We start from the raw sequence: 72,089 nt of genomic DNA on the forward strand, positions 1-72,089 counted from the left end.
ACCAAACCACCTTACAATCCACAAACTATCCCAAATTGTGGGGTAGGAGGGTAATTAAGATGTAATTTCCTAGTCACACCAATAGATTTTTACGCGGTAACATTTTTTCTCTCGAAACATTTACCTTGTTACAAACACTTATTTTCTTTGTTCGTTTAATGTAAGGATATCAGAATAAAAAATGTTGACATGTCAGTGTGAAAAAATAGGGTTATTTTAATGTCACTCATACAAAGTATGAGTGGAACAAGCAAAGGGTTCATTGGCCATATGGACGGATAAACTTGCTTATTTATTTTCGTCGTTTCTTCAAATTTGATGTAGAACTTAGCGTCGGTAAAGTTATTGAAGATAATATAAAATAATATTACTATCATGATTGTTAGTAGAAAATTTCTGATTTTGAGAGTGTTTATGTGAACTTGATTTGATTGTTTTAATGTACATTTAGGTTGACAAAGTAAGGAGACAAAAGGTGGGTGAGAGGGTCCAAAGCTTGATGTGACCAAGTTTATATCGATGAAAAAGAAATAGAAATAGAAGTGAGGGGTGAAGATGATAGAGATAAAGAGGTTATGGTTCGACCACGTACAAGTTGAGTGGGGAAATTTTGTGAGAGAAAACAATTTTTTTTTTTTTTTTGTTGGGGGGGGGGGGGGGGGATAAAGTTAAATCGTGGTCTGTTAGATGCGTATCCATTCTATATATAATAATAAAAATTAAATTAAATAGATCTTTAAATGTACCAAACATGTAGTGGATCATTCATGGAAAGTTTGTCTATACATGAAAAAAAGGTTTTGTTTTACAAGACCATTATAACATGTGTTGTTGGTTTATTTACCTTTGCAAGTGTTCATATATGCTGAATCATTTATGTTTTTTTGGCTAAGATACTCATTTAAATTTAAATTTTAGTTATTAGAAATACTAACTGACTCATCATGCATTAACTTTTAACTTTTGAGCTTGATCAAATTTGAGAACCAAGTGTTATGTAATTGACTAATGAATGAATGGACACATAAAAACTCAATTTTCTTCTTATTGTTAACATCACCACATTCGTTTATGTATGTTCGTTCATTTACGTTAATTTTCATCAGTCATTAACATCCCGATTAGGGGCGGAACCATAGTGTTAGTAGTCGTAGCACAGGCTACGGCTCAACATCGTATTCGTAGTGTTTTTTTCGGTTTTATACAAAAGATACCCCTAAAAAATACGAGGATACCCCTAATCAAAAAATAGGATAATTGATATTACTAAAATCGCATTTTTATAAGCCAAAACATTTTAGAACCCGAAAATTTGTACAATAATTAAGCCCGAATGATAAAATAAGCCTAAATTAACAATAATAGAATTAAAAGGAGGCCGTAAATATAATTGATAAAGTTAGCTCAAGACCCAAAGCAATATTATAACTGAAAAAGTGATATTGCTCGTCTTTTGGTGGAAACCGGAACACAGTTCTTGTCCTTTGTTTTATCGGGTAGTGAAGATAGTTTTGGTTTTACCAGTTGCAACTGCAACCATTGAAAGATGTTTTTCTAAATTGAAGTTTGCCAAGACAGATTTACGCAATCGAATGAGCCTGGAATATTTAAACAATGATATGGTTTGTATGGTCGAAAAAATAATTTTTGATAAAGTAAAAGACGACGATGTGATTGAACGATTTCAAGCTATGAAAAAAAAGAAGATGACAAATCTATTAGGTATTTGTTTTACTTTATTTAGTATTAGTTTTTTAATAATTGTATGATTGTACGGTAAAAAAATTTCAAGATACCCCTAAATTAATGTGCTAGATCCGCCACTGATTCTAATTTAGAATATTAACAAACGAATATAAACAAACACGAATTGGACAAGTTCGTATTGTTAGTTAACAAATATGAAGAATCAAATTCGTTCTTTAAGCGTTCGTATTAATTCGTTTATTCAGTTAGAATTAAAAAAACGAATACACACAAGTCTATGTTCGCTCTGCTCATTTAAAGTGCCACCAATAACCATCTCTTTATATAAAATACATAATGGTTATTTTATTTTATATTATTTTGTAAATATGAAAATCGTCATTGCTCTACCAGGGATTCCATGCAGGAATCAGTTTTTGCTAATTAAGATCGATGGAATTAATAAATAAACTAGCGAAATTCGCCTGCCCGATGCAGCGGGAAGTTGGTCGGTATCGGTTGATTTGTTACGCAGGGATTTGATCTGTAACGACTCGATTTTTTCGGTATCGATATAGTACCGACACTCGGTTTAAAATCATGATGTGTCCAAAAGAATGTACACCTTTTAGATTAAAAATGAATACCGGTAGTTCATCATGATACTATTTTCAATAAAACTCTTTTTTCAAGAAAGTTTATGCAGGATTACTGAGAAAAAAATATTTAACGCAGTCACGTATTCAACTTTATACAAAAGATAATGAACGCGAGTTAGCGGAAAAAAATAAATTATATAAAACTAAATGGGTTAAAGGTGTATATATTTTAAAGTATACACTGATACTTGTTCCGATTATACAGATATCAGTATCGATGTTGTCGTTATTTGTTTTGTCCGTCACGGTACTTACACTTGGACAACCGTACAATACCAAAAAAGACTCTATTTCGAACACAACTTCGTTGTCAATAAAATTTATGAAATCAAACAAAACTACATAGTATTTTTAACCTAACGAAGGCAAGTCATTGGAAAAAGACAAATTTGTAAAAAACTAATATCCATGATATAATGGTAAAAGGGTACAAATGAAAAAAAAAAAAAAAAAAACTATGACATAACCAAATATTATTAGAAAAACAAGAAAGATTTAAATATCAATAAAATTAAAGTATTTTTAAAATATAAGTTTACTATTCATCAAAAGATTAAATTCATATCTTTCTATAATATAATAATAAACAAAAATCATTTTTGAACACGTGTCATTCTCTGGTAATTTCTCACCATTATTTTTTTATTTATCTCTTTTATTAAATAATAATAATAAAATAATAATACTAATATTAAACATCAGTTTAACTAAATCTATTTATTTCTTTTGTTTAATTGATTTATTTTTTAACTCTAAAGTTCCAATCTTTGGCAATTTAAGTCTAAAGTTTAAATCTTTGGTATTTTAAACCCTTTGATTAATTTGATTTTTCACTTCTAATTCAAAAGTTTTCATCTTTTGCAATTTAACCCTTTTATTTTTTTTTTACTTTCAACCCAAATCTTTTCATCTTTTGCAATTTAATCTCAACACTTTTTTACTTTCAACTTTAGTCTCTTATATACTTTTTTCATCTTTCATAAGTCCTCCATTTAACGTGTCGTTCTAAATTTCCGACTTAACACGCCGCAACGTGCGTGTGGGGTTCAATGTTTTTTCATCTATTTTTTTCCTGTTTAACATGTCCTTCGCAGCGCGTCTATTCTCCCCCTTTAATAGGTCTGTCGCAACGTGCGAGTCAGAGATCGACTTAATTATTTTTTTCTCGGTTTTACACACAGGCTCGTGGTTATGTGACAAACATTTGCCTTTCATCTAACATGATATATAACTAATAAATCTCCCGCCGCATTGCGGCGGGTGGTAATTCTAGTGTATATATGTATAAAAATATAATAGTTATAATATGTATCTTTTAAAATATTTTTTTAATTAAATAAAAACATCTTAGATAATAGATATTATAATTTCCACAAGATAGAACAAAAAAAGGTACGATATTTATGTGCATATGAACAATGGTGCTTTATCTGAACATTTTAACATGGGATGTTTGAAAAATGAAAATGCCATAGCTTTATTTTATACCTTTTCTCCCATTCCTATTCTCAATAGGTGCTCTATATCCTTTCGATCTCAATAAAACAATCATAATATAATTATTCAATACGCCCTCAATTATTTGTTTTTCGCCTTTTTATCGATCTTTTTAAATAATGTAAAAACAAATATTTTTTTTTTAAATAAAACAAATATACATCATCCATTAACTATATATGTTACGTTTTGTGGTATTATAGCTAATAATAGATATAAAAATACAAGAATTTTTATTTACATAGCTATAGCACATAAAATAAACTTGTAGTATAACAAACAAAGGTTACATTTACTTCAACCACGTTGTATCTTATTATCAGGGGCGGAACCACTATATTGTGAGCCGTAGCACAGGCTACGGCTGAAGTCCGTGTGCTTAGTGTATTTTTTTTGATCGGTTTTATACGAAGAATACCTCTAAAATAATACAAGGATATCCCTAACCAACCCAAATTTATAAAATAAGGGAGCCCGATTGAAACAATGACCCAATTGTTTAGATAAGCCAACTGATCAGATTAGCCCAAAAAAATCACAAAATACGTATGGCGACATTCTTTCTGATCGTCGCTCAGGATCTGGAAGAAAACCAAACGTCGTTAGTCATCCTTTACGCACTGGTCTCCTGTTTTGCTGCTGCCAATAACACTGGTTTGATAAAAAAAAAATCAACAATCATTAGTGGCGCCATGTTTGCCGGTAATGAGGCCGTCGCTAATGAACAAAATGTCGTCGTTAATACGCATGTCGCGCTATTGGTTATGCCGGTGAGTTTGCCTGAACGTTCGCCAGAGATGGATTTCCAGATTATACTTTATTTAATGCTGCTGCTATCCTTTTTTAATATTGTATAATTGCACGTTAAAAAAAATTGGGATACCTCTGATTTAATGAGCTAGTTCCGCCACTGCTTATTATGTCAACCAAGTTGCATAACATGTTTTAATGAGTAAGTGTGTAGCCCATATTGTAGTGATCATATTAGATTTGATTGTCCGGTAAGCAGTGGCGAAGCTTGAAATTTCCAACCGGGGGGTTGGAAGTCACCGTACCTAAAATTATACCTAAAAAATTATAAAACCGGGGGTCGAAAACGTATATACCTAAAAAATTCTATACGAAAACTACATAACGGACACTAATGTGCGAAAAGTTCGGAGGGTCGGGCGCCCCCAGGCCCCAACTATGCTACGCCCATGCCGGTTAGGATTCTTTTGTTAACCTTCAAATTATATTAAGTTACATATGATGATAGATAATAATAAGTAGAATGTAAATCGTGTTGCGGTTGGTGTTATTTTTAGTAGGTGTGTGTTATTTTAGTATTCAAAGTAATTTTAATATTCCGGCAATGTCGACATAACTTCGGCACCCATGGACACCCATGTGTTCTCGAGTTTACTAAAGGAAAGAAAAGAAAAGAAAAGAAGGGAAAGGGAATTTAAGAGAGAAAAGAAAAAGTGAAAGGAAAATGAAAAATACAATTTCATTCCATGTTCCGGAGTTAGAAGGAAAGGAAAAAAAGTAAAAATTTTATGTGTTTCTGAGTTGAAAGGAAGAGAAAATAAAAGTACGACTTTATACTTACACCCTTGTTGGATTTTATAATAAATTAAGTGAGGGAGTAAAATGATAAGCGCAAAAACGTTATATTTGTTTTCCTTTCCTTCCTTGTAATTCCTCCAATTTTGGAAGGAAAGTTTTTTAAAGAAGATTTCCCTACTAATTGAGACTCTGGAACACATATATTTTCTACTTTCTTTCCACTTCTTTTTCTTTCATGTCATTAGTATACTCCAGAACACAGTAGTGAGCGCATGAAATGAAGTTCATCGTTTGTCATTTGTTTTCTCTTTATTGAAAATCCATACTTCTTCTGATTACAATTAACTCCCCACACAAACTCCTCCAAAACATTTTTTTTATTCGTTTCCATCTCGCTAACACGCTTTCGAATGATAAACAAACGAATTGATCAATGACATGAAGTTCATCATTTGTCGTTTGTTTACGACTCCTTGGCCGGCCTAGAAGAGTTACCATCTTGCAGCCGGAGGTTATCATGGGACAGTGGCGGATCTAGAAAATCCGTCAAGCCGTAACGTTTTATAAAAAAGCGGTAACGAAATCGTAAAAACGTTATATTTTTCCAAAATTTACACTAATTTTACACTACCGCCGGAGCGCCAAGCCGGAGCGGGGGTTGCCCCTTGTTATATGCTGGATCCGCCCCTGTCATGGGAAGAAGCTGGAATATGCAACGAAATCGATCAATTACGTCTGCTATGCATGAGTTTCAATTTACCTAACTACCTCTGTGGTTTAGAATCAAATAACCAAACCAGCATCTTTCCTCTGTTTTGTTCTTCGGTGAGCTTCGTGCTCTTCTTTCTCTTCTATCGGTTAATGTACATCATCATCATCATCATCATAAGTAAATCCTACCAATAGCAAAGCTAAGGTAGGGTCTGAGGAGGGTAAGATGTAGACAACCTTACCTCTATCCCGTTGTAATAGAGAGGCTGTTTACAGTGAGACCCCCCGGCTCGATAGTAGTTTTGCATCAAGGCTTGGACATAAGACACATAACACTCAGCAATCGGGACAAAGGTCGAATAGTCTGTGTACCCTTTTGTCTTTCGGCTATCAACGCCATCACATGATGCATGATTAACCGTCCACCAGTTTTAACATTATTTTCACGAAATTAATAAAATAACGATAAAAATAATGCAATTTCACTTTTTACCCCCCCCCCACACACACACAGGGCCTACACATATATAGATTTAGATTATTGAATATAGACGACAATAGAAGATGAAATTCACCGACGGTGGGAAGCAATTAGTTGACAGTGGGAAGTAAGGAAAAAAGGACAGCTAGAAATCAAATAGCAAAATAAATAAACTCTACTTTTGGCATTTGTTTCTGTGTAGGAAAGTTAAGCTGAGAGTACGACCTGCTAGGCACAACAAAGTTGATAACTAATATAAAATAGTAAACTTTCGTTTTGAACTTTTGCTCCTTGTGTTTTTGTTACTTTAACGGTTTTGTCTCAAATCTTTAAAAATAGCTATTTTCCTCCAATAGTTTGCTATGGTTTTTCCGTTTTGCTCCTCGCCTCTAACTCCATCAAAATTGTATGTTTTTCCAGGGAGCAAAATGGAAAAACCATAGCAAGCTATTGGAGGAAAATGACTATTTTTAAAGATTTGGGGCAAAACCATTAAAGTGACCAACCCACAGGGGAGCAAAACAAAAGTTTACTCAATATAAAAACAATCACAATTGCCCATAACAAATGGTATGCGGTGTATTCTCCAAATGGATTCAAATCTTACAAAGGGCATATCTAATAGAATTTAGCCGTTCAAGAAAAAGTATAATAAATTCTCATTTTGATACCAAATAGACACATTGCCTAATGCCTACAAGGCTACAACCAAAAGAACCCAAGTTTGATACGCACAAGCACCAAAATTTGCTTTTTACCCATAGAAAAAACAACAAACCTTAAAAAATATGCATGTGCCATGGATTAAACCCGGGCCAACAAGTTTTATTGTCAAGCGCCCGTAACAGGTGGTCTAGGTGTAGCTTAGCTTTGGTTTTTTTCTCTATTTAGAAGCCATATATACTAAAACGTATACTGCATAAAAAGAAAAGAAAAGATTGTCGAGTCCTCAAGGTCACTGATTTAATAGCAATAAGTTAAGCGATTTAATAGCACCATAAATAAAATCATTTACCCGCATCTTGTAAAGTTTGATTTGAACTCTTTGAAGTTTCAACACCAGTTTAATGATTTAAAAGTACCATAAATAAAATCATAATCTTATCATACCAAGAATATATATATATAGAGAGAGAGAGAGAGAGAAACAGGTTCAGGAGAAAACGTTCAAAAGTGTGAGAACGGTGAGAACGTTTCCTGACCTAACACGTGTCCCGCGTCATAGAGAGGGGCGGAGGGGCTTTTTTGTTTTTTCATTCTTCTTTTATTTCCCAACGCGGTATAATATTTTATGGCGTCTAAGTTTTTTTTGGCGTTAATCGTATTTTTTAAACTTTTTGGCGTTGAATTAATTGTTTTTGTGTCACATGTATAATTTTTTGGCGTTATATACTTTTCTGGTTATTTTTTTGGCGTTATATAGTTTTCTGGTTATTTTTTTTGGCGTTATGCCATTTTGTATAATAATTCACTACGAGTCTCTAATATTTGCAAAGATTACAATAAGACCAATTTTTTTTTGGCGTTTAGTGAATCTTTTGGCATTGAATACCCTTTACAAGGTGTTTTGCCAGCAGCTGTTCTCCCAGTTTCCATACTTCTGGCTTTTTGGTGTTTTTAGTTTTTGACGTTTTATATAATAATGTTATTTTTTTTATAGAGAACTAGTTAACAAATCAACATATAACTTGATATCAAAACAATATAAAATGAAAACTAAAATAACAAAAAATTGTAATCTAATTTCTCTTCCGAATCTTCACTGTCATCAGCCTCTATCTTCTTGAATTTGTTTTGGCGTTTTGAACCTTTTTTGAATAGTTTTGCTAGTTGCCAACTTTCCTACATAAACCTCGTCTTTTTCAGAAGAAGCTGTTTTAGTGGCATCCTGTTTTTTGGTGTGATATTCTTGTTTGGCGGCAGGTCATTGAAGATCAACTCTTGCTTGATGCTATTTGTAATAATGAAGTCCAAAATAGCATTTTACACTTTAGTTGAACCATTTCTTCCATGCCTATAATCATCAAGAAGAAAGCTCACATGATGGCGTATCACTGTCATCAGTCTCTTTTTCTTGAATATTTATCCATCTCATCCAGCAAAATATTATTGAGTTAACCCTCTTAGAAAAATGATCCATTTCAGTGAAAGCTTTGACATCTGTGGCGTTTTAAAGGGAGTGGTTTCTAGAGGATATGGCCTTTTTGTGTTTTACTTGGTGTGATTAATTTCATTGTGTATAGACTCCTCTCTTATAGGAGTTTTTTGGTGCGTAGTTTAGGCGAGACTTTTTATTGTAATAAATGATAGTTATAAAGTAACTGTCTTTTCGGTTACTGTATTTTGTATTTACTGTCACACCCTGGCTTTGCGGAAGCGTGTGTTTATTTGGTGTGACTTCTTAATACCATAGCTTAATCCAATAAAGCTATATGATAGTAAAAGCATGATGATCATCCATAACTTCACGTTTTAAAATAAAAATACGACAACATTGTTTTAAGAGTTGACACATGCAACGAGTTTACAACACAACAAAATAAGAACATTGTTCATAAGACGCAACCACAAACATGAAATAAACACAATGTAAGACTTGTGACTCGTCCAGGTAAAAGTCACAACCCCTAAACTTGGATGACATCACTCCTCTTACGCAGCATGAAGACATAGCATACCTCGCCAGATCCCTAATTCCCTGAAATACATGTAAGTTGAAAAATCAACAAAAGTTGAGCGAGTTCATGTGAAAGTGAGTATGTAAAAACCTTTGTAATACATTTGTATGTATGAAAAATCCCTGGTATGTAGCAAATAAGGAAAAATGAGATCACCATTGGTTTGCAAGGCCAATGATATGTGTGAAGTGCAGTAGGAAGACTCAAACCTAGCAGATTTTTGCGTCGGGCTCAAAGTCACCCCGAGGTCCGTACAGTTGGGTTCGCTACACCCAGATAGATCTACCGCTAATGACCCTCGGTCCTACAATGAGGATTAATGGCCTCTAGTTTCGGCCTACCCACTCACATGATCTAAGTAGTAACCCTCCTTACGCTAACCATACCATGTATAAAAGTATCCGTAATCATAGTAACATATATTTCACCCGCGAAGTATAAAAACTGAAAACAGTTAAGAGAAAAGGGAGACATGAACTCACTGAAGTGCGTCTCGAAATAGTCAATCCCAATCAACCTGCTGCGCGACAACCTACACGTACTAACTTCTATTAGACGGACGGCCGTGCCTTGGCTTAAGGTTTAACGTTTTTAGGAAATAGTTAGACAACTATTTCGTATTTACACTTGTTAATTATTTTGTAAATATATTCCTTCCCAAGGATGGGGGTATTAATACATGTGTGTTTTATAATTCCTGAAAATATATTTTTAAGTCTCACTTGAAAATATATTTTAAATCACTTGTCTACAATTTTCTATTTCCAAAATATACATATTTTTCCCAAAAATATTATATTTTACTTCATACCATTTCCAAAATAATACTTTATCAAAATACACATTTATTGGTATTTTCCGAAAATACATAAGTTACATTTTAAGGTTAGTGTTGTAATAATAATACCAGTGTAACTTAAATATTTATTTGTGAGGGCGTTGGTATTATTTTGGAGTCGTATTTTCATGATATTTCAGTAATATTATTTTTACTCTAAAAATAATATATCTCCAGTTCACAAAATAATCATATCATCACACAAGCGTTTTATTATGATATATATATTCTAAATATATATTTAACAAGTTTTATTTACGAAATCCACCTCCGAATACTTGGTTATTTTATAATAAAAATCATGGCGAAGTTTGTTTGGAAAAACAAGTCAAAAATATATTTATAAACACTTGTCACAAAAATATTCTAAGTGTTATTTTCTGGAAAAATTTCGCCAGAGTTTCCTCTGTAACTGGAGGTGGCCACACTTACTAGCGTATCATTTTCTTTTCAAAATTCAATCAAACAATTCACCAGTCATCAATATACAATATTAAACATCAAACTTATCAAAATAAGACTAAATCGCAAACTCATGAACTTGTAAGTCTTGTAAAAATACTAGTAACTTTCCAACATATTTAGTAGGTTTCGTTATCTTTAAAAATAACTTTATTTTCTTAAAAACCTTACTTTTAAAGAATTTGAAGTTTTACAACTTCTAGTCAAGATTTACGAAAATATTTCTTTGTTAAATCTTCTTGTTACACAAGTGTTTACACACTTGTTTATTCACTAAAATGCCTTTAGTTTATGTTAGATCCGGATTTTAAACAAGACTTGCATCTTTTACTTGGTTCTTCCGAAAAACCACTTGTAGATCTTTAGATCTACTAGTTTAGAGCCTCATTTTACAAGAAAAATTTCATTTACACAAGTTCATGTTCATGAGTGGAAGGGTTCATCATCTTACAACTTTTACACTTAACATATTACTAGTTCATGTTCCATGAACATGATCTAGTATGGTTAGATGATGATCCGTCCCACTACTAGCAACAAACAACATAAAATAATTACAACTAGCCAAGATTTACAAGATTTACACCATTAGTTTCTCTTTATCCAACTAGTTTATCTTACTTTCAAGACTTTTAGTTATGATCTTGTGTGTTCTTGAATTTTAACCGTTAAATCACCTGTTAACCACTTTAAACAAGAACAAGAGGATGTTTAGAAGCACTTACTACTAGCTCTAGGCTAGGGAAGAATCAAGGCGTAAACAAGGTGGATAAAATAAATATAGATAGGTTCTTGAGTTTCCGAAAGCACCGAGCCTCCTTGTATGTCACCTTGCACCTTTGTATGTATGTAATATTGCTAGATCGAAACTTGACGATGGTGGTGTTGGGGCTAGTGTTCTCGGCCGAACACTCAAGGAGAGGGAGAGAGAAGTTTGCTAAAGTTGTGTGTTTGTGAATGAAAGATCAAGACCCTAAGTGTTATCTTATAAACCATGTTCCTCTAATATCCAACATATAATATGTCTATTAGATATCCAACATTTGGATTAAAATATTCAAGAAATTAGAGGTGTGTCCCCACCCTTGGGGACCGTTCGAATGAGGGGGGAGGGGGGTTATGGTTGGATTTCAAATGGATAGTTAAGATATAGTTAGGATTAGAATGTTAAGGTTAGTATGTAATAGTGTGTTATGAAATATAAAGGGTGTTAGGGTGTTCGGGGTCCCTAACTAGCTCAGAAAAGTAATAACAATGTTTTTGACAATAGTTTTATGTTCCGGGTAAAGTCCGGTTGTTCGGTTGGATATTGATCGGTTAAAGTGCTAAATAAGTATTTAAAGTGTCTTTTATAGTGTTTTTAGTGACACAATAAATCCCCGACACTTTGGGAAGTGTCTAGCATTATTTTACCAAGTTTTTGTACTTTACTAGTTATGTTTAATGCTGAATTTTTGTAATAAGTGCAGAATTTTGTAATTAAAGCATGTTTTAGGCACATCCGGTCACTATAACTATCACCTAGTGACGCAGTTTTACAATCCTCACATCCCTACACTCCCTACTGGTGTAGTGACCTATTCCCGGCTCATACTGGCCTCAGAGACAGTGTCTGTCTAGTGCTGGCTATGTCAGCATGTTTACTGGGTTATCCGTTCATTGTACTAACTGTGCTTTTGTGCATCAAGTTTGTCACTATAGTTCTGTGTAATAAATGGAGTGACAGTAATAAAGTATGATGCATGAATATGTATGTATCAGAAATCAAGAAACAATTTATCCACAATTGTAAGCAAGCATAGTAATTAACCATTAATTAAATATTAATTAACTTGTACGGATACCTGTTTTGGTGAGGGTTGTCACATTTTCCCCCCCCTTAAGAAAATTTCGTCCCGAAATTTTAGGTTCTGCTTCTAGATGCAGGGGTCTTAGGAAATAAGTGGGGGTATTTCTCTTTCATTCGATCCTCACGTTCCCAGGTGTATTCTGGACCATGTCTTGCATTCCAACGAACCTTGACTGTCACACCCCAACCGATGGCGGAATCATCGGGGCGCGGCACTGAGCGAAACAGATTGTTCAGAAGTTTCCACAACAACTATCATACAATTCAGTTATATAACACGTCCCATACCGTGTCCCAAATAATAACAAGTTATCATAGAAATCAACTAAACAATATGGGAACTGTTCCGACAACTCAAATTCTTAATTATTACAGACCGAAATTAAATATTGTTTTAAGACTTCTAGACGGCTAACGGTAAATCTTGCTGACTACAGGTGCCAGTACAAGATCTACAGATAATTATGGCCCTGGAGCAGGTATGTGGACACTGTCCTAAGGTCACAGGCTCCTAGAAGCTTATTATTGCCTCGCTTCCCTAGCACGCTAGTAGCTTAAGCACCTGTCACATACGTTAAAATAACAGTCAATACACATAATGTAAAGGTGAGTACACAAGTTTGATATAGCATATAAAGTTCGAAAAGTTTACGCATAACCAAGCACGTACACAAGGGCAAACGATGCATGTAAATTATCAACATGGGACCATCGATACCAACGACTTCGAGTTGACTGTCCGAGACAGTTCGCAATACATGATTACCACTGTAATCCATGCAAGTAATTGTCCTTAGCAACCCCCGTGTGAACGGGTGCTGAGTCCAAACTATAGTACTACGTTGCTAAAGCAGGCAGATAGCACTCCACGTGTAAACATAATAAACAGCAATCATTTAGACAAGTAATACATGCAAGTAGGTTAGCGTTCAAATAGTTTGTGTTGTTTGTGAATTTGATAGATTACGTATGTAACACCCAAAAGTGCTGAAAGCAAAAAGGGATCGAGTATACTCACAGTGGTTGGTTGTGGATTGAAAGGAGCACTGAGAATAGGTTAGCCTGAATAGTTCGATAACACAACGATGAGTAACGCGGAAAAAGTAAACAATGTACTTGGATCGAGTAGGCCATTCGATCGGACGGCAGTTCGATCGAGTGGGCTGTTCGATTGGTTTGAAAGTCCGTTCGAACATCCATTCGATCGGCCGGCTGGCTCGATCGGCTGGTTCTTTCAAGTGGATTGTTTGTTCCTTGGATGTGAAGGATGTGTTTGTGTATGATGGTTTGTACTTTTGAAGTTTTTGCAGCATCACCTTTCAAGTTGGCCGATCGAACGGGCTGTTCGATCGGTTAGCCCAACCGATCGGCTAGCACTTCATTGTTTTCAAATATGTCACTCGATCGGTTGGCATGCTCGATCGGGTGACATTCCAATGTTTCGAAAAGGTTAAGTGTTGAAGTATAGTATCTCATGATTCGAGCAGTAATGTTCAATCGAGTGGCGTAGTCGATCGAACAGTACCTCGTCAATACTACACTTTTGTGAGTTGGTGGGTCCAGGTGCTAGTCGATCGGTTAGCCTAGCCGATCGGCTGGCGTAGTCGTTCGGTTGGGCTGTTCGATCGAACAGCCTAGCCGTTCGGCCAGCTTCTTGATTCGGTTAACCTATCACTTAACACTTGGTTATTCCCGTTAATTGTTGATGTTTTAGAGATATTTTGACTACGAGTTGAACCACAAAGCTGAAGTCCCTACTTAGTCTACTGACTCGAGCAGGAATCACCCAAGCTCGGTCAGAGACGGTTTGGAACCTAAGTTTAACGTTTAACCCGAAATCGGTATATCTCTCGGTAGAACCCGAGTCTTGAACCATGTGCTTGTTTAGATTGATTTGTAAATCGGTTCAAGTCTCGTTTTCACCCTTTTTGAGTGTAAAAGAGTTGAAAGATAGGTGAAAACCCATCTTCCAATCTTTTCCCACCGTGAAATGTTAAGATCTTTGGTAGATTTTAGGTTATTTATGTGGAAATCGGTTAGATCTAAGCTATTCATGGTGGAATGATGCCAAAACTTAGTGTTCTTGAAGAACACATGATGACATCACCCAAGAACACCTAGATCTTGGTGATTTCATGGATGAAATCCAAGTTTTGAAAGATAGAAAGATGTAGAATCGATTAATGAACAAAAACGTACAAGGATTAGAGCGAAATACTTACCGGTTTGAGAGAAATCTGAGAAATGGCGAGAATAGAAGGCTGGTCGGTCAGAGCTTTTCCAAAAGTGGAAAGCTTGACAAGGACAGCCCTATTTATAGGCTTCCAAAAGTGGAAAGGGTTGGCTGATCGAACAGCATCCCTGATCGAGCGGCTGTCCGATCGAACAGCCTGTTCGATCGGCTAGCCTGTTCGATCAGGTTGCCCTGTTCGATCGGCTTGCCTGGTTTTGAGTGTTTCGCGTCGAATTTTGATATTTCGAGTTCGATAATCGAGGAGTAGAGTAGGATAGAGTTTCTATTCAAATTACTTTCAGTCCCAACTACTATATCTAACATACAAGCATCCTTACAACCTATTTTCAAAGTCGGTTTCGATTGAGTTTGATTATCCTTCGATTCTTGATTGATTTTGATTGATTCACCACACACTTTAACATAAAGTAAGCATGCACAAGTAACACGTAAGGCACACACACACGTATAAAAGCATTAAAATTATCCACACTTGAGTTCGATGATTGATTTGATTAGCTTGATTATTGATTGACTAGCTTTATTGCATTGTTACTTCCTATCATTCACAGTCGGTCGTTGATTCACAGTTCGATTATCGGCCGATTAGTTTGATTATACAACACTTACTCCAAATAATATGAAAATCAAAATGAAACTAAAATGAAATTAATCTTTATTGATCTTTAATTCCAATAACAGTCAACTCTTGACTTTGACTTTGACTTTGGGAAAACACGGGGTGTTACAGTCTCCCCTCCTTTAGGGAATTTCGTCCCGAAATTAGGCCGAGAACCGTACATCGCCGTGTGATTTTACCAATTTGATGCTTCAGATCTATCTGAATAACTGCGGGTACTTGGCCTTCATGTCACTTTCGAGTTCCCAAGTGAACTCCGCGCCTCGTTTGCCTTCCCATCGTACTTTTACAATAGGAATGCGAGAGCGTCTGAGTTGCTTGGTCTGTCGGTCCATGATTTCGACAGGCTTTTCCACGAAGTGTAGCGTCTCATTGACCTGAAGATCGTCGAGTGGTATTATTGCGTCGTGGTTGGCTACGCATTTTCGAAGGTTTGAAATATGGAAAGTCGGGTGGACATTGCTGAGTTCCTCCGGTAATTCGAGTTTGTAGGCAACTTTACCGATCCTTTCCAGAATCTTAAAAGGTCCAACAAATCGAGGCGCAAGTTTCCCTCTCTTGCCGAATCGGACTACTCCCTTCCAAGGTGATACCTTTAGGAGTACGTAGTCGCCAACTGCAAATTCGCGGGGCTTGCGTCGTTTATCGGCGTACATCTTTTGTCTGTCCCGGGCCTTTACCAAGTTTTCCCTTATCTGGTGGATCTTGTCAGTCGTTTCTTGCAGAATCTCGGGCCCAGTCAATTGTGAATGACCGACCTCGTGCCATACAATAGGCGAGCGACATCTCCTACCATACAAGGCTTCGAAAGGTGCCATTTCGATGCTGGAGTGATAGCTATTATTGTACGAAAATTCGACCAACGGTAGGTGTTTGCTCCAACTACCACCAAAATCGATAACACACGCACGGAGCATGTCTTCAATAGTACGAATCGTTCTTTCAGTCTGCCCGTCGGTTTGCGGGTGGAATGCGGTACTCAAATTCAGCGTCGTACCAAGAGCTGCTTGAAAAGTTTCCCACAATCTCGATGTAAACCGAGCGTCGCGATCAGAAATGATGTCTCGAGGCGTACCATGATTCTTAATGATCTCGTCGGTGTAGATTTGGGCTAGCTTGGCCACCTTGTAGTCTTCTCGTATTGGCAGAAAGTGGGCTGATTTGGTTAGACGGTCGACTATAACCCAAATACTGTCGTGACCTGATGGCGTGGTCGGAAGCTTAGTTATGAAATCCATAGCTATGCTTTCCCACTTCCATACGGGTATCGGCGGTTGCTCGAGTAAGCCTGAAGGTCTTTGGTGTTCAGCCTTGACTCTTGCACAAGTTAAACAGCTACCAACATATAGAGCAATATCTCTTTTCATCCCAGGCCACCAGTACTTGTAGCGAAGGTCCTGGTACATTTTGTCCGCACCGGGATGAATGGAATATCGGGATTTGTGGGCTTCGTTCATGATGATCTTTCGCAAATCTGTCCTCCTCGGAACCCAGATTCGGTCCAGATAATAGAATATCCCGTTGGCTTTGCTCACGAGCTGAGTTCCATCGTGATAGATTCGTTCTTTCTTCAACGTACGCTCGTTAAAGCAAGCGTGTTGTGCTTCGCGGATGAGAGCTTCGAGGTTATACTGAGCCTGGATGTTTCGAACACCTATCACGTAATTCTTTCTGCTGAGGGCGTCTGCAACTACATTCGCCTTGCCTGGGTGATAACGGATCTCACAGTCGTAATCGTTGAGAAGTTCTACCCATCGGCGTTGACGCATATTGAGTTCTCTTTGGTTAAAGATATGTTGTAGGCTCTTGTGATCGGTGAAGATCGTACACTTTGTACCATACAGGTAGTGTCGCCAAATCTTTAAGGCAAAGACAACTGCGCCTAGCTCAAGGTCATGGGTTGTATAGTTCTTCTCGTGGATTTTGAGCTGTCGAGATGCGTAAGCTATAACCTTGTCTCGTTGCATGAGAACACAGCCAAGTCCAAGGTTTGAAGCATCACAATAGACAACGAAGTCATCGCTTCCGTCCGGCAGTGTAAGAACTGGTGCATGGCACAGCATGTGTTTGAGGGTTTGGAAAGCAGTCTCCTGCGCGGTTCCCCACACAAAAGGCTTGTCTTTATGAGTAAGGGAGGTAAGCGGTACAGCAATCTTTGAGAATCCTTCGATGAATCGCCGGTAGTAACCAGCTAATCCGAGAAAAGAGCGAACTTCTGACGGATTCTTTGGCGTAACCCATCCCTTGACTGCCTCAATCTTTGCAGGATCAACGTGTATACCCCGACTATTCACAATGTAACCCAGAAACTGAACCTCCTCCAACCAGAACTCACACTTGGAGAACTTGGCGTAGAGTTGGTTTCCCTGAAGCAACTCGAGAACCAATCGCAAATGCTGCGCATGTTCGGCCCTCGATCTGGAATAGATCAGGACATCGTCGATAAATACAATGACGAAACGGTCTAAGAACGGTTTACACACGCGATTCATCAGATCCATAAAGACCGCGGGTGCGTTGGTCAAACCAAAAGGCATGACAACAAATTCGTAGTGGCCGTATCGGGTTCGGAAAGCGGTTTTGGGTATGTCTTCCTCTTGAATCCGCAACTGATGATAGCCTGAACGTAGATCAATCTTGGAGAAACACTGAGCACCTTGTAGTTGGTCAAACAGATCATCGATTCTTGGTAAGGGGTATCGGTTCTTGATGGTCAGCTTGTTCAATTCCCGGTAATCGATGCACATTCGGAACGACCCGTCCTTCTTTTTGACGAAAAGGACTGGTGCGCCCCATGGAGAAGTGCTCGGGCGAATGAAGCCTTTTTCAAGTAACTCTTGGAGTTGGTTTGAGAGTTCTCGCATTTCAGATGGAGCGAGTCGATACGGAGCTTTGGCCACTGGGTTGGCTCCTGGAATAAGGTCGATTCGAAAGTCGATATCACGGCTTGGAGGTAATCCAGGAAGTTCATCAGGGAACACCTGAGGAAATTCTCGGACAACGGGAACATCCTTGACTTCAACTTTCCTTTTCTTGTCCGTCTCTGCTACAACAATGTTGGCCAAGAAGGCTCGATATTCCTTGCGGAGATATTTGCGAGCTTGAAGACATGACATGAGCTTGAGATCTTTTGCAGTAGTTTCACCATAAACACATAGAATATCACCACTAGCTAGCACAAAACGAATCATCTTATCGGAACACACAACTTCAGCATGGTTTTCACGAAGAAAGTCCATGCCTACTATGACATCGAAACTTCCGAGCTGCATTGGAATAAGATTAATCGGGAATATATGATTGTTGAGCTCAAGAGTACAATCACGGAGCACAGAATTGACAGCAATGGTTCTTCCGGTAGCGACTTCTACTTCGAAGGGTGACGAAAGATAAGAGCGCTTACGTCTAAGAAGCTTCTCAAATTCAAATGACACAAAGCAGTTATCGGCTCCAGTATCAAACAAACATGATGCATATATACCATTCACAAGGAACGTACCATTGACCACGTTGTTATCCGCTTGAGCCTGGCGTGCGTTGATGTTGAAAGTTCTGGCGTGAGCGGCTTGTTGTTGAGGCTGCTGTTGTTGTTGCTGGGGTTGTTGAGCTTCTTGTTTCACCACTCTGTTCGGGCACCGGTTTGCTAAGTGGTTAGGGTCACCACATGCAAAGCAGGTCCGAACATTGTTTGCCGGGGCCTGTGCAGCTTGAGGAGCTTGAGGAGCAGGTAGCAGGGCTTGGTTAACAGCGGCTTGAGCTTGCGTTTGACGAGGACCATAGCGGCAATTCGCAGTGAAATGCCCGTAAACGTTGCAGTGGGCACAGTAACGGCAGGCCACACCCACCGGGTGATGATAAGAACATGTAGCACAGAGTGGGTGGGGGCCGGTGTACGCACGCTTAGCCGGCGGCGCATTGATCACTGGCGCAGTGCGCTGTGGTTGTTGCTGTTGTGGCGGTACTGACTGAAGAGGAGCAGCATTGGTTGCGGCGGCGCAACTCTTGTTCTTCTTTCTTCTTCTTGAGGACTTGGAGGCTTGAGCAGTAGGGTTGTCGGTTGATGCAGCAGTCATTTGATGCAGCGACTTGGATGGCTTATCCCAGACACCAGCCTTAACTCGCTTGTCGTTAATCTCGGCAGCGAGTAGGTAGGTCTCCTCGATTGATGCGGGTTTGGCGGCGAACACAAAATCTGCGACACAATCCGGAAGAGCATGGATGTATTTCTTGATGGTCATCTCGGGAGTCTTGACCTGGTCTGGACAGATAATGCTCAGTTGTTTGAAACGGGCGGTGAGACCAGCGTTGTCGCCCTCCTTCTGCTTGATGGTCCAGAACTCATCCTCCAACTTTTGGCGTTCGTGGGGAGGACAGAACTCGTCCAGCATGATAGCCTTCAGTTCCTCCCATGTCAGCTCGTAGGCAGCGTCGTTCCCGCGCTTATTCCTTTCGGCTGTCCACCAGTCCAATGCCCGCGACTGGAAGACACCGGTAGCATTGAGAGTTCGAAGATGATCCGGGCATCCGCTTTGACGAAGGGTAACTTCCACAGAGTCAAACCAGTGAAATAAGCCTGTAGGGCCCTCTTCACCGGTGAACTCCTTCGGTCCACACGCCTTAAATTGCTTGAAACTGAACGGAGCTTTGCTGGATTCAGTGAGGGTTCGGGATTCTTCCGACGACTTGCTGGTGTTTTCGTACACCTCACTGACAGCTTTCGCTACAGACCTTGAGATGAGCTTGGCGAGACGTCGGTCTCTCTTTTCCTGACGGGAAAGGTTTTGGCGAGTTCTTGATGATGACGACATGGTCTGCAATAGACATCGCCATAGGGCTCAACACAACGAATTCGAATCTCGCACGTCTTAGTTTACTAAAGCTTAGAATCACGTCGCATCTCACGTCACGTAACACATATAAACACATAAGCACATAATCATAGAGGCACATAAGCACAGAAGCAATTAGAGCACATAAGCAATTAAGCAAATAGAGCACTTAATTTCCTAAACACGTACGCAATTTTTATCACAGAGGCTGTCAGAAAACAGAAACCTATAACCACAAGTCGAGTGTCGTTCGTTTTGCATATCGGATAGCATCACTTTGTATCGTCTAACTTAGTCGTATAGCGTAGCATAGCACACTGGTTTCGTTTAGATCACATCAACAGGGATTTGAATCGAGATAGGATAGCAACAAAAGTCACGCAGATTGATAACAAATGGAGCAATCAACGAATCTCAAAACACGTAAACAGGTAAATCATATAAAATCAACGAAGCAACACTCAAAATCGGAAAATGGATTGTCTGCGGCTACTAGACTTTGACTAACCATGGCAATTTAACTATTCGCAGTTGACTTGTCGTCACTTTCGACTCTAGGGGACATGTTTCTGCCTCGATTCTTGGGCGTTATGCATGCGCATTCTAGGCCATACTCGTGAGTTCAGGTCGTTGGAGTCCGTCAATTGCCTTGGCGAGATAAAATAAAGTTGGAATAACTGCCAAGGTTAGGGTTTCACCCCTAGCTCAGCAATTTCTTCCTTGTTTTAAGAAAATTTAGAGGAAAGTTTTCATCAAATTACGGGTTTCAGCCCTAATTTGGTATAATTCTCCCCCGTTTGTTGATAGAAATTTGCACAAAGTAATTGGCAAAAATTTGTAATTTAGGCAGGAATTTGCGGGTTTCACTCCTAATCCCGTCCAAATTACGAAATTTGGCTCGGAGTTCAGATGTAATGATAGAATAGAAGGGAACAACATAAAATAAGCACATAATCTTGGTCTCTTGGTTCCTAACTATAGTCTAGGTCTCTAAGACAGCGATCCGGACTAGATCGTGTCTAACCTAATTCCCTATAGTTATGGCTCTGATACCAATCTGTCACACCCCAACCGATGGCGGAATCATCGGGGCGCGGCACTGAGCGAAACAGATTGTTCAGAAGTTTCCACAACAACTATCATACAATTCAGTTATATAACACGTCCCATACCGTGTCCCAAATAATAACAAGTTATCATAGAAATCAACTAAACAATATGGGAACTGTTCCGACAACTCAAATTCTTAATTATTACAGACCGAAATTAAATATTGTTTTAAGACTTCTAGACGGCTAACGGTAAATCTTACTGACTACAGGTGCCAGTACAAGATCTACAGATAATTATGGCCCTGGAGCAGGTATGTGGACACTGTCCTAAGGTCACAGGCTCCTAGAAGCTTATTATTGCCTCGCTTCCCTAGCACGCTAGTAGCTTAAGCACCTGTCACATACGTTAAAATAACAGTCAATACACATAATGTAAAGGTGAGTACACAAGTTTGATATAGCATATAAAGTTCGAAAAGTTTACGCATAACCAAGCACGTACACAAGGGCAAACGATGCATGTAAATTATCAACATGGGACCATCGATACCAACGACTTCGAGTTGACTGTCCGAGACAGTTCGCAATACATGATTACCACTGTAATCCATGCAAGTAATTGTCCTTAGCAACCCCCGTGTGAACGGGTGCTGAGTCCAAACTATAGTACTACGTTGCTAAAGCAGGCAGATAGCACTCCACGTGTAAACATAATAAACAGCAATCATTTAGACAAGTAATACATGCAAGTAGGTTAGCGTTCAAATAGTTTGTGTTGTTTGTGAATTTGATAGATTACGTATGTAACACCCAAAAGTGCTGAAAGCAAAAAGGGATCGAGTATACTCACAGTGGTTGGTTGTGGATTGAAAGGAGCACTGAGAATAGGTTAGCCTGAATAGTTCGATAACACAACGATGAGTAACGCGGAAAAAGTAAACAATGTACTTGGATCGAGTAGGCCATTCGATCGGACGGCAGTTCGATCGAGTGGGCTGTTCGATTGGTTTGAAAGTCCGTTCGAACATCCATTCGATCGGCCGGCTGGCTCGATCGGCTGGTTCTTTCAAGTGGATTGTTTCTTCCTTGGATGTGAAGGATGTGTTTGTGTATGATGGTTTGTACTTTTGAAGTTTTTGCAGCATCACCTTTCAAGTTGGCCGATCGAACGGGCTGTTCGATCGGTTAGCCCAACCGATCGGCTAGCACTTCATTGTTTTCAAATATGTCACTCGATCGGTTGGCATGCTCGATCGGGTGACATTCCAATGTTTCGAAAAGGTTAAGTGTTGAAGTATAGTATCTCATGATTCGAGCAGTAATGTTCAATCGAGTGGCGTAGTCGATCGAACAGTACCTCGTCAATACTACACTTTTGTGAGTTGGTGGGTCCAGGTGCTAGTCGATCGGTTAGCCTAGCCGATCGGCTGGCGTAGTCGTTCGGTTGGGCTGTTCGATCGAACAGCCTAGCCGTTCGGCCAGCTTCTCGATTCGGTTAACCTATCACTTAACACTTGGTTATTCCCGTTAATTGTTGATGTTTTAGAGATATTTTGACTACGAGTTGAACCACAAAGCTGAAGTCCCTACTTAGTCTACTGACTCGAGCAGGAATCACCCAAGCTCGGTCAGAGACGGTTTGGAACCTAAGTTTAACGTTTAACCCGAAATCGGTATATCTCTCGGTAGAACCCGAGTCTTGAACCATGTGCTTGTTTAGATTGATTTGTAAATCGGTTCACGTCTCGTTTTCACCCTTTTTGAGTGTAAAAGAGTTGAAAGATAGGTGAAAACCCATCTTCCAATCTTTTCCCACCGTGAAATGTTAAGATCTTTGGTAGATTTTAGGTTATTTATGTGGAAATCGGTTAGATCTAAGCTATTCATGGTGGAATGATGCCAAAACTTAGTGTTCTTGAAGAACACATGATGACATCACCCAAGAACACCTAGATCTTGGTGATTTCATGGATGAAATCCAAGTTTTGAAAGATAGAAAGATGTAGAATCGATTAATGAACAAAAACGTACAAGGATTAGAGCGAAATACTTACCGGTTTGAGAGAAATCTGAGAAATGGCGAGAATAGAAGGCTGGTCGGTCAGAGCTTTTCCAAAAGTGGAAAGCTTGACAAGGACAGCCCTATTTATAGGCTTCCAAAAGTGGAAAGGGTTGGCTGATCGAACAGCATCCCTGATCGAGCGGCTGTCCGATCGAACAGCCTGTTCGATCGGCTAGCCTGTTCGATCAGGTTGCCCTGTTCGATCGGCTTGCCTGGTTTTGAGTGTTTCGCGTCGAATTTTGATATTTCGAGTTCGATAGTCGAGGAGTAGAGTAGGATAGAGTTTCTATTCAAATTACTTTCAGTCCCAACTACTATATCTAACATACAAGCATCCTTACAACCTATTTTCAAAGTCGGTTTCGATTGAGTTTGATTATCCTTCGATTCTTGATTGATTTTGATTGATTCACCACACACTTTAACATAAAGTAAGCATGCACAAGTAACACGTAAGGCACACACACACGTATAAAAGCATTAAAATTATCCACACTTGAGTTCGATGATTGATTTGATTAGCTTGATTATTGATTGACTAGCTTTATTGCATTGTTACTTCCTATCATTCACAGTCGGTCGTTGATTCACAGTTCGATTATCGGCCGATTAGTTTGATTATACAACACTTACTCCAAATAATATGAAAATCAAAATGAAACTAAAATGAAATTAATCTTTATTGATCTTTAATTCCAATAACAGTCAACTCTTGACTTTGACTTTGACTTTGGGAAAACACGGGGTGTTACATTGACGAGTTTGACACTGCTCCTGCGGGTTTTGTTTATCTTCCAATCTGTAACCTCAACTGGTTCTTCGACAAAATGGAGCGTGTCGTCAATATGAATCTCGTCTGTGGGAACTGCAACAGTTTCTTGCGTTGGACTCTTCTTCAAGTTTGATACATGGAATGTATCGTGAACACCATTTAACTCGACAGGTAAGTCCAACTTGTATGCTACTAAACCAATTCTTTCCAGAATCTTGAATGGACCAATATATCGCGGATTCAACTTTCCACGCTTCCCGAAGCATGCCACACCCTTCCAGGGTGATACCTTCAACAATACCATGTCACCTACCTCAAACTCCAGATGTTTCCTTCTTCGGTCCGCATAGCATTTTTGTCGATCGCGAGCCGCCTTGATGCGATCTCGGATCTGTGCAATCTTATCTGTGGTTTCCTGGACCACATCAGGACCAACCAATTGTCTATCACCTGCATCAGACCAACAAAGCGGTGATCGACACTTGCGCCCGTATAGAGCTTCAAATGGTGCGGCTCCAATACTGGTGTGGTAGCTGTTGTTGTACGAGAATTCGACCAATAGTAAATGTTTATCCCAGCTACCACCCAGGTCCATAACACATGCTCTCAGCATATCTTCCAATGTCTGAATAGTTCTCTCGCTCTGGCCATCAGTTTGCGGGTGAAATACTGTACTCAGGTTCAACTGTGAACCAAAAGCTTCTTGGAAAGACTGCCAAATCCTTGACACAAACCTTCCGTCTCTATCAGAGATGAGCGAGAGAGGCACTCCATGACGTGCAATGATCTCTCTCATGTAAATCTCATCTAATTTGCTCGTGTTGTCCTTCTCTCTGATGGGTAAGAAGTGCGCATATTTTGTTAACCGGTCTACTATTACCCAAATAGTGTCGTGACCTTTTGGCGTTCTTGGTAACTTTGTTATAAACGCTTCCACTTGGGAATCTCAGGTTGTTGCAGAAGTCCTGAAGGCTTCTGGTATTCAGCTTTTACCTTGGCGCACGTTAAACATTTGCTAACATAAACAGCAACATCGCCTTTCATTCTAGGCCACCAATAATAATCCTTAAGGTCCCGGTACATCTTATCCGCTCCTGGATGGATAGAGTACCGTGATTTGTGAGCTTCATCAAAAATATCTTTTCTCAAACCACCAAACAAAGGAACCCAAATCCGTTTCATGAAACATAACGTTCCTTCCTCGTTTGGCACTAACTATTTCTCCATTCCACGGAGATATTCCTCTTTGATGTTTCTTTCCTTCAGAGCCTCTTTCTGCGCGGCACGAATGCTTAGGGAAAGATCTGTCTGAATAATCATCTCTAAAGCCCTAACCCTTATGGGCTTGATCCTTTCCTTTCGACTTAGGGCATCGGCGACCACATTCGCCTTCCCTGGATGATACTTGATTTCACAGTCGTAATCGTTCAATAATTCGACCGAGCGTCTTTGTCTCATATTTAGCTCCTTCTGGTCGAATATGTGCTGCAAACTTTTATGATCCGTGAATATTGTACACTTCATACCATATAAATAATGTCTCCAAATCTTCATCGCAAATACCACTGCGCCTAGCTCTAAATCATGCGTGGTATAATTCTTTTCATGAACTTTCAATTGGCGTGAAGCGTAAGCTATAACCTTCTGGCGTTGCGTCAACACGCAACCCAAACCTTGACGCGAGGCGTCACAGTATACTACGAAATCATCTGTTCCTTCCGGTAGCGATAAGATCGGCGCATTGCAAAGATTGTCTTTCAGTATCTGGAATGCTTCTTCCTGTTTGATTCCCCAATCAAACTTCTTATCCTTCTGCGTGAGAAAGGTCAATGGTTGAGCGATCTTTGAAAAATCCTCAATAAACCTTCGATAGTACCCAGCCAATCCTAAGAATTATCGAATCTCGGTTGGTGTTTTTGCAGTCTCCCAATTTTTTATTGCTTCGATCTTGGTGGGATCCACGTGGATTCCGTCTCCATTAACCACGTGTCCAAGAAATTGGACTTCGCGTAACCAAAATTCGCACTTCGAGAATTTGGCATACAACTTTTCCTTCTTCAGTAACTCCAAAATAGCTCTTAAATGCTGTTCGTGTTCATTCTTCGTCTTCGAATAAATCAAGATGTCATCAATAAACACAATCACGAACCTGTCAAGGTACAGTTTACAAACTCTATTCATCAAATCCATAAAAACAGCTGGCGCGTTTGTCAACCCAAACGGCATTACCAGAAACTCGTAATGTCCATAACGAGTTCTAAAGGCGGTCTTAGGAATACTTTCCTCTTGTATTCTCAGCTGGTGATAACCTGATCGCAAATTGATCTTCGAGAAGTAGCTTGAACCTTGCAGCTGATCGAATAAGTCATCAGTCCTTGGCAGAGGATATCTATTCTTGATAGTCAACTTGTTCAACTCCCGGTAGTCAATACACATACGAAAACTACCGTCTTTCTTCTTGACAAACAGAACTGGAGCTCCCCAAGGTGAGACGCTTGGTATGATGAATCCTTTGTCTAGTAGCTTCTGGAGTTGTGTTGACAACTCCTGCATTTCTGAAGGGGCAAGTCGATAAGGTTCCTTAGCTACAGGCGCAGCGCCTGGAACTAAGTCAATGTGGAACTCCACTTGCCTTTGGGGTGGCAATCCTGGCAAGCGCCTCTGGAAAGACTTCAGGATATTCTTTCACCACTGGGATGTCTTCGATTTTCGGCTCAGCAGCTTCCTTATCCATGATGTGCGCTAAGAAGGCAACACATCCCTTCTGCAAACATTTTCGAGCTTTCAAACAGCTGATGATTCTTAGAGGTGTATCGCGCTTTTCTCCATGAACTACGATCGTCTCTCCATCTTCTGTTGGGATGCGAATGATCTTTTCGTGGCATACAATCTCAGCCTTGTTGCTCGACAACCAATCCATCCCTACTACCACGTCGAAGCTTCCCAACTTGAGTGGTAGTAGATCCAAAGTGAACTCATGCTCTCCCAATTCGATTACACAACCTCTGATAACTTCATTTGCTTCAACTAGCTTTCCATTAGCAGTTCAATTGAGTATGGGATATCTAATTTACTAGCGGCTAACCCAAGCATATTCTTAAAGTCTAATGACACGAAGCTATAATCTGCACCAGTATCAAACAAAACGGATGCAAAGCGTTGATTTATAGGGAACGTACCAGTAACAACATTGGGATCCAGGAGCGCTTCCCTCGCCTTGATGTTAAAGACTCTTCCCCGTGCTTGGTTCAATCCTGGGCATTCCTTCTTAAAATGCCCAATGTCACCACAGTTAAAACAACCCAATTTTTGCCCATTACCACCTCCGTTCCCACCTTGAGTGTTGTTTTGATTTCGATTCGCGTTCCCAGCTTGATTTGCATTGTTCCCTCGGTTTCCATTTCCTCCATTATTCCCTTGGGAACGATTTTCGTTACCACCACGGTTATTGTTCCTATTACCAAAACCTCCTTGGCCACCTCGGCCAACATTAACCCAGCAAGTATCCTTCAAATGGCCAACTTTTCCACAAGCTTCACATATTTTTGGCCCACACCGGCCAGAATGATGACGTTGGCAGGTGTTACACTTGGGCTGTGTATCCATATAACCCTTCCCTTTCTTCTCAACACCGGTTACAGCCTTCGCCGATGTGCTTGATTCTCCTTTCTTGCCAACACCGCTTGTACCCTGCTTGAAGTTCGAGAATTTCCTTTTGTTCTCGCCAGACGAATCTACGTGAGTCTCCTTCTTCTTCTGCTCAACATTTGAAAACTTGTTTAAGCGGATGGCTTCCTCAGTAAGAGCCACGCTCAGATCGATGGCATCTGTGATTGTCGAAGGCTTAGAAGTAGTGACCATACTCATGATCTGAGGTGCTAAACCCCAGATAAAGCGCTCGATTCGTTTGAATTCCGGTGTAACCATATAAGGCACCACATGAGACAAATCATGGAATCTTTGAACATACTCCGCAATCTTGGGACCTTCCATTTTCAAGTGCCAGAATTCCGTCTCCAGCCTTTGAATTTCAGCGCGTGAGCAGTACTTCCTTCGCATGAGCTCCTTTAGCTCATTCCATGTCATCGCATAAGCAGCGGCTTCACCAAGAGTTTGTACTTGTAAGTTCCACCAAGATAGGGCTCCATCCAGAAATAGCCCAGAAATGTTGGTCACTTGTTGTTCGGGAGCACATTTGCTCATTCGAAGAACAGACTCAGTCTTTTAAGCCCATCTTACAAAAGCAACAGCACCTCCGGTGCCGTCGAAGTTCACGGGCTTGCAGTCGAGGAATTGCTTGTAAGTGCACCCTGCACATACGTTAGAATATACAAATGGTATTAGCGAACATGCTAAAAATATCCAAATGTATCGTAGTATGTCTCAAACGACTTAACATTACCATGGGGTGGATTGTTATTGCCGTTGTTGTTCGAGTTGCTTCCGCTGGTTCCTCCTTGTGAGGCTGCATACTGTGCTATGGAGGCAGCAATGATTTGTTGGAGTTCTGCCTCATTGGTAGGCATGCGTGGACCACGTCTCGGCGGCATCTTCTAAAAGATGGTTCACATTGGTCAGGTCGTAATAAGTAAATGAATCATACGTATACCATTTATCAAACACATACCATCTCATGTTATAAATACCAAACACATAACATCACATGTTATAAAATATAAACAATCAATCCAACATCACGTATAATGAGAATACTGCGATTTCGCTATCATAAATCAAGACCACAATGTAAGGTTTACAAGTTCATAACTGTATCGTACATCATCAGTGACTAAGGGCCACATCGCCCTAGTCCAAACTATCTAATCAGTGACAACAACAACCAATATACAAATCATTAAAAGTCATAATCATCAAAATGCGGTCTCCCAAAAAGCTGTGTAATCTGCACAATCGCGGTCCTCTCCTCAAAAGTCTACCTGCGTCGAATCAAAAGGCCTAAGCTGATGGCGGTGGAGGAGGGGGAAAACGAGAAAAGAGTAAACGTCGCATATGCAACCAGTCCTCCTCCATAGCACGATGGGAGCGCAACAAGTATGCTATCTGCTGCTCAGGAGTCCAAAAGCGAGCGGCAGAATCGGGTGAAAGTTGACGTGGAGGGTGTGATACTCATGTGGGGTCTATCAATGGCACGGTGGTCGCTGAGCTCTCTCCAGCTCCTGTATGCGACGGGTCAGCGCCTCCTACTGTATCATGAAAGATGTGAGAATATCCTCCGTAGAATACCGTATGTGGTACGGGTGATACGGATCAGATGGTGGCATAATGGGGGGCGTAGTCCATAGGAATGGCTCGCTAGATGGGGTGAAGGATGGTACAGTAAATGGTGCAACAGTGGGAACAACAGTAGGATGAGAAATCTGAGGTACAAACTGATCTCCTCCTGACACGAAGGGTGTATGACCAAACGACTGTCGTGCTGAACCCTCCCCAGGACGTGGTGGAGGTATGTCCTGAAGAAACGTGATAGGTAAGTCAGTGCAGCGAGCATCTGTGGTGTGTGTGGGAAGCAAAGGAACATCAATGGGAGCTGAAACAGGGGCTGAAACGGGGGCTACAGGTGGTGTAACTGGTATCACGAAAGGTGGGTAATCATCGTCATCATCTATCCACCCGTTGCGGGTGTGAGCGTATCGTGGATCCATATGGGCCGCAAAAGGTGCACGGTCGAACATCACCGGCATAGGATCAGGAAATGGTGCAACAACAGGATCCTCTAACAAAAGTGGAGCATCAACATGAGCATCAGCAACGTGATCATCCACCAACGGTGGAGCAATAACAGGATGATCGTCAACAGGTATATCATGAACAAAAGGAGCAACAACAGGTGCATCGGCATGAACAGGGTCATGCTCTAATGCGGGGTCAGTAGCAACGACTGGCTCAGGGGCCACAGCAGGCTCCGGATCAACAAAATCCATCTCAAAATCAGCTAGATCAGCAAACAAAGGATCGACAGGGGCTACAGGATCCTCCAGGGGCTGGTCTAAATGAATGAACTCAATATCATGGTCAGGATCAAAACCAGGTGGAAAAACAGGATCTGGATCATCATCAACATCGTGACCGAACTCTAAACTGTGTGCGGGAGCAGGTGCAGCTGATGACACCATGTCAGGGTCGGCGTCGTGTGAGTGGTGCTGCACTCCCTGAGTGTGCGAGGGTGCGGACGCCACAGACTCAAAGGAGTCTGGAACAGGTGAATGAACAGGAGCCTCCTCTGCAGGAGCATCAGCAATGAGTAGGATATCATCAGCAGCAATAGGGACCTAACCCTCAAGGTCATCCTCAAGTGGGTCCTCCTCAAACAAATCGACGTCATCGTCGGAAACAATATCGAGGGGCATGTCAACAACCGGATAAGCAGCAAGGGGTACAGGAGCAGGGATCACCGCGAGTGGTAACTCCCCAACGAGATGGCCATCAGCAGGCTCGGCTACGACGTCAGGCAGCGCAAAAGGGCTGGAAGACGTCATCATCTGTGCTGGTAGTATCGGAAGTTTGGACCTCCCGCTCTGATGAAACTATGTCATCTGATACTATAGCCATGGGATCTGATATGTCTGAAACTCCAGTATCTGATGAAGGCATGATGTCTGTAACACAAACACACATATGCACAAACAATCAATCATATAATCAAATAATCATGTTATTCACAAATAAGCAAGCAAACATTTCTTCCTAGTCCCACTAGACTACCCTCCCAGCTTCTCAGAATGAACCTCCTAGTCTCTCAGACTACCCTCCCAGTCTCTCAGACTGAACCTCCTAGTCTCTCAGACTACCCTCCCAGTCTCTCAGACTGACTCCCTGGTCTCTCAGACCAAAACCTCCCCAATCTTAAAGATTGGCCCCTCAGTCTATAAGACTGAATCCCTAGTCTCCCTGACCAACCTCCCAGTCGATAAGACTGAACCCCTGGTCTCCCTGACCAACCTCCCAGTCGATAAGACTGAATCCCAGGTCTCCCTGATCAACCTCCCAGTCGAAAAGACTGAATCATAATTTTTGAAAAATGTGCTCATACTTTTTGTTTGTAAAAATATTTTGTATCCTGGATCTGGACGTATTGTATGCAATGTAAAAATGTTTTCGTGAGAGCCCTAGTGATCATAGTCTAGACTCGAGAAGGAATCCTAGTTCGCTATGATCAAAGCTCTGATACCAAGCTGTCACACCCTGGCTTTGCGGAAGGGTGGGTTTATTTGGTGTGACTTCTTAATACCATAACTTAATCACAACAAAGCTATACGATAGTAAAACCATGATGATCATCCATAACTTCATGTTTTAAAATAAAAATACGACAACATTGTTTTAAGAGTTGACACATGCAACGAGTTTACAACACAACAAAATAAAAACATTGTTCATAAGACGCAACCACAAACATGAAATAAACACAGTTTAAGACTTGTGACTCGTCCAGGTAAAAGTCACAACCCCTAAACTTGGATGACATCACTCCTCTTACGCAGCATGAAGACATAGCATACCTCGCCAGATCCCTAATTCCCTGAAATACATGTAAGTTGAAAAATCAACAAAAGTTGAGCGAGTTCATGTGAAAGTGAGTATGTAAAAACCTTTGTAATACATTTGTATGTATGAAAAATCCCTGGTATGTAGCAAATAAGGAAAAATGAGATCACCATTGGTTTGCAAGGCCAATGATATGTGTGAAGTGTAGTAGGAAGACTCAAACCTAGCAGATTTTTGCGTCGGGCTCAAAGTCACCCCGAGGTCCGTACAGTTGGGCCTGGAGTTGGGCTCACTACACCCAGATAGATCTACCGCTAATGACCCTCGGTCCTACAATGAGGATTAATGGCCTCTAGTTTCCGCCTACCCACTCACATGATCTAAGTAGTAACCCTCCTTACGCTAACCATACCATGTATAAAAGTATCCATAATCAAAGTAACATGTATTTCACCCCCGAAGTATAAAAACTGAAAACAGTTAAGAGAAAAGGGGGACATGAACTCACTGAAGTGCGTCTCGAAATAGTCAATCTCAATCAACCTCCTGCGTGACAACCTACACGTACTAACTTCTATTAGACGGACGGCCGTGCCTTGGCATAAGGTTTAACGTTTTTGGGAAATAGTTAGACAACTATTTCGTATTTACACTTCTTAATTATTTTGTAAATATATTCCTTCCCAAGGATGGGGGTATTAATACATGTGTGTTTTATAATTCCTGAAAATATATTTTTAAGTCTCACATGAAAATATATTTTAAATCACTTGTCTACAATTTTCTATTTCCAAAATATACATATTTTTCCCAAAAATATTATATTTTACTTCATACCATTTCCAAAACAATACTTTATCAAAATACACATTTAAGGTTATTTTTCGAAAATACATAAGTTACATTTTAAGGTTAGTGTTGTAATAATAATACCAGTGTAACTTAAATATTTATTTGTGAGGGCGTTGGTATTATTTTGGAGTCGTATTTTCATGATATTTCAGTAATATTATTTTTACTCTAAAAATAATATATCTCAAGTTCACAAAATAATCATATCATCACACAAGCGTTTTATTATGATATATATATTCTAAATATATATTTAACAAGTTTTATTTACGAAAATCCACCAGCGAATACTTGGTTATTTTATAATAAAAATCATGGCGAAGTTTGTTTGGAAAAACAAGTCAAAAATATATTTATAAACACTTGTCACAAAAATATTCTAAGTGTTATTTTCTGGAAAAATTTCGCCAGAGTTTCCTCTGTAACTGGAGGTGGTCACGCTTACTAGCGTATCATTTTCTTTTCAAAATTCAATCAAACAATTCACTAGTCATCAATATACAATATTAAACATCACACTTGTCAAAATAAGACTAAATCGCAAACTCATGAACTTGTAAGTCTTGTAAAAATACGTAGTAACTTTCCAACATATTTAGTAGGTTTCGTTATCTTTAAAAATAACTTTATTTTCTTAAAAACCTTACTTTTAAAGAATTTGAAGTTTTACAACTTCTAGTCAAGATTTACGAAAAATATTTCTTTGTTAAATCTTCTTGTTACACAAGTGTTTACACACTTGTTTATTCACTAAAATGCCTTTAGTTTATGTTAGATCCGGGTTTTAAACAAGACTTGCATCTTTTACTTGGTTCTTCCGAAAAACCACTTGTAGATCTTTAGATCTACTAGTTTAGAGCCTCATTTTACAAGAAAAATTTCATTTACACAAGTTCATGTTCATGAGTGGAAGGGTTCATCATCTTACAACTTTTACACTTAACATATTACTAGTTCATGTTCCATGAACATGATCTAGTATGGTTAGATGATGATCTGTCCCACTACTAGCAACAAACAACATAAAATAATCACAACTAGCCAAGATTTACAAGATTTACACCATTAGTTTCTCTTTATCCAACTAGTTTATCTTACTTTCAAGACTTTTAGTTATGATCTTGTATGTTCTTGAATTTTAACCGTTAAATCACCTGTTAACCACTTTAAACAAGAACAAGAGGATGTTTAGAAGCACTTACTACTAGCTCGTGGCTAGGGAAGAATCAAGGCGTAAACAAGGTGGATAAAAGAAATATAAAGAGGTTCTTGAGTTTCCGAAAGCACCGAGCCTCCTTTTATGTCACCTTGCACCTTTGTATGTATGTAATATTGCTAGATCGAAACTTGACGATGGTGGTGGTGGGGTTAGTGTTCTCGGCAGAACACTCAAGGAGAGGGAGAGAGAAGTTTGCTAAAGTTGTGTGTTTGTGAATGAAAGATCAAGACCCTAAGTGTTATCTTATAAACCATGTTCCTCTAATATCCAACATATAATATGTCTATTAGATATCCAACATTTGGATTAAAATATTCAAGAAATTAGAGGTGTGTCCCCACCCTTGGGGACCGTTCGAATGAGGGGGGAGGGGGGTTATGGTTGGATTTCAAATGGATAGTTAAGATATAGTTAGGATTAGAATGTTAAGGTTAGTATGTAATAGTGTGTTATGAAATATAAAGGGTGTTAGGGTGTTCGGGGTCCCTAACTAGCTCAGAAAAGTAATAACAATGTTTTTGACAATATTTTTATGTTCCGGGTAAAGTTTGGTTGTTCGGTTGGATATTGATCCGTTAAAGTGCTAAATAAGTATTTAAAGTGTCTTTTATAGTGTTTTTAGTGACACAATAAATCCCCGACACTTTGGGAAGTGTCTAGCATTATTTTACCAAGTTTTTGTACTTTACTAGTTATGTTTAATGCTGAATTTTTGTAATAAGTGCAGAATTTTGTAATTAAAACATGTTTTAGGCACATCCGGTCACTATAACTATCACCTAGTGACGCAGTTTTACAATTCTCACCTCCCTACACTCCCTACTGGTGTAGTGACCTATTCCCGGCTCATACTGGCCTCAGAGACAGTGTCTTTTTAGTGCTGGCTATGTCAGCATGTTTACTGGGTTATCCGTTCATTGTGCTAACTGTGCTTTTGTGCATCAAGTTTGTCACTATAGTTCTGTGTAATAAATGGAGTGACAGTAATAAAGTATGATGCATGAATATGTATGTATCAGAAATCAAGAAACAGTTTATCCACAATTGTAAGCAAGCACAGTAGTTAAGCATTAATTAAATATTAATTAACTTGTACGGATACCTGTTCTGGTGAGGGTTGTCACATTTACTGTGTTGATCAGCTTTTATCAGTTTTATAGGTTATAAACGTCCCATCTTCTAAGTTTGCCATTTTTTAAATGGCCTTATGCAGACCATCATGACAAAATACAATAACGCAGTAGGGGAAGGTTCATTGGGGAACACTTAAAAAGTGGGGAACAGCGGGGAACCGACTCAAACGAACTCCGATTGTACTCATTCCAGCGGCGTTGGAACCGGCCCGCCGAACCCTAACTAAGATCTCTTAACCCTAAACCCTAAATCCTAACTCCTAAACTCTAAACCCTAAAGCTAAAAAATAAGGCTAAAACCTAAGCAAAATCGTAAAATGTAAACTATAAACCCTAAAAGCTAAACCCTAATGGCAAACCTAAAGTTAAACCCTAAAGCTAAACCCTAAACCCTAAAGCTAAACCCTAAACCCTAAAGCTAAATCCCTAAAGCTAAAACCCTAAAGCTAAACCCTAAAAGCCAAACTCTAATATATTTAGGGTTTAGGGGTTATGATTTAGGGTTTAGGGTTAAGAGATCCTAGTTAGGGTTCGACGAGCCGGTTCCAACGCCGCTGGAATGAGTCCAATCGGAGTTCATTTGAGTTGGTTCCCCATTGTTCCCCACTTTTTTAGTGTTCCCCAATGAACCTCACACTAACGCAGTAAATAAAATAGTAAGGAGGAAAATATTTTTTGTTATTTATGGCGTTTTGTTGGGGTAAACCATTTTCAGTATTATTTTGGCGTTTTGCTAATAAAGATAGCAATATATCATTTAATTATCTTAAAAAAAGAAGATTACATAGAAGAAAAAAAAGAGGAAAAAAAAATTAAAATCCTTCTTCAGAAGGTACTTTATCTGAATAGTATCCATCACTTGTGTCATCTTCTTCCTCATCGGAGTCTTCATCTTGATCTTCATACATGTCATCACATTCACCTTCATCAGCTTTTTGTTCCTGAAGATTTTGAAGCCTCCACCTGAACATCTCTTGCATTAACTCCAATTTTGAGTCTATTTCTGGGTTGGTACAGGTGGCGTTATGAAATTCTTCTATGAAACCCAGTCGCTGCTTTGTCATGATGTTCTCTAGCCAGTAGACTTGCTGCTCTCCACTGTCGTATGTAATCGTCACCATGTCTGTTTCATCATCAAAACACCATGATGTCATGACAGGGTCTGGCTTCACATCTCCTTTGATTAGTCCAAATTTTCTGGTTAATGCTTTCATAAGCATATGCGTTTCATGACATTCGTTGTCTAGAGCGATGCCAATGGATAAGATTTGCCTCTGTATTTTTTCTTCCATCTTTAGAATTGCCCTGCCGTCTTAACATACAACCTCCTTCTGTTGTCAAAATGGATGACGTATCGCCTGATCCCCAGAGTGTATATCCACAAAACGATTGTTTCCATTTTTGGCGTTTTGCTTAAGTTGGCGTTTTTGGTTAACGATTTTTTTTTTTTTTTTTTTGCAGAAAATGGATAGATTGAAGTGATTATGGAAGCTATGATTTACGTTTGTTTATAGAATGATGTTTTGGCGCGTAATTTAGGAGTGAATTTCTTCTAATAAATGTTAATAACTGAAATTCAGTTATTTGTGTTGTTTCATCTTCCTGTAATATTCAACGCGTTTTATTTTTAATTTGTGGCATTTTTTATTGGCGTTTTATCTTTTGTATGGCGTTTTATCATATGATGGCGTTTTGAATATGAGGGGTAAAAAGACCCTTTTACCCTTAATGAAGCGTGTCCCACCTAATAATATTGACGTTATTTACGAAAACGCCATCGCGCAATCTAGTCCATGGATTGTTTTGATCGAACGATCCATAATCGTTCTCACCGTTCTCACACTTTTCACTGTTTTCTCCAAATCCCGACCCTATATATATATATATATATATATATATATATATATATATATATATATATATATATATATATATATAGAGGGTAAGGTTCATGCGAGAATCACCTTTATTGCGAGAACCGCGAGAACCAATGTGAACACAACCTAAAATACCTAAAAAAACCTAAAAAAAACCTAACCCCACCCCCCCCCCCAAAAAAAAAAAAAAACCTAACCCCCCCCCCCCAAGCTAAATGCTAAAAACTAAACCCCCCAAACTAGTGGTTTTTTTGGCTTTTTAATTAGTTTTAGAGTTTTCACAATAACTAGTGGTTTTCATTTGAACCTTCCCCTATATATATATATATATATACATAGGTTAGGGATCTTGTACATTAATCTAGAAGTGTATTATGACACTATATAACACCATATAAACACCGTATAACAATATGTAACACCATATAACATCATATAACACTATGTAACACTATATGACACTATATAACAATATATAACACTATACATCTATCATAGACATGCTATCAGACAAACTATAGTGTTATATTTAATTATATAGTGTTACATAGTGTTATATGGTGTTACATATTGTTATACCGTGTTTATATGGTGTTATATAGTGTTATATATAGTGTTATAATACACTTCTCACACTTCTGGATTAATGTACAGGATCCTCAATCTATATATATATATATATATATATATATATACATATATATATATATGGCTTTAGAGAAAACGGTAGAAAGTGTGAGAACGGTGAGAACGCTTATGGATCGTCCGATTAAAACAATCTATGGACTAGATTGGCGCGGTGGCGTTTTCGTAAATAACATCAATTTTATTACGTGGACGCGCATCATTAAGGGTAAAAAGGTCTTTACACTTCTATACCAAAACGCCATACTGATGAATAAAATGCCATTACGAACCAAAACACATCCCTATATAAACAAAAATATCCCAGACAAAAAAACACCCCCCCCCCCCAGAACCTGAAACACCATCTTTTCTACTATATACCATTCATCTTACAAACGCCAAAATCCCCAAAACATCAAACACAACTACTCAAAAAAGCCATATTTTCTACTATATACCATTCATCTTAGAAAACGCCAAAACACTCAAACATCAAAGATTCCAAAAGATCGACGATTCTTTCAGATACACTATTTCCTCAGTAAAACGCCAAAAATGCCAAATATCGTTCTTGTATATTCAAATATTGTTCTATGCCAATGTTTCGGATAATGCATTCTTCCCTGAGGTACTGTGACTCAAATAACATTTTGCTGCATGAGATGGAAAAATCATAAACAAAAACATGCTGGTGTCAGACTTATGTCATTTTCTGTGTTTTGTTATTGATAAATATTATAATGGAATGAAAAGACGAATGACGCTGATGAGTTGTTTGAAGATACATATTCAAACAAAAAACTTATGTCATTTTGTCTTTCCAAACGGCCACAAAAACATAAGCATGGCTAAGCCAAATGATGTGTGTAAAATGCAACATATAAATTACATCAAATGAGGCATAAAAGTAACCCTTTTTTAGTACTAATGTTGGAAAAAGTGTGCTTTTGTCTTCCTTTTGTATTTTCAGGATTAAATGAGCGTAAATGAACAAAAGAAGCAAATATGCTGCAAAATCCAACATAATTACAAGAAAAGGAATAAACGTAGCATGCCCGACCCCTCGACAGCATCTTCCCAAGCAAAAACAAGAGATCAGAAGGCTGAACACGCCCCGTGCCCAGCGGACACGGGGGCGTGCTCAAGTGTCTGCAGAAAAGGCAAAGATGTAGAAGCTTCTATTTCCGTGCCCAGCTTAACACGGTCGTGGTCAATGCTCAGATTCGCAGAATCCAAGCAAATCTTGATAGTACAGATACGCTTCTGCACACGGGGCCGTGCCAAGTGGACACGGAGGCGTGTGGAGCTAATACAGACAAACTGCAATTAATGAAGAAAGAGAAAGTGGATGGACATGGGGTCGTGTCCGGGCTTCTATGCAGGCTATAAATAGAGGTGCTTGGTTCCCTTCAAAGGCATCCCTTGACAAACCACCTCTCTCCCACTTCACCCACACTCCACCACCATCACAACACCCACATCCACCACCATCATCCATTATCCATCATAGAGTGTGTAGTAGTCTCGGGATCCAAGATTGATTGTAAGAGTTCTTGACAATCAAAAGCCATGTTTGCCTAAATCTCTTACATCACTTGGTGAAGACAAGCATTTAGTGTAATACTTTTGTTTTTTTTAATCTTTTTGCACTTTTTATTTGGTTTTGTATTAATGACTTTAATAACTAGTTTCTTATGTTGAAGGTGAAACTTCCTTATCATTTGTCCGTGGTGTCTTGGCGTTATTTTGCTGTCTATATAAAATAAAAGATTTACACCATTCATATCTCTACAGTCTATATAGAGATATGTTGGCTACCTGGTCGGGGGTTAAGGGAATGGTTTGGTAAGGTTCTTGCCTTGTTCAGTGTATAGATCCTGCAAGGACCTGGGTCAAGCTTACTAGGACCTCCTTCAATACCCACAGGTATTGGATGGCGGGGGTGCGAATGGCTTGATCCCCTCATATGTAAACTACTATTAATACATTAACCTGGCTACTTGGGATTGTATCCCTTCTGAGTCAAACCACTTAGCCGAGGGTAACGTCACCTTCAAAATAGGGGCCTACCACATTACGCATTAATAACTTAATTAATTATCTTTCAATATTCCGACCCTTTAGGATTGTATCCTTGCTGACTCAAACTACTGGGTTGAGGGTAACATCACCTTCAAAAGAGGGGCCTACTACTATAACTAAGATAATCTCATAAAAAGTGCAAAAGTGCAGAAAACATCAAAGGTTACACTAAAGGCGAGGCGGATCCAAGTGATTCATCTTGTCTATCTGTTTTATTTCTATTTTCTTTATTTTCAGCATTTTTAGTTTTTATTTTCATGTTTAAAACCTTTTTTTCAAAATTTTGATTTGATTAGACGTTGAGGATAAACTGGTACTAAAAGCTCTTGTGTCCTTGGACGACCTCGGTATCTTACCAACGCTATACTACGCTCACAATGGGTGCACTTGCCCATATGTGTGTTTAGTGTTAGTAGAATATCGTGTTTTATAAATTTAAAACTTGACTAAAGTGTTAAAAAGGGCTAAAAATATATACAAAATTATATAACACACCGCACACATCAAGTTTTTGACGCCGGTGCCGGGAACACAAGGATTTTAATAAAAGCTTAAAATCGACGGCCTAATCAGTTTTTCAAAACCTTTTTAAAACGCGCGCACATTTTCTGCATCTTAGTTTGTTTTTGCATTTACAGTAGACTAAACACGGAGCCGTGCTGCACATTTTTTTCAAAACTCCCAGATACAGAGTCTAAACACGGGATCGTGCTCACTGAACACGCCCCCGTGCTGCAAAAAAAACCAATTACTTTTATTAAAACGCCCAGATACAGAACCTGAACACGGGCCATGCTCACTGAACACGGGGCCGTGTCGAGCCTCTGTTTCTGTTTTTATTTTTGTTTTCTGGTCCTGAGACTCTGTTGTGGTCTGCTGAGTGATCCTTATGGATCAATACTCAGGAGATTATAACTACCACTATGAGGAGGATGATTATAGGAAAGACTATTGCACCATTTGTGGTAACCCTCACTCGGTACAATATTGTGACCTCTTTGAACCATCCACTTCATACAACTATTATGAGGAGCCCAGGTATGAGCCGACCACTTCATATACATCCTATGAAGACCCAAGGTATGAACCTTCTCCCTCATACTCATATTTTGATGAACCAAGGTATGAGCCTTCCTACTCATACTTTGAGGAACCAAGATATGAGCCTTCACCTTCATATGCTTATTATGAGGAACCATGGTGTGAACAACCCAACTCATATGAGTATTATGAAGAACAAAGTTACGACCCAGAAAACACAAACGCCATATCCTCTAGAAACCACTCAGTTTAAAACACCATAGATGCAAAGCTTTCACTGAAATGGATTCTTCTTCTAAGGGGGTTATCTCAATAATATTTTGCTGAATGAGATGGACAAATATTCAAGAAAAAGAGACTGATGACAGTGATATGCCATCAGGTGAGCTTTGTTCTTGACGAATATCGTCATGGAATAAAGGGATCAACACAAGTGTAAAATGCTATTTTGGACTCCATTATTATAAATGGCATCAAGCAAGAATTGATCTTCAATGACATGCCACCAAACAAGAATATTACACCAAAACACAGGATGCCACTAAGAAACTTCTTCTGAAAAAGACGGGGTTTATGTAGGAAAGTTGCATCTAGCTAAAGTATTCAAAAAAGGTTTAAAACGCCAAAACAAATTCAAGAAGATAGAGGCTGATGACAGTGAAGATTCGAAAGAGAAATTAGATTACCATTTTATATTTTTTTATTTTCATTTTATATTGTTTTGATATCAAGTTATATGTTGTTTTGTTATCTAATTCTCTATAAATAAAATACATTATTATATAAAACGCCAAAAACTACAAATATCAAAACGCTAGTAGTATGAAAACTGGGAGACAGGTGCTGGCGAAGCACGTTGTAAAATGTATTAAACGCCAAAAAATTCACTAAATGCCAAAAAAAATTGGTCTTATTGTAATCTTATTAATGACTCGTAGCGAATTATTATACAGAACAACACAAAACGCCAAAAAAGTTGACCAGAAAACGCTATAACGCCAAAAAAATTATCTATGTGACACAAAACAATTAATTCAACGCCAAAAAGGTTAATAAATACAATTAACGCCAAAAAAAAACTTAGACGCCAGAAAATATTATATCGCGTTGGGAAAATAAAAGAAGATTGAAAAGACAAAAAAACCCCTCCGCTTGTAGGATCGAGATTCGATCTAAACGAGTCTATCAGAAGAGTTCTATTCTAAATCAAAGGCGGAATTCAGTGATTCGGACTTGATTACAGCTTGATTCACACATAGATTCACTTTAACTGTCTTGATTATTGATTTGAAAGCGTTACATATCAAACGACACTTCAGCAGCACTTCGGCTCTGGAATCAGCAACTGTTACAAATGACAACCAAGCTCAGGTATTTATAGGTGTGACCATTTCGCATGGAATGGACATGATCCATTTCGTGCGAAATGGTCAATAGCCATTTCGTACGAATTCGCCTCTGCCAATTCGTGTGAACTGGTCCAACACCTCTAAACTCCTATATTCTAGCCTACCGAGCTCCATTCTATCCAATCTAGACACAAGACTCGATACAAGACGAAGTCGACAGACATATGCACCAACAGACTCCCCCTTGGATGTTGACGAAGTCTTCGGTGTCGAGTCTTCAGTATGTCAAGTCTTCAGTCTTGATCAGTCTTCGCTCTTTTCAAAGTATCTGACAATGTAAGAATCCTTCAATCTCTATCACTTCCAGAATCTCAACCTGACTCTATCTTCTCTTGATCAGATTTCTTGATTCCTTAAGTTCTTCAGCATCAGAAGCTTGCGTGGACATCAGGATTCGAACATGACTCTATGCATCTTCAGACTCCCCCTTTCGATACGCTGGGATCATAGTCTGGAATAGCTCTCGTTCTAGTATCGAAACCTGGCTCAAACTCTGCTCATCATGCTTTGCAGCTTTCACAGATTCAGGAACGTTTCCTGGCTCTCCATAACAACAAGATCTGGAACCTAGCTTAAATCTGCATATCCTCATGCTGAAAGTCTACAGGAATCGGAACCTGGATTTTGCATAGCTTTTAGAGTCGTAACCTGGCTGCTTTTACCTACACAAACTCTACCTCACAATAAATTTCACAAATTTAAAAATTTGACAAAATTTAGAAACCAACTTGTAAATATCGTTCAAATTTTCTGATGACCACTTGTAAGAACATCATTTTTCTTATTTCTAAACACACTCTCCCAAACCTGTTGTCCATCATGTTTAGCACTTTGAATTTTGAACATCAGCTCTTCAACCTCAGTTGTCGAAAATAATATGAAATAAAATCTTTTTGAATTTTTCAAAATTTTAATGCTAAAACACATTCTTTTTGGATTTTTGTTTTAAAAGAAATGCAGTAAAGAAATATTTACATACAATATTTTGTGAATTTGTATAAGAGGATCATATCAGTTTATGAGACAAATCACTAACACCGTTAAGCTTTAAACATTTTAAGTTCTAAACGATTCACTTAGATTGTCAGTATACTGATCCACTTAAATTTTCACACAAAGTTCAATTGTTTCGAGATACGAAATTAGTGTTTTAATGTACTTAAACTTATTCGCGTGTCCCACCTCAGAATATACTCCCGTATCCAGACTCCTATATTCAGTCTTACAGGTGAATGTACATTAATGATATCTGTAAACGGGTAAATGCGACACCATGAGAGCTCAGGTTAGAACTTCCGTTCAGACAAAGAGATGATGGCTCGTCTTTCGGTGTGTCCCGTTTAGGGATCTTTTCTTCAATAGCACATGATTAGCATTTTTCAATGTTTCATCATTTTTTATGCTGAGGGTGGGCTTTAAGATTAAAGCAGTGCAGAGCATTATACGAGGACTAGGCTATTGCTCCCGCAAAATCAGAAGTCTAGGTATAATACCCAGATATCATCACGCACAAAGACCTAGTATATCAGAAATAGAAAGCCCTTCAAACAAGATTTCAGGGGTTACCTATATATCCGAGAGATGTTCCCCACGAAATAAGTAAATATTTGATATTTAGGTTTATATCTCGAAAACAATCTACTGAATGTATAAAAACCTACTGGCACATCCTCAGTGAGATCGTTTATCACATTTGACTTTCCAATTCTTTAGCATGCTGTGATAGTCCACTGATGTACTATCATTTCCTCTTTTTCACAACAAAACTCGTTTTTAATTTTTCTATGTTTTTGGATTTTGAGATTTTATCATTTTTTGGATTTTTCAAATTTTCTAATGTTTTTGGATTTTCTGAAATTTCTTACTCCCCCTAAAATTCAAAATTATTTAAAGAAATGTTGACAAACCGATGTTAATTGCTTCAGTTCTCCATTCTCTAGGCATAAACAATCAGAATTCCCCCTGACAATAAACTATTTTTCCATTATGATTTCAAAACACTTAAGTTTGTTTTAATCAAAATGGATTTTCCGGAAAATAAGTTTTGTTGAAACCACTTGTAAGATCGGGGATTAAATTCATCACTTTGTTCTTTCAACCTCTTGTATGAAAGTTAAATCAAGTTCAACTTAATGACCTTGATTAACCACTTGTAGGTGAAAACTCCTTTTTCAACCACTTGTAGGTTTACTTATCAACCCTACCATTTGTAATTGAAATATGACAAACTTTGAAATTTTGAGAAAGATGCCGATTCATGCTCCACGATTACCAACTTGGGAGCTCCTGCAAGTCAGGATTTTAAGTAGAGAACGTTGTCACCCAAGCCTGACTAGTCTTGGGTGATTGTGAGTCATCTTCACTCCACCATCTTTTTGATTTATAAAATTCTTTCACGCCCTTTACCTTCCCGTTAACCATTTTTCCAAAAATATGTTTCACTTTTCCATTAAACGCCTTTTCAGCATCAAATTCTTCCTTACGAGAGAAGAATTGATCTGAAATCTCAATCTTTCAACTTTTGATTTCAAATTATCTTTTGACAATGGCGGAAAGTTTTCATCGTTCATTTCTGGAATGGAATTCTTATCCCTTGACACGACAGATGACTCCTCTGAATTTAATGAGTCAGATTCATTGTCAGAACTACTCTCTGATTTAACAACCCATTTCTGTTTGTTTAAATCGACTCTTCTTTTGTAAAAACATTTCGAACTTTCATCAACTTCTAAAGTCGAATTTTTGAACTTTTTAAAATTTTCTGTTGGTTGTTTCTTTTCATCAACACATTTCTCTTTCATCTTTGAGTTAGAAGAAACTCTCTGTTTTGTGTTGTTGGGCTTTGGGCAATTCCAAGCAATGTGTCCAATTTCTTGACATTTGAAACAGGTTCTTCTGTCAACTCTTAGTGCAGATTTTTTCAAAACATTCTTTTTCTTTTCTGTGAGAAACTCTTGATATGACTATTTCCTAAACAGCCTCTCCTTCTCTTCCTCTGAACTTGTACCTGAAACAAATTTAGTTTTTGGTTTATAAATTTTCTCATTTTTATAATTTTCTGGAGGAATAAAACCTAAACCTTTCTTTTTGAAATTACTGTTATGGTTTGGTTTTTGTTGAAAACCTGAACCAGAACTGTAACCTTTCTTCTTGTTCAATCTTTGTTGAACCCTTGAAGTGTATTTTTTAGGTTTTTCAGTAAGATTTACATCTTTTATTTTAGAAATATCAATTTCTGTTAATTTGAAAACTTTATTAATCATTTCCGTTTTGACACTTCTTACTCGAAATTCTTCATCAGAATATAATTTGTCCGAATCATTCAAAGTATATGCCACTTTGATTGGTTCATCATTCAAATTATTTTTTGATAACATAAATTCTTTATTGTAAACCCTTTTGACTGGTGAACTTGGACTCTTGCCTGATGAACTCGAACTTTCAGATTTAGACTCCGACTTTGACTCTTCATCCATATCCAACACCTCATCGACCACTTTCTTTAATAACTCAGACTCATGATCAGTGTCAGACGCTGTGAATGTGACGTCAATGTTATCTGGTAACTCATCAGTGGTTGCAGACTTTAACTTTATATTGATTGCCTTTTTTATTTGCTCCTCATTTGGTTTTCTGGGAGAATAACTTTCCCAGATCGGAGGCGGACACTTGTTATACTTGAAACTTTGTTTCTTACCAGTATCCGTATCTCCCGTCTTTATATCTTGAAAAGCTTCAAGACCTGCAACAGTAGGATAACTTTATCAATCAAATAATCACAAGTTGAATAACTCAGCAGCAATCGTCTGATTCTTTCATTTTCAATCTTTTCGGTTTCCAAATCTTGCTTCAGCTTTGCACACTCTTCAATATAGCTATTGATGACCTTCTGCTTAGTCATTAATGTTGAACTCATCATCGTTGAAGCAGCTCCTATTTCTAGGTTTGTTTTGTTCAAACTATCAACCGTTCTGTTCAGCACATCATATGATTCTTTTACATACTTCACATCAAACAACAATTTTTCTTTCAACTCCTCTAGCTCACTATACTTCTTGTCTTTTTCTTCACAATGTTTGCATGGTTCCAAACATTTCAGACAAGGTTTTATTACCTCAATAATCTTTTCAACTTCGACAATCTTTTCAACTTCAACGATTTTTTCAACTTCGACTATTTTTTCGACTTCAACGATTTTTTCAACTATTTTCTCTATCACCTTTTCAGTCATCGATTCTTCATCAAATTCTACTTTTATCTCACACTCTTCATCTTCCACCTTCTCTGTTAAATTTTCTATAACTTCTGCTTTTTCAGCTTCTATTTTTGCCTTTTCTTCAGCAGTCCTTCTTGCTTCCAATTCTTTCAATTCTCTCTTCAGTCGAGCAGCCCTTTTCTCTTTCAACATCTCGATTTTATCTGCAAAAAACAAATTAAAACTAAATGAGTCTAAATTTTTTCTAGCTGTATTAATATACTCTTCCTGATCATCGTTGTCTTCATCACTTTCTGATGACTTGAAAATTTTCTCTCTTTTTGGCTTAGATTTGACTGATTCTTCTTCCAAGGTTTGAGCAACAAATGCTGATTTTTCTGAATCAGCTGGAATGTATTTGTCCTAGTTAAAACCTTCTGCCAATCTTTCATCATCTTGATTAACTAGATAAGCTTTTTTCTTTCCATCTTCAATAAAACGGGATGATGACGGTTGTTGAGCAACCTGATGATAAATTGCTTTTCGATGATAATCATTGTTTCCAAACGAATCTTGTCTTCCGGTTGCTTCTCTGTTTGTGCACTCTCGTTTAAAATGCCTTTTTGTAGGATCGTGTTCGGCCCTGTTTGAGTCGATCAGAAGAATTCCTATCCAAATCAAGAGGCGGAAACTAATGATTTGGTGCGATTTCAGCCGGATTCACTTATAATTGCTGTTTTATTGATCTTGATAACGTTTACAGACTTTGACAGCACTTCGGCAGCACTTCGTGGCTAACCGGAAGAATACACCTACAACTCACACTTAGGTTCGCTTGAATGACCACCTATATATAGGTGTCTTGGGTTCGCTTATACGGACAGGTACATATAAGCGAACCTACCATGTTCAAATAAGCGGATCTATATCACTGTGACACATAAGCGAACCTATTAGACTGACACATAAGCGAAACTATTTCTATCTCATGTTTCTAGGATTTCGTGCCATATCTAACCTATACAACACTAAGACTCGATGTAAGACGTAGTCGACAGACGTAGTGCACCAACAGACTCCCCCTCGGATGTTGACGGAGTCTTCGAGTCTTCGATTGTCAACCTACAGTTTTTATCAGTCTTCCATCTTCCTCTGAAGAATTTATCATTGCAAGAATCCGCAAACTCTATCTTCATCATCAACAAACTCCTCTCTCTCGGATGTTGACACGGTGTCTTCAGACTTCCCCTTTCACTCTGCTGGGATCGTAGTCTGGAATTGACAGCTTCAAAATTTATCTTCAAGATTGATACCTGGCTCTATTCCATCACAGAATAGTCACCTGGCACATATATACCTGCACAATCTCTACCCAAACATAAGTTTCTTCAAAGATTAAATCTTCACACCAATTTAGAAACTATGTTGGTAAACTACAGTAATGATATTGCATACAGGATCTTTTACTAGCTCTTATCATTTTCACATTCACTCTCCCAAACCTGTTCTTCATGTTTAGCACTTTGAACTTCGAAAATCAGCTTCTCAACATCAGTCGTCAAAATTTTTTTTGGATTTTCTGAAAGAAAGTAACTAACACTACTTGTAAAAACACGAAACAATGCAGAAATGAAATATTTACAGACAATATTTTTGTGAATTCGTGCAAGAGGATCATATCAGTTTCTGAGACATATCATTAACATCGTTAAGCTTTATTTCATTTAAAGCTCTAAACAATTTACCTAGATTGTCAGTATGTTTGTCCTCTTAAATTTTCACACAGATTTCAACTCTTTTCGAGATACGCAATTAGTGTCTTAGATACTTAAACTTATCCGTGTGTCCCACTACTTGAATATACTCCTGTATCCAGATCCCAATATTCAGTCTTACAGGTGAGTATACCATAGATGATATCTGTAAAGGGGTTATGTGCGAGGGCCGTGAGAGCTCAGGTCGATACTTCTGTATACGCAAAGAGATGACGGCTTCGACTTTTAGTGTGTCCCCTTTAGAGGATCTTTTAATTACAACAGCAGCGACTATCAATGACTGAAATACCTTAATGGTCAATTTCCTTAATGGTCATGACCGAGCTCTGTTTAGATCTATTGAAAGGGGTCCACATATACCAATGACTGAAATACCTGCAATTCCAGCAACTGACCAGCTACCTGCTATCCCTGCCTCCCGAGCTCCCAAAAGTGAAATACTTTGGAGTGAGGAAGACAAGGAACTGGTAGAAGGGGATGAAAGAGCAAAATCACTCTTAATAATGGCCATCCCCAATGACATATTTTCATAAGTTGATGCTTGTGCATCAGCTAAGGAAATATGGGATCAGTTGGAAAATCTTTGTGAAGGAGGAGAAAGGATGAAAAAAAACAAGAGAACAAACAACGTACCATCCTATGAAAGGTTTAAAAGTTTACCTAATGAAAAGTTAAATGACACATATCAAAGGTTCACAAAACTTTTAAACGAGCTAAAGAAATTTGGAATAACTAAATCAAATGATGAAAGAAACATAAAATTTCTTGATGCTTTGCCTAGAGAATGGAGGAGTCTCACAATAACTTTGTCCTCAACCTTAGAACTAGCAAACATGAGTCTTCATGACTTATATAGCATCTTGATCCCCAGAGAGGAAGAAATATTTGAAGAAACCATTCAAAGAGGGGGATCTTTAGCTCTTATCTCTAACTCACAGAGACAAACAACTTCCAATGATCCACAACCATCAAATAGCCAGGCCTTTGAAACTTCTGATTCATCATCAGATTTTTCAGCCTTTGCTGATGCAATAGCACTGCTCACCAAAACATTTCAGCAGAGGTTGAGAGGAGAAGGCCAGAGGTACTAGAGGAATGATAGAAGGAGGATGAATGATAGATCTAAATAAGAAGTTAGATCTAAGGAAAAGGAAAGGCTGAGGTGGTGTGTTACAAGTGAAAGTAAAAAGGTCATTATGCATCTGAGTGAAAGACCAAGAAGCTGAAAGATGTTGCTTACTATGAAAAGAAGCTTGAGGAAGCTAAGAAGCAACAACAACAAGTCAGCCTAATTGCTGGAACAGATACATGGCTATCTGACGATTCTTCTGATGATGAAGAAGAAGAAATGGCCAACTTCTGTCTCATGGCACTTTCTGATGACATACCAGAGACTTCAGGACAACAGGTAAGTTTAGACAATCTTGATCTTGAACACAAGCTAAATGAGCTCATGTCAGATTTTTTAAACTTGCAAGTTAAACATCAATCAGATGGTAAAAAATCTGATGAGTTGCAAAGGACCTTGAATAAAATCATTCTTGAAAACCAATTACTTATAGAACAAAGTTTAGATCAAAGAGCTAAAATTGAGTTCTATGAAAATGAAAGAAGAGATCTTTACAAGAAAATCAATGATAAAGAAATTAACGTAAGAGGTTTTCAAGAGGCAAAAGAATTCATAAATTTCATAGAGTCCACTCCAAAGAACAAAGGAGAAGGGTTGGCTTATGTAAGAACAAATAATAACAAACCCACTGTCTTTGTAAAAGCAACTCAACAGACTTCTGATAAATTCTTATCAGAATCTGATTCTGAAACTTGCAAATCAACATGTTCTGAATACTCCTTTGATAAGCCAAATTTTGAACCAAAAAGAAGTGAATACAGTCAAGAGTTTGTAAAAACTCCAGAAGCATTTCACTCATCCTTTCAAAACTATCCCTTCATTCCATCACAAGAAGGAAAATCAGAAATTTCTGATGATTCCTGTATGTGTGTTGAAATACTGAAGCTTGTTCAACACCATCTCCAAAAGAAAAAGAAAAATTCTGTTAATGGCTCAGCATTTAACAGAAATTCTGATGAAAGGTCATCTAGAAGAAATAATAGAACCAGAATATCATCAGAAAGTGTACCAAAGCATGCATGGGTACCTAAAACCCTCTAATCATTCCATTTCAGGACCATCATGTGCAGCAGATCTGGCACTGCGACTTAGGAACCTCCAAGCACATGATTGGAGATAGGAGCTTACTCAGCAACTTTGTCTCAAAGCTGAGTAAAATGGTGAATTTTGGAAATGAAATAAATGAAAGGAATATCTGACCATTGAAGAGAGTAGCCTATATAGGCTCAAGGTATATTCTACTAAATCATGGCCAACATTGTAACTTGTTTAAATAAAAAGAATCATAAAAGGTGCATTTCTGATAAAACACCAGAAGATCTGATAAATTATAAGAAAATCTGATACTTCATCAGAAAAATCTAACAAACTATCAGAATTTCTAGTAACAAATCAGAAAACTTCTTAAAAAAATTGTTGAATGATTATTTGAACAAGTTCATACACTTCATCACCTTTATCCATAACTCAAAATTGACAAATTCATAATTTAAAATTGTGTATTTTTTTAAAAAATTTTTAGGTTATTTTATTTTTTTTGGAAAACGTCAAATGACAGAAGTTTTTCTAGAGATTGTCAATAGGTGTAGAGATTTTTTTTCTTCTTCATTAAATACACTGAAATGACAACAGTAGGCAATCATGATAGAAAACTGAAAAATAGCCGCCTAAATCATTTAATGTAGAGGGTTCAATCTGGGTTATTCTTAATGTCACTTGAGAAAACAATAAAATAACCAAGATTGTGGTAGACAAGATACAGTGGGTAGATAACATTTATGGCAGTTCTTAAATTTACTATATATGTCTACCACATTAAGCAAAGACAATCACCTTCATCTAGAAATTCAGAAAATCTCTTCATCTCCTTCTTCACAGATACATATCTTCACTTAAAAAAAATGCTTACCATACGAGCTGATCGTTTCCCACTTCTTTTACATCCATACCACAACCTCAAACTTAGAACCAGTTTTGAGGGTCCTCTCTGGGATGGATGTCAAACTGTGGTAAACATGCTTATGGCAAGTAACCTAGGAAATGCTCTCACTACCAACATAACAATATTCCCTGAAATCCTTCAAACATTCTGGCAAAATGCAACATTATCAGAAAGTCAAGATAGAGGGTGGATATATGTTGAAAGTAAAGTTCTCAATCAAACTATCAGAATAACTGAAAATACCATCAGAACAGCTCTTCAACTCAATGATGACAACAATGTTCTGATGTTCTCAGACGATGAGATTGAAGAAACTTTGGAGCACATGGGGTACAATCCTGAAAATGATCCCAGAGCAATCAACAAAAATGGCTCTATCAGACCATGGAAGTTTCTGATCACTCAACTGGGTGCATGCTTCTCGAGGAAGACCATAAATCATCATGAAGCATCTAATAAGTTGTTAGAAATTTGCCGAGCTGTCACATTGAAAGTTCCTTACAACTTCTCTTATTATTTAATGAGAGACTTTGCAAGCAACATGTGGTCAAGCAAGCCATTTTTGATGTATCCTCACTTTCTGATGAAGATAATCACAAGTCAACTGGGCTTTGGTGGAATTCCTGTTGGTTATCAAAGAGGAGAGCTGGTTCTTCAACAAAATGCAAGCATAGCTTTACTTAGACCAACAAATAAAAATTTTGGTTTACTAACCGAACAATGGGTACTTCTTGAGATTGAATATGGAGATGGAATAGATATTGATTAAAACCCTTCATGAATAGATCTTATATGTGTAGATGGTATGTAGTATATATATGTTTATATAAAATGCTACATGTTTTGCTTTAAATCTTGCTTTATAAGTAGAAATTTTTTTTTAACTAACAAGGAAAATCTGGTAAGAATCAAATAAAATCTGATAGGATATAATAAATCATCAGAATCTGATAAAATTTATCAGAAACTTCATCAAATCATCAGAATTTGATTCAAATTCACCAGATAAAACTGAAAAATTTGATACAAAACATCAAAAGTAATTTTTCTTGACAAACAGGAAGGATCGATTGCCAAAAAAAAAAAGGTGACAAATTTAGGGGGAAAACATATCAAATTCTGTTGACTTCTGTTGACTTTATTTGATCAAAAAAAAGAAAGGATGAAGATGAAGAAAGCTAATTGGACCTTCTCAAATGAGTAGGGTCCACAAAGATGGAAAGGTGTCATACAACCGATAATGTTTTTCAAATCTAAATTCAGATGAAGCACTTCAGTAAAACTACAAAAAGAACAAGTTGAAAGGGCACAACCACGATTACACGATTAATCATCATTAAAGTCTTGATACCCACGATCTAACGGTTATATCATGAATAAAAAACCGACATCCCATGATCAAACGGTATAAAGGACAATTAATGATCCTTTAACTGCCACTACATGACACGTTCCATATCCTCTCAACTCCATAAACCCACAACACTCTGCTAAAAATCTTCACTATATAGCCCTTAGCAGAAAATTCAAAAATCATACCTTTCTCACAAATTCCAAACCAAAGAAAACTTTGTTCCTCACTCAAAAATTCCTAAATTTCAAACCCTAATTCACAAACTTCAAAAATGGCCGAAGTAAACCTCAACATCCCAATTGTTCAACATGATGTACCTTTCATTGAAGACAATAAATTTCTGCAAATGAAGGAAAACAATTTGCTGATGAATACAGATCATTCAGAATATGATGTGAGATGTCAACTTCTGATAGAATATCTCATGAACTGTCCAATTTCAGGAGCTCTAACAAAAGAGAAAGAAGTACCAGAAAAGCTGCTACAACAATTTGTTCACACCTTTGATGAAGTTGAAGAAAACCAACTCTCTGCTCATGTATGGGAAAATGTTTTCATAACATTAACTCCTACAAGGGTAAGAGAATGGCTTGAACTACCTTTCTTGATAACTATGTTGAAGCACCAAGCAAGAAAGAGCTATTAAGCTTTATTGTTGGGCTTGGTTACAAGAACAAGAAGATCAACAAAATTGGTTCAATCAGAAGAAATGAACTACCAGCAATATGGCAAGTGATGATGGAAGTATTAAACAAATGTCTCACTTCAAAAATTGGAGGAACTGATCAGATTAATCAAGCTATTCTAACAATCATGTATGGACTCATAACTGGGTTCAGAATTGATTATGGATTAGAAATTTTTAACCTGATCAAAAGGTCAATCATCACCAAAAATGGAAAAATAATCTCACATCTGCCATATCCGAGATTAATTTCTATTTTCATTTCTGAAACGTTTGCTGCAAGAGAAATGGAAATTCCAATTCTGGAAAATATGTGGAGATCAAACACAATGAAGGCCTGGAGTTCTAATCATGGATGGGAATCTGACAAAGATATTCCTATATTACCAGAAAGCATGCTATGTTTCATTTCACAAGATTCACAGTTCAGAATACATCATGAGACTCTTCTAACCAAATCAGACTCTACAACAGAAAGAGCCAGCAGAGAAGTTTTCAAATGCTCTTCATCACTGGAAGGAGATGAAGAACAAAGGTCAAGATCATCAAAAGAAGCAGGAGGAGAAAGAATTCTGATGGTTACCAACTCACCAGAAGATGCTGAAAATGATCAAATTCATGAAGGAAGAATTCATCCAGATTTTGATATACTACAAGAGACAGCACAAGAACATCATGCAGAATCACATATTTCTGGAAGAATTCATGAAGAAGCTCAATTTGGTGGCACTGAAATTGAAACAACAGAAGTAATACATCATGATGAATCTCATATCGCGGGTACATCTTTCTCAAGAACTGTTTTAGTTGATACTCACTCAAAACAAACTAACTCAGAAAGTTCAGTAAATGTTTCTTACAACTTAGAACATAAAGAAACTCTGAATCAGAAAATGAGGAGGAGTATGAGGTCTCAACAGATAGAGATCAGGAAACTGATCAATGAAATCTGGAAAAAGGTAATATGTTTACCTTGAAAACTTATGGAGAATCACATCTTGATGTGATTCAAGGACATAAGGAAATCCAGGATGAGAGTATGTCACTCACCACTGGTGGAGATGATACTGGTAAACTTAATGCTGCACCAAATTCTGGTAAAGCAAAAAGTGACCCTATCATTTCCAAAACAGTAGCAAATGTGTTTGCAGCTGGAATGTTAGCTGGAACATCTGTTGTTCCAAATATCCCTGAAAAACCCATGAATCAAGAAAATCTGGAAACTATGTTGGAAAAAGTTTACAAAATCTGCAAAAGAAATCCAGTGGAAGAAAAACTTGATATGTTGCTGTCAAAGATACAAGGTCAAAGGGCTGAAATGAAGACATTATCAGAATCAGTGGAAACAATAAAGACACAGACTGATGATAACAATGAAGCACTAAAGTCCCTTCAGAAGATGAAAGAAAAAACACCAGAACTCAACATTTCTGCATTAGAAATCCAAATGATTCTCACAGAAATAGAAAAGATCAAAACACAAGTTGTGAATGTGATGGAGTCAAGACAGTCAAGCAGTGGAAATAAAGTTTTGGAAGAAGAAATTATCATTCTAAGGGCAAGTAATAACAGTATCACAGATGCCCTTGAGAAGCTGTCAAAAGAATAGGCAATCAGAAGAAAGCACAAGCTGAATTCAACCAAGTTCAGAAAAACATGGCCAGCAACTCAAAACTGGTAAGAGAAACACAACAACTAATGGAGAAAATGCAATTCAATGTTGCAAGTTTAGCCAAAGTGGATCCTCAAAAACTCATGAAGGAAATTCCGGTTTCAAGCTCACATCAGAAAGCTCCAAAGTCAACTCCTCAACCATCATCAACCACACCAATCACCAAAGCTGATACCACAATGATGGGACCACTTCCAAATATTCCAAAAGAAGAAATGCTAAAAAGACTAACAGCTGCAAAACCTCAAGTCATTACAAATTTGAAAATGCTAGCTGTTGTTCCAAATCCAACAATATCTGATGACTCAGTAATAAGCAAATATATGAATATACAAACAATGAAGGAATGGGAACAAGAAGGTGAGTCAGAGGCAAAGTCAAAGATTGTTAAGAGAAAAATCTTAGAAACCAAGTCTGTCATGGTCAAAGAAATTGCCAGAGATGTAATGATGTTTCCTGAATACAATCTGGTAAGTTACTACTTGACAAAAGAAGATGAAATACCAAGATCACTATTTCCTACCAGACTGGGGTTAAGAGAAGAAAGAATGAAAAGAGGGCCATACAGCATTCACAAACACAATGAGAATCCGGTAAGGAGAATTTTAAAGGTGGATGAAGTGAAAGTTGCAATTGATGATATGGGAGGAACTTATGTACAAAACAGATACACACTTCAAAGAGAAAAGGGGGATGAACAGAAGGTGACTGATGAAGAATTAGCTGACCAGTTGCATCCTTTGGACATTTTGTTCATGAAGGATCACTATGAAAAGGAAAAGAAAAATAACCAAGAGGTCAGAAGGGCATTGAATGGCATATCAAAGGCTGGAATATCACTATTTGAAAGAATGGCTTTTTCAGACTTTGATCTATGCATCAATTATGAACATGTGCACAACAAAAAGGTGTACTTTAGATCACCTAAGACAAAAGTTCCCTCAGAAATACTGGATGATGCAAGATCTGGAGACATCATTATACAGACAAGCAAAGATGGAGAACAAGAATATGGTGTAATCTTCAGAGATCAAGACAATAACAAAGCTCTATTCAGAAGTGTTGATATCTGTAAGTACTCAAATCAAACCCTGAGGTATATCTTAAAAACCATGAACAAGAGACAAGAACATCTTCAGAAGATAGAAAAGAACTTGGAGGGAAGCAGGAAAGAAATTGAGCAAATGATTGAAGAATGGATTCAAGCAAGAGAATGGTACAAAGACATGTATGATAGCTGCAACAAATATATCTCCTACAAAAAGAAGATAAAGAAAGGAGATGTGCATAAGAGAGTGAAGCTGAATTAAAACTTGTTTATTTTCATCTTTTATGAAATTTTTTTTTCAAAAACTTTAGCAACTGGTTTAAATTTTGCAAGTATTAAGTTTCCACTGTTTGGAAATTTTATATTCATGAGATAGTTCATTTTCTTACAATACTTAGGGGGAAACTGTTAGGAAACTTTATTTGTAAGTATTGAAGAAAATCTCAATCAACTAGATCTCTAAAGAAGATAACAGTCCTGAAGAACACAACAAGATGAAGAAAATCAGTTGGGACAACTGAAAGCAAAGTATCTACTACAAAGAATCACAAGTTGATCAAGAGTTGATTTGGATTATCAAAGAAGGTCATTTTTGATGGATCTGATGATATTTCTGATGAAATATCATCAGTTTCTGACAAATTCTGATCATCAGACTTTCTGATGATTTGTTCACCAGAATTTCTGATGAAGTGGTTTATCAGAAATTCTGATGAAAGACCCACTTGTCTAAAAATCACAACTCTATCCTGCCACCCATGACCGAAGCATGACATTATTGGTTTTCATGATTACAAATGCAACTTGAACGATGGATTCAATGAATATGTCAAATTGCTACTTTACGCAGGACTTATTGCATGAATAAACAATTGTTTATTCATGTCCACAGCCGTCTATAAATAGAAGGCTCGAGAGGCAGAAGATACTTGAGTTTGAAGCTTAGCATTCACATACAAACACCCAAACTCCACTGCTCTTCTCACCCACAGAAATCAAGATTCATTTGTATTAGATAATAATCTTACAATCAACTTGTTAAACTAATTTTGTTTCAAAGTGATATAAACTTGATAATTCTGTAGGTCTTGTTTCTTGAAAGTCTGATTTCCATTTCCGCACATCTTTTTCACATATACTGAAATCACTTGCCATATTACGTAAAAAGAAGTTGTTAAGGCCATACTGGGTCCAACACTAACCAAATTGATCTAGCAGTTTCCTCATGTTGAAGCAAAACAAAAATATCTTCTTTTACCGCTTGTTGAAGAATACTAATCATCATTTTTTCACTGGTGTATTTTAATTTCTCATCCGCTGAATAATCACTTAAAGATTTTTCATTTCCACGTTCATCTTTCGGTTTAACGTAATCTTTATCTAACGAAACCCATGCATGAAACTTATAAGCTTGCACCCAATTTTCAAAACGATTCTGCCATCCTTTAAAATCCTCAATGTACATAAGCTTCGGAGGCTTTTGAAAGGTTCCTGTTTCATTTTCGATTTCAAGAGTTTCAGCAACTGTAACTGGAGCAGCTGGAGTAGTAGCAAACGCGTTATAAATCTCTTCTTCCATGTTTCTGTAAAAAGTTTCAGAAATTCACAAAGTTCAAGCGAACTGGTTCACACAACCTTTTCAAATGATCTGAGTTCAATTCGTGCGAAATGGAGGTCTCAAGGTTCAACTCGTGCGAAATGGGATACTTAGGGTTCAATTCGTGCGAAGTGGACCTCTAAATTACCAACTCATGCGAAATGGAAACAATTTCAAGCGATCTAGTTACCAATTCGTGCGAATTGGTGCTGATGTCACACGATCGGACAGTTTTTGACAAAATTGATCAAGTTTCAGGCTGAATTAAGATCTAATTCTTTCAAGGATTGATTAAAACTATGTTTCGCACGTTATATGTGAAAATCAATCCATTTTAACCGTAAAAACTCCGTTAATTTTGAAAAATGTGAAGAGAATGAGTAGAAGTTAGAAATTTTGATGAAAACAAGCTAAATCGGTAAGAACTCTCCTCCTGAGCTCTGATACCACTTGTAGGATTGAGATTCGATCTAAACGAGTCTATCAGAAGAGTTCTAATCCAAATCAAAGGTGGAATTCAGTGATTCGGACTTGATTACAGCTTGATTCACACACAGATTAACTTTAACTGTCTTGATTATTGATTTGAAAGCGTTACATATCAAACGACACTTCAGCAACACTTCGGCTCTAGAATTAGCAACTGTTACAAATGACAACAGAGCTCAGGTATTTATAGGTGTGATCATTTCGCATGGAATGGACATGATCCATTTCGTGCGAAATGGTCAATAGCCATTTCGTACGAATTGGCCTCTGCCAATTGTGTGAACTGGTCCAACACCTCTAAAATCCTATATACTAGCCTACTGAGCTCCATTCTATCCAATTTAGACACAAGACTCAATACAAGACGAAGTCGGCAGACATATGCACCAACACCGCTCTTCTCTACGTCGCGTGACACGTGTTGGGCCAGGATGCGTTCTCAACGTTCTCACACTTTTGAGCGTTTTCTCCTGATCCCGTTTCTATATATATATATATATATATATATATATATATATATATATATATATATATATATAGGGGTAGGTTCATTGGGGAACACTAAAAAAGTGGGGAACAGCGGGGAGCCGACTCAAACGAACTCCGATTGGACTCATTCTAGCGGCGTTGGAACCGACTCGTCGAACCCTAACTAAGATCTCTTAACCCTAAACCCTAAATTCTAACTCCTAAACTCTAAACCCTAAAGCTAAAAAATAAGGCTAAAAACTAAGCTAAACTATAAAATCTAGACGGTAAACCCTAAAAGCTAAACCCTAAAGGCTAAACCTAAAGCTAAACCCTAAAGCTAAACCATAAAGCTAAACCATAAACCCTAAAGCTAAACCCTACAAGTAAAACCCTAATATATTTAGGGTTTAGGGGTTATGATTTAGGGTTTAGGGTTAAGAGATCCTAGTTAGGGTTCGGCGAGCTAGTTCCAACGCCGCTGGAATGAGTCCAATCTGAGTTCGTTTGAGTCGAATCCCCATTGTTCCTCACTTTTTTAGTGTTCACCAATGAACCACACACACACACACTATATATATATATATATATATATATATATAGGGGAAGGTTCAAATGAAAACCACTTTTATTGTGAAAACTCGAAAACTAACTAAAAAAAGCCTAAAAACTCACACCAAAATTTTTTTATAATTTTTTTATTAAAAATCTCTATTTTTTATATATACAAAAAAATTTTCAAAATTTTTTTTGTAGTACACATGTGTAGTAAACATACACATCCTTTTTCTAACGATTGAAAAAAGTACACATGTGTATTATTACACATGTGCACTATAGTGTTATTTTTGTTATATAGTGTTACATAGTGTTATATGGTGTTACATATTGTTATACGGTGTTTTTATGGTGTTATATAGTGTTATATATAGTGTTACAATACACTTTTCACACTTCTGGATTAATGTACAGGATCCTCAATCTATATATATATATATATATATATATAGGGTTGTGATTTAGAGAAAACGGTAGAAAGTGTGAGAACGGTGAGAACGCTTATGGATCGTCCGACTAAAACAATCAATGGACGAAGATTGGCGCGGTGGCGTTTTCGTAAATAACATCAATTTTATTACGTGGACGCGCCTCATTAAGGGTAAAAAGGTCTTTACACTTCTGTACCAAAACGCCATACTGATGAATAAAACGCCATTACGGACCAAAACAGATCCCTATATAAACAAAAATATCCCAGACATAAAAACACCCCCCCCTAGAACCTGAAACGCCATCTTTTCTACTATATACCATTCATCTTACAAACGCCAAAATCCCCAAAACATCAAACACAACTATTCAAAAAACGCCATATTTTCTACTATATACCATTCATCTTAGAAAACGCCAAAACACTCAAACATCAAAGATTCCAAAAAAATCGACGGTTCTTTCAGATACACTATTTCCTCAGTAAAACGCCAAAAATGCCAAATATCGTTTCTTGTATATTCAAATATTGTTCTACGCCAAAGTTTCGGATAATGCATTCTTCCCTGAGGTGCTGTGACTCAATAACATTTTGTTGCATGAGATGGACAAATCATAAACAAAAACATGCTGGTGTCAAACTTATGTCATTTTCTGTGTTTTGTTATTGATGAATATTATAATGGCATGTAAAGACGAATGACACTAATGCGTTGTTTGAAAATACATATTCAAACAAAAAACTTATGTCATTTTGTCTTTCCAAACGGCCACAAAAACACAAGCATGGCTAAGCCAAATGATGTGTGCAAAATGAAACATATAAATTACATCAAATGAGGCATAAAACTAACCCTTTTTTAGTATTAATGTTGGAAAAAGTGTGCTTTTATCTTCCTTTTGTATTTTCAGGATTAAATGAGCGTAAATGAACAAAAGAAGCAAATATGCTGCAAAATCCAACATAATTACAAGAAAAGGAATAAACGTAGCATGCCCGACCCCTCGACAACATCTTCCCAAGCAAAATCAGGAGATCAGAAGGCTGATCACGCCTCGTGCCCAGCGGACACGGGGGCATGCTCAAGTGTCTGCAGAAAAGAAAAAGTTGTAGAAGCTTCTATTTCCCAACACAGGGGCGTGCCCAGCTCAACACGACCATGGTCAACGCTAAGATTCGCAGAATCCAAGCAAATCTTGATAGTACAGATACGCTTCTGCACACGGGGCCATGCCCAGCGGACACGGGGGCGTGGGGAGCTAATACAGACAAACTGCAATTAATGAAGAAAGAGAAAGTGGATGGACACGGGGCCGTGTCCGGGCTTCTATTATAACAACCCTTCAAAATATTTTCGACACCCCAATATATATTAAAATATCCCAATATGTCCTAAAATATACCCCGTATGTGAAAACCAAGCCCAAATACCTTTATTTTTATAAAAATAAATTAAAAACCAAATTCTTGGGTCGCACGCGGGGCTTGTAGCCTTTGGCTACTGCCTACGCAGGCCGCGACAACTCAACCACTAGGCCGCACCCGGTGCTGCCACGTGGCACAACGCATGTGAAGGCTAGTGTGATGACTGGGCCAGGCTAGGGCCTACCAGCCTACTACGCGGGCCGCGTAGACCTTGGCCGGAATTTACGCAGGGTGCGACAAGACCAGAATCAGGCCCTATATAAAGGAGGCGTCGGCAGTTCAGTCGACTCGCTCATTTCCTTTTTTTCTCACGAATTTCTGAAGAAGTAAACAAAATTTCCGGGCATAATACCCCCTAAATAACGAAGTTCTGCTCCGTTGTAAGTATCATAACCCCGGTTACGTATTAGATACGCTGCCCGATCAATCTAGGGTTCCGTAACGGCTATCGTGGTTTTGCCAGATGTAGTCGTTGGAATGCCGTCTCGGGGAGGGTATTACTAATGTAAATATTGGGTTATTATACTAACACGTGTCCATTTGTGTATTTAATAGATAATTACCAGGAAACTCTTACAGAAAACCTAAGACAACAATGTGAGTAATCTCCTTTTTGCAAATGATTTTTACAAAACCTCACTTAATTAATAATACATTAAACAGTTATTGAGTAGTTGTATTCTACAATTATCGTCGGTATGTTGGGGTTTTGTATACAAAATTTGTTACTGCCTTGCGAGGAGTAACCTGACCACAAGTCGGGTTGACAGTACCGTGGGTGGTACTTGAATAGATGGAAACAAATGTAATTGCACGACCGCCCTCAATATTGTACAATGGTCTTTATGAAACTTGATTAAACTTGGATTCACTCACCAGTATTTCCCACTGACAAAATTGTAACACCGCTAAAAATTTCGTCCAATAATGCATTGACACGTGTCATAAGCTTTGCATATGCAAAAACAAACTTTAGAGGGACTAAAGTTGACAAACAGTGAAAACTATGGAACGTAAGGGTCCAAAGTGTCAACAATGGCTAAATAGACTCCATAATAACCCTACATAATGTTTATAACCTTAAACGGATGGACCATGGATCATACGAAGCGGAAATTGCACGAAAGTGAGGAATTACAAACTATAGGGGCCAAAAGTGTCAACATGTTGAATTTATACCTCTGAGTGATCTTTTGGCAGACCCGAAGCTTTTTAATGCTAAAATATACTCACTAGAATATGTGGTAAAAATTTCATGAAGTTTCGTTATCGTATGAGAAAGTTATGGCCAAAACCGTACTTGAGGGGTTAAAAGCGTCAACGTCGAATTTCATGACTTTTCGGGTGAGCGCAAAGTTAACTGAGGACTTTACCATGTTGGTAAAAGTCCCAAGATTCCTAAAAATCAGATTTGGGGGTTTACGAGTCAAGATAAGCAGCCAAATCATCGTAACCAAAGTACAGGGACCAAAACTGCAACAATCGGCCAAGGTTTGGAGCTGCAGACCCCAGGCGCCCGCCTGAGGCCCTACGCGGGCCGCGACCCAGCGCCCAGCTCCGGATTTCGCGAACAGTGGCCATTTTGGTCCGATTTTTTGAGTGGGAAACAGCTTTCAGCACCTCCTAAATGCACCAATGGATGGACATGCAAGTATAGACACTTGTAGACTCCTTAAAACATCCGATTTCCCTTTATAATTCAGATCAAAGCTTCATTTTGAGGCACATGTGTTAGTAACAAGAACACCTACAAATTCAAGAACTCACAAGAGGCATTCCAGGAGCAATCTGATCGACAAGGCAGCCTCCAAGTGTTATCTAGGCTTCATTAGGACCTTTGTAAGCATTCCTATCATCCTCTAATTCGTTCTAGCATAGATTATTAGTTAAAAGTCAAACCGTTGTTCATATAGTTTGACTTTTCGATTAAACGAGTTTGGCTCTGTCATTTCTCAAATTGAAACCACTTATATGTTGGTATTTATGTGGGAAACAAACCCTCAAAAGGGTATTCTCTGATTCCCACTTTAAGCATGCTATTTGTCGAGTCAAAGATGTTCTTAAAAAGTCAACATAAATTGTTTTTGCGAAATATAGCATAAATGGTAATGTAGATGACATGCAATCAGTTTGATCATCAAAAATAACTTTATAATGAATATAAGAATGTGTTTTATCATCATCAACTCGACAATCCTTAGTATAAACTCGGATCGGAACCGAAAGTCTTATAAAACGACTTTTTCGTAGACTATCGATTCGGATCCGTGCATGCATGTTTGAGATCTGTATTAGAGTTTATTTTTTTACCATTTTTATTTATGTTTAACTCTCTGGAATTTTTACCAGTTGGTGGTCCAGATTTTGAGTTATGGCCAATATCGTAAAACTATAGCTTTTTGTTAAAGAAACGGCGCGTTTAGCGTATAACCTATTTAAGGCCACTTTTTGGTATAAAACTTTTTACCCACTGATGTTATATAATATTTTGGGATTTTTGAAGATTTTTATTTAATTTTTGGCTGATCGGATCATAGGTCGCTAAGTCGATTCGGTTAATGCCGGTTTTGACCGTTTAAGCCATAAAATGAGTTTTATGCATCCTTTTGACCCGAAACATTTTTCTACTGATTTTAATTGTTAAATAAATTATTTTGAGCATTCTGGAAATATAAAAATCTCAGCTTTCTTTTAAAAACCCGGAAACGGCTCTAAATCGCTTTCTAAGCGTTTTTAGCGCATAGTATGCGTTAAATACATATTAAACATATAAGATTCATAGCCACTGATATATTTAGCATATTTTCATATAATAACAGTAAGTATAAGATTTTGAACTCAGATTTCCAGTTTTGACATTTTTAGCCCTTGTGAAATTACTAAAATACCCCTACGGTGCATAGTTTGATTTAAAGGATAAGTTTTGTATATGGGTCATACCCTACTGTTATAACATGTCAAATTAAGTATATTTACTGTATAAATCAGACCCGTAACTCAGATTTCCAATTTAACTCTTTTATAATCTTTTAAATGACCAAAATGCCCTTATAAGGCATAAATTGAGTTTAAAATTATTCGGGGCATAATAGAACATAACTTGCTGATATTATATCATATTTAAAGCATATTATCTCAGGGAACTTGCATATGACTCTTTTGCCTACCCGTAACGCCCTTTTTGCGTTCGGTTCGGTTTGTGTAACTAGTTTGCATAAATTGACCGAAACGGGTCAAACGTTATCGTTTTCGTCTCAAAATCCAGAATGTATTTAGTATACCCATATTATACAAGTATTCAAACTTGTCGGGTCTAAATCACATTCTATCCGGTCTTTCGCTTAATCGTGCGCGTGTACCGTATCATCCTTAAAACTAACCGGTCTAAGCTTAGGCTTAAATAAAGACCCGTTAGGAATCTAATAGGTTATTATAAACCTTTGTTCCAGAATAGGAGGCCCGGTAAAAGCTATCTACACTTACCAATTGTGATTCATACTTACTCAGGTAAATACATTTTGACTTATTTTCCCTATACGGGATTGGGGTACGGTATATAGAATACCGCTTGATCGAGCGTTCAAATCTTGCACCCTTGGGTATGCAATTGGAATAGTTTGTCCGGCTCGTTTAAACAGTTTTGTTTTACTTCAAGCATTTGGGGGGTTATTGACCGTGTCCCGGATATCCTTGGCATTATCTTACGAGATGGCCACGACCAGAGCACGGGGTGTAGGCGTACACCCGTCGTGTATAACTCTTTAATGTGGTGTGTCATTTAATCTTTAACCCGGACAAGATCCCGGGCTACCAAACGTACGAGTAGCATGTAATTCGTTCACAAGTTTATATTGCATAATTATCCCAAGTTAATAAAAATATTTATGCCATGTGCATTTAAATTAATTTTCAATCATTTTTAAAATGAGTCAGTTAATTTGTATTTACCAGTGTGAACTGACGTATTTTCCCAAAAGGTTAAGTGCAGGTACTATACGTACTAGGCTGGCTGTTTCCTAAAGAGCGTCCACAATAGTCTCGCAAGCTCGGACGACAATAAACAGTTGAACAATATATCTTATTTTATTTGATCCGCCTGTGGATCCGTTTCAACTACTTGTGATATTTATTATTACATTTTAATTAAAGTTGAAATGAATCTATTTCTGCTTCCGCTGTGCATTATTATATTGTGTTGTTTGTCTATGACGATGCCAACTACGTCACTACACGCCACACCGGGCCCACCGGTGACACGTGGAGTTCGGGGTGTGACAGGTTGGTATCAGAGCCAACGCTGAGTGAATTAAACACTAGTCTTTTGTGTTTAATCTCAGTTACACAATTGCACATTCCTCGATTTTCGAGTCTAGACAAAGAACTTAGGAAATGTTCAAATTCCTTTTATATTTTTATTTTCTAACTTTGTCTTATATATTTGTTGTGCCACTTGTTTGATTTTTGACAGGTTCAAGATGCCGCCACGTGTACGAGGAAGGGGACGAGGAGCATTCGCCACCTCTCATGACCATGAGGCAGGGCCTTCGCATAGGCGAGCCCCATCAGCATCCCATAACACTGATGCCCGAGATCTTTGGAGATCGTTCGCTGAACCCGCTAGGCACTCACTGAGTACCTCACCTTCCCTACCACACTCCTTTGGGCCTCATTCTGAAAATGAGCCCCACAACTCCCATGGATCCTTCATTCCTCTGCCCCAGTCACCTTATGACTACCCAGCACCCGTCTATCAAGGCCTGTACAACCCTGATGCCTACTTGGAAGAACCAGTGGGTCATAACCCACTTGGACCTGAAGACCACTTCTCTGGTGGCAATGAGATGGAGGTCGATGAGGACACCGATCCTTCCATGCCACCGTCCGGCACACCTAACCACCCCATTGAGATATCTGATGGGTCACCGTTCAGGGGATCACCCTACAATGGTGTTGACAGCTACGAGGAGAGGTTTAAGCAGCACGACTGGGTGTATACCCCTAGCTACCATAACTCCCCCATGCACCAGTCCTACCACAGCTCTCCCGTGCACTCGCAGCATCACTCCCAGCAGCAGCTTCAGCAGCAACCTCAGCAGCAGCAGGATCCTTCTGAGGGATTCTGGCGCGACGTGGTTACTCCGCCGCCGCCACCACCTCCGGTTTTGCCTCCTCCGCCTCAGAGGCCAAGGAGGAACGCCCGTATGTCTACGCGAGGAGGGATACGCATTGGCACCCCTCGACATTCAGGTAGTAGCCGCTACTCGCCGCTTCACGAGGAGTCAGAGATGGGAGAATCTCAGCATCCCGTCTCAGAGGTTACTTCTGCGCCTATTGCGCCACTGCCACCGCAGAACTTTGGAGAGCCAATCCCTGCGTATGCTAGCGCAGCACAGTTCAACCCTTTCGAGCCGACTTTTCCCCCAGGTTATGACTACACAGGGGATCCCTACTGGTTAGCTTCAGGCTACAACCCTCTCAATCAGGAGAGTACTTTTGGAGGTCCCTGGGCTACGGGACAATCAGCTTTTGGGTACCTACCGCAAGGGTACCAGCAGCCGCAGCCTCCTCAGCCACCACAGTATCAGCCACCGCCGCCGGCGCCGATGATGTCGCCACCGCAAGTCCAGGAAATCCTGCAAGGGATAAACGACGTGCGACGTGAATTGCGACAGGAAATGCGGGAGGATCGCCGACACAACCGCGGAATGTTCAAGAAGATGGTTGACTTGATCAAGGGTAAGGGTAAGAAGGATTATTAAATCCTTTGTTTGTTAGCTCATTTACTCATGTCCCTGCGAGGACATTTATTCCCGTACTCTACCCCTGCGGGGGTATATTTCTCTTGTTCTACCCCTGCGTGGGTATGTTGTTTCTGTTAACCCCTGCGTGGGTTTGTTTTGTTTGTTTTGTTTGTTATTTGCTTAGCTCCTGCGTGGGCATGTTATTTGAGTTAAAAGTCCCGTTCAGGGCAAAGTTGTACTAGTTTACTTTATTTAAAATGGTTAATTTAAGTTTTTCATTTTTCTATATGCATGATCATAATATACCAATAAATGAAAAATATCAATTATTATTTTGATTTACCATTTTAATAAGAATCTTAAAAAGGTAAAACCTAGCTTGATTGTCTTATTAAAAGGCCTGGCCAATATGGTAAAACCTGGTTTAAAAAGATTCAAATCTCTGTTAACATCTGTAAACATGTTAACATTCTTGGCCAAGCGTGATCCGTAAAATCACACAAGCCACCCTTTTTAATAAATTATCTACAGATTATATCTGTATACAAGTCTGGTAATGACTTGATACCTACGGGTTATGACTATGTCATATAAAACAAAAAGGCAGTTGTGGTTTTTGACTCCCTGCCAAGTAAAGGATTATTTGTTTAATTATACAATTTCTAATCCTATAAAAATCTAAATTTAAAATTTAGAATTTGTCCGAAGTGACCAGGCCTATTGTGCCAATATATATATTTCTTTCTATGATATAATTGCTAATGAAAGTGCTGAATGAAATTAAATAAATTAACTATTATGGTTATTAATACCATGGTTAATAAATCGTCAAGAACGATAATACTGTTAGGTTTCTAAATAGACCTTGTCCTTACTTTCATGTAGCTTAAAGCTACATGGCAAAATCGGAAGAAACAAACAGTCGTTCTGGGGAACACCTAGATAACACAAAGATTCACGTAACTGGTGCGGAACTGCAAACACTGGTAGAAAATGCTGTTGCCAAAGCTATGGATAGGCAATTCAGAGAATCGAGCGGGACTCGGAGTAGGACCCGAACTGTATCGCACGTCAAGCCCAAGACTCATTCGGAGGCTCATAGCAAGCCGCCATCTAAGAAAGATGAGCCGAAGAAGGATGATGAGGATAATCACTCCTCCAACCACAGCAGTGTCCCAAAACAAGAAATCAAGCAGAAGCATGATACGCACAGTAAGTCCTGTACGTATAAGTATTTCGTTTCATGCAAACCCAGAGATTTTACTGGGAAAAAGGAGCAGTCGACTGCATGACGTGGTTAGATGAGATGGATACGGTTGTTGATATCAGCGGGTGTGCTGATAGGGACGTAGTGAAGTACGTGTCCCAGTCATTTAAAGGAGATGCTCTAGCATGGTGGAAATCGCTCCTACAAGCTGCCGGCAAGGCCACTCTGTACAGTATGACATGGGATCAGTTTGTAGCCCTGATCAAAGAAAATTTCTGCCCACAACACGAAGTCGAAAGGATTGAATCAGATTTCGTATCCCTAGTGATGAAGAACCTCGACTGTCAGGCATATCTTACTACCTTCAACACTTTATCTCGATTAGTGCCGTATTTGGTGACCCCGGAGCCACGAAGGATTGCCCGTTTTATTGGGGGTTTGGCACCAGAGATCAAAGCGAGCGTTAAGGCATCGAGGCCTACGACGTTCAGGTCAGTAGCTGATCTATCTCTCTCGCTCACTCAAGATGTAGTCAGATTGAGAGCTCTTAAGAGCTCGGAGGAAAACAAGAGGAAACGTGAGGATGACACCTCACGAAGATCGGAGAAACGACACCGAGGGAACAACGACCATAGGAAAGGGTCGGGATTCAAGAAGGGAGATCATCAGTCGGGTGAGAAACCCAGGTGCAAGGTTTGTAGGAAGCATCATTTTGGGAGATGCAGGCAGGAGTCTAGATCTCAAGCTCAGCAGAAATTATGTGGGATTTGTAAGTCCCCGGATCATAAGGCATTAGATTGCAAGAGGCTAAAGGATGCAACTTGTTATGGTTGCAACGAGAAAGGGCACATCCGACCTAATTGCCCAAAGAATGCTAAGAAAGCCGATGAGGGAAAGAAGACCAATGCGAGAGTCTTCAAAATGGACGCGAAGGAAGCAGTTCAGGACGACAACGTCATTACAGGTACTTTTCTTATAAATGATGTTTTTGCTAGAGTTCTATTTGATTCAGGAGCTGATAAGTCGTTTGTAGATGATAAGTTCTGTAAGTTGTTGAACCTACCTGTTAAAACCTTAAGTGTGAAATATGAGGTGGAATTAGCCGATGGAACCATAGAAACCGCCTCGACTGTTTTAGATGGATGTGTTATATCCATTAGGAATCATTCATTCCCGTTATCCTTGCTTCCCTTTAAGCTAGCTGGATTCGATATAGTGATAGGCATGGATTGGTTATCGCGTAACCAAGCCCAGATTGTATGCAACAGAAAGCAAGTGGTAGTTAAGACTCCGTCTGGTGAGTCACTTACTATCCAAGGGGATACCCAGCATGGATTGCCGGAGCAAGTGTCCATGCTCAAGGTATCCAGATGCCTGCAGAAGGGATGTGTCATCTATATGGCACAAGTCACTATTGATGAGCCAAAGCCGAAGATCGAAGATATCCCTGTTATCTCAGAATACCCTGAAGTATTCCCTGAAGAACTTCCCGGTTTGCCACCGGATAGGCAAGTGGAGTTTCGAATAGACATCATTCCAGGTACAGCGCCTGTAGCGAGAGCACCATATAGGTTGGCACCAACGAAGATAAAGGAGTTGAGGACGCAATTGGATGATCTGTTAGCTAAGGGTTTTATTAGACCTAGCTCGTCTCCTTGGGGCGCGCCAATCTTGTTCGTTAAAAAGAAGGATGGATCGATGCGTCTGTGCATCGATTACCGTGAGCTTAACAAGGTCACTATCAAGAATAGGTATCCTTTACCCAGGATCGACGATCTGTTCGATCAGTTGCAAGGAGCAAGCTATTTCTCAAGATCGACCTGAGGTCAGGTTATCATCAGTTGAAGGTCAAGGAGGAAGATGTACACAAGACAGCGTTTAGGACTCGTTATGGACATTACGAGTTCCTAGTGATGCCGTTTGGGCTCACTAACGCACCAGCCGCATTCATGGATCTCATGAATCGTGTCTGCATGCCTTATTTAGATAAATTCGTCATCGTCTTTATTGACGACATCCTTATCTACTCGAAGAGCCAAGCTGACCATGAGAAACACCTTCGTTGTATTCTCAAACTTCTGCATCAGGAGAAACTTTATGCCAAATTTTCGAAGTGTGAATTTTGGCTTCGAGAAGCCCAATTCCTTGGACATGTGGTAAGCGAGCGTGGTATCCAAGTAGATCCCGCTAAAGTAGAAGCAGTCATGAATTGGCAGGAGCCGAAGACTCCTACCGAGATTCGCAGTTTCCTCGGATTGGCAGGATACTATAGGCGATTCATTGAGAACTTTTCAAGAATTGCTGCGCCCCTAACTTCGTTGACTCGTAAGAAGATTAAGTTCGATTGGGGCCCTAAGCAGCAGGAATCCTTCGACATCCTGAAGAAGAAGTTGAGCAATGCACCAGTGCTGACATTGCCTGATGGTATAGAAGATTTTGTGGTGTACTGTGATGCGTCACACACTGGTATGGGCTGTGTACTCATGCAGAGAGGCAAAGTCATTGCCTACGCTTCTCGACAGCTCAAGGTGCACGAGAAGAACTACACCACCCACGATTTGGAACTGGGTGCAGTTGTATTTGCATTGAAGCTATGGAGACATTACTTGTATGGAACCAAGTGTATAATTTATTCGGATCACAAGAGTCTTCAACATTTGTTCAATCAGAAGGAATTGAACATGCGACAAAGGCGATGGATGGAAACTTTAAATGATTACGACTGTGAGATAAGATACCATCCAGGCAAGGCAAATGTGGCTGCCGACGCCCTAAGCAGGAAATAAAGAGTGAAACCGATCAGAATCAATGCCAAGCGCATTGAAATAAGGAATAATTTGAACGAAAGGGTATTAGCTGCACAGAAGGAAGCTGTGTTGGAAGCCAACTATCCTGAAGAGAAGTTAGGAGTAACCGAGGAGCAGTTATCCTACGACAACGATGGAATGCTACGACTGAACGGACGAATATCGGTTCCAGTTTATGGAGGACTTCGGGATGTTATCCTCCAGGAAGCCCACAGCTCTAAATATTCCGTTCATCCTGGAGCTGACAAGATGTACCAGGACCTAAAAGCAAACTACTGGTGGATTGGTTTGAAAAAGTCAGTAGCAGAGCATGTAGCTAAATGTTTGACTTGTGCGCAAGTCAAAGCTGAGCATCAGAAGCCGTCAGGTTTGCTTCAACAACCTGAAATTCCCAAATGGAAATGGGAAATGGTGACAATGGATTTCATCACCAAGTTGCCGAAGACGCGAAAAGGAAATGATACCATATGGGTCATAGTAGATAGACTGACTAAGTCAGCTCATTTTCTACCCATCAAGGAGACGTATAGCTCCGATATGTTAGCTCAATTATACGTTGATAAGATTGTAGCGCTACATGGCATACCTGTATCTATGATCTCCGATAGAGATACTAGGTATACGTCGCATTTTTGGAAGAGTTTCCAACAATCATTGGGCACTCGTTTGAATTTTAGTACGGCTTATCATCCTCAGACCGATGGTCAGAGTGAGCGTACTATTCAAACTTTGGAGGACATGCTGCGTGCATGTGCGATCGACTTGGGTGGTAGTTGGGATAAGAACCTACCACTGATTGAATTCTCCTACAACAATAGCTACCATTCCAGCATAAAAGTTGCGCCTTTTGAGGCTTTATACGGTAGAAAGTGTAGATCGCCCATCTGTTGGGCAGAAGTTGGAGATGTCCAACTATCAGGACCAGAAATCGTTTTTGAGACGACAGACAAGATCGTGCAGATTCGCGATCGTTTGAAAGCTGCCAGGGATAGGCAGAAGAGTTATGCGGATCCTAAGCGCAAGGATTTTCACTTCGATGTAGGTGATAAAGTGTTGCTTAAAGTATCGCCCTGGAAGGGGGTGATGCGATTTGGTAAGAAAGGCAAGCTAAGCCCGAGACACATAGGACCTTTCGAGATCATCGAACGTGTCGGGTCAGTTACTTATAAGTTAAACTTGCCTGAAGAACTTAGCGCTATTCATAATGTGTTCCACATCTGTAATTTGAAGAAGTGTTTCGCTGATGAATCACTGGTTATACCGCATACAGATATACACATAGATGAGAGTTTGAAGTTCGTGGAAAAACCATTGTCGATCGAGGATCGACAGGTGAAGAAGCTTCGAAGGAAGTATATATACCTATTGTAAAGGTCAAATGGGATGCCCGTAGAGGTCCCGAATACACGTGGGAAGTGGAATCCACGATGAAGGAAAAATACCCTCATTTGTTTCAGTAAATCTCAAGGTCGAGATTTCTTTTAAGGGGGTGAGGATGTAACACCTCGAAAAATTTCGTCCAATAATGCATTGACACGTGTCATAAGCTTTGCATATGCAAAAACAAACTTTAGAGGGACTAAAGTTGACAAACAGTCAAAACTATGGAACGTAAGGGTCCAAAGTGTCAACAATGGCTAAATAGACTCCATAATAACCCTACATAATGTTTATAACCTTAAACGGATGGACCATGGATCATACGACGCGGAAATTGCACGAAAGTGAGGAATTACAAACTATAGGGGCCAAAAGTGTCAACATGTTGAATTTATACCTCTGAGTGATCTTTTGGCAGACCTGAAGCTTTTTAATGCTAAA

General features: G+C 38.7%; 1 protein-coding gene across 1 annotated transcript; it reads right to left on the bottom strand.

The window, feature by feature from the left end:
• Positions 1 to 29,198: 29,198 nt before the first annotated feature.
• LOC110924168 lies at positions 29,199 to 30,365 on the bottom strand. Its single transcript, XM_022168206.1, has 2 exons — positions 30,293 to 30,365; positions 29,199 to 29,731 (listed from the first exon to the last, which is right to left on the bottom strand). Exons 1-2 carry the CDS (start codon positions 30,363 to 30,365, stop codon positions 29,199 to 29,201), a joined length of 606 nt encoding a protein of 201 aa, XP_022023898.1.
• Positions 30,366 to 72,089: the final 41,724 nt, after the last annotated feature.

Source organism: Helianthus annuus, chromosome 2, assembly GCF_002127325.2.
Source record: "Helianthus annuus cultivar XRQ/B chromosome 2, HanXRQr2.0-SUNRISE, whole genome shotgun sequence".
In the NCBI taxonomy this organism is placed as follows: Eukaryota; Viridiplantae; Streptophyta; class Magnoliopsida; order Asterales; family Asteraceae; genus Helianthus; species Helianthus annuus.

What these genes read in the sequence shown, in the direction of transcription:
- LOC110924168 (XM_022168206.1), bottom strand. Translation starts at nt 30,365, where the DNA reads ATGCCCCTCGATATTGTTTCCGACGATGACGTCGATTTGTTTGAGGAG. An exon ending in ACTTGAGGATGACCTTGAGG is followed by an intron (nt 29,732 to 30,292) that starts GTTAGGTCCCTA and finishes CACTTTTGTTAG; the next exon opens with AGGATCCTGTTGTTGCACCA.